Here is a 60,948-nt window from a genome sequence, read left to right as displayed (position 1 = left end):
TGTGTAAGAGGGAAGTTCGTACAGTAGGTGTGAGAAGTGTGCAGAAGGGCATGAGACAAAGGAATGTGTAGCATTAGGGAAAGTAGTGGTATGTGTCAATTGTAGGGGTGCCCATGGGGCTGGGGATCAGAAATGCCCCGTGCAAGAGAGGCAGATTGAGGTTTCCAGGGTTAGAGTAGTGCAGAAGTTGTAATATGCTGAGGCAGTGAAGAAAGTAGAGGAAGATGGGTCAAGGAGGAGGGATCCTGAGAGGAGTGGTGTGAGTAGTAGATCTGTACCAGTAGAGGGATAGGCCAACAAGTGATATGTTTCAGTAAGAATAGATTTTTAACAATGGTTATCAACTGTACTGCAGGGATGGAATGTAAGTCGCAGAAAATTGAGGTTGTGGTGGCAGCTGCAGAGGTATTTCTGAGTGTGAGACTTGACATCAGAAGAGTTACAGGGTGTGTTAAGTGGTGGTGTCCCATCCTTTCAGGTTGTTGGCCTAAGGTAGGACTAAATATATTTAAATAGTGGAGTAGGGTGGTGTTAATATTTTTGTGAGTGTAGTGTCAGGGTATTTTTTAATTGTTTAAAGCAAAGTATAAGGGAATTGCACTCCCGTCTAGTAGGTGGCGGTAATGCAACATCTTGGATGCCAACCGCCGTTAAACCTCATCGAAGAAGAAATATCAGCGGGTACGTTGATATTTTGGCAACCTTTGCACTTCGACGCCAACCTATAACATTTCTCTATGTAAAAGGAAGTGAACAGTGACTAAGAACAATTTCCACGCTAGCGTTTACTGTTGTGATTATTTTAACTACACAGCATCATATACTTACGCCATGTAGTCTTTAATTCGCTTTGGAGATAGGACTCGGTTGATAGACGTTATATAGGTAACGCAAACTGCTTACAATGGCTGACTGTATGGTTTTTCACACTCAAATAGCCTCCATCATGGAGGTGCTAGCGAATGCAGCAGTGGCAGAGATTTGTAAACTCGTAGACGACGACTATGCAGTGTTTCGTTTGGAAATTTCTGAATGCCAGAAACAAAACAGGGCATTGCGGAGGAAATTACAGATTCAGGAACTGAAGGTGGCACGGGAGCGCGTAGACAGGACAATACCAGAGCGCGTCCTCGACAGTCGTCCCAGTAGTGTCAAGATCCTCGGCCAATTCAGAGGAATGGGAAGAGGTACTTCTCACAAAAAGCGGAGATTGCGCGGCCTGTCGCTGTTCATAAATGCTGTAGCTCAGAATTCGGTCTTGGTCAGATTTAGGATAGTATGCAATATTTCCGCTGAATACTTAGCTAACTTGCGCAAAGACACTCATATTCAAACCAGATTCTTGATTTACTCCATTTCCTATTTACTCAATGAAAATGTGATGCATGGAACATAACACATCAATGAATAGATAGTATATCAATAAGTTATGAGAAGTGTTACCTTGTATCCTTGCCAATTCTAGACAGTGTTTAAACTGTTAATAGTGTGAATATACTGTTGAGTATTGACAGTGGCTAATCTAACCACCTCTTCTCTCCAATCACTCTCTCAGGTGGCAGACATCTCACTGGAGGCCACAGGAGCTTTGTGAAGCCAGCGGGACACAATACATGGAGAGATGACCAACCAATCACTGTTCATGAGGGGAGTGGAACCTCAACCCAGCATTTTATCATGATAGAGGTTAGTTTAATAGTGTTGCATTACAAATTACAGTTACTTTGTAAATCAAATGTGTCCCGTTTGTTTCAGAAAGGCTCCCCTCAGCTATTCACTTCAGCTATCTGCCTTAAGGGAACTTGAGAGACTTCCCTACAACATTATCCAATACGCCATGGTTCCTTGTTTTGTAGATTGAGAATTTGCTTGAAATGTGTATATATATATATTAAAATGTATGTGTTTCCAAGGTAATGTACTTACCATATGCCGGTTTTCAACGTATCTGACGACCAAGAAGAAGCATAAAGCCGAAACGTTAATCATTAAATGTTTAGCTTTTTTTTTTGTACTGGCTGGCAATGTTCAGTAAAAAACGTACAGCGTAATCTAATAAAGGTTTTTATCGTCCTGTGAGTCCAACTTGAGCAGGCACGCTAACAGGGTTGCTGAGTTGTAGTTCAAATGAGACTTTAATAACTTATTCTTATTTATTGAGTGTTAAATATTTAGATAAAAGGCATCTCAATACACAAATACAATTGTACCTTCAAAAAGTATTCACAGCTCTTGACTTTTTCCACATTTTGTTATGTTACGGCCTGAATTGAACATGTATTCAATTTAAATGTTGTCACTGATCTCCACACAATACCTCATCATGTCAAAGTGGAATTTTGTTTGTAGAACAATTTAGAAATGAATACAAAATGAAAATCTGAAATGTATTGAGTCACATTTTCAACCCCTTTGTTATGGCAAGCCTAACGTTTAGGAGTACAAATCTGCTTAACAAATCGCATAATGTTGCTTGGACTTATTCTGTGTTCAATAAGAGGTTAACATGATTTTTGAATAACTAGCCCATTTCTATACCCCACACATACAATTATCTGTAAGGTCCCTCAATCGAGCAGTGAATTTCAAGCAGATATTCAACCACAAAGACCAGGTAGGTTTTTCCATGCCTCGCAAAGAAGGGCACCTTTGAGCATGGTGAAGTAATTAATTAGGCTATAGATGGTGTATCAATGCACCCAGTCACTACAAAGATACAGGCATCCTTCCTAACTCAGTTGCCGGAGAGGAATGAAATTTCTCAGGGATTTCACCATCAGGCCAATGGTGATTTTAAAACAGTTAGAGTTTAATGGCTGTGATAGGAGAAATCTGGGGATGGATCAACAACATTGTAGTTAGTCCACAATACTAACGTAAATGACTGAGTGAAAATAAGAAAGCCTATACAGAATAAAAAATATAACAAAACATGCATCCTGTTTGCAATTGGGCACTTCGGAAAGTATTCAGACCTCTTGACTTTTTCCACATTTTGTTAGGTTACAGCCTTATTCTAAAATTGATTACATATTTTTTCCCCCCTCAGTCTACACGCAAAAACAATTTCAGACATTTTTGCTAATTTATTAAATTTCAACTGATATGTAAATGTGATAAGTATTCAGACCCTTTACTCAGTACTTTGTTGAAGCACCTTTGACAGCTGTGAGTCTTCTCGGGTATGACGCTACAAGCTTGGCACACCTGTATTTGAGGAGTTTCTCCCATTCCTCTCTGTAGATCCTCTCAAGCTCTGTCAGGTTGGATGGGAACATTGCTGCACAGCTATATTCAGGTCTCTCTCGATCGGGTTCTGGCTGGGCCACTAAAGGACATTGAGACTTGTCCCGAAGCTACTCCTGTGTTGTCTTGGCTGTGTACTTAGGGTTGTTGTCATGTTGGTAGGTGAACCTTCGCCCTAGTCGGAGGTCCTAAGCACTCTGGAGCAGGTTTTCATCAAGGATCTCTCTGTACTTTGCTCCGTTCATCTTTCCCTAGATCCTAACTAGTCTCCCAGTCCCTGCTGGTGAAAAACATCCCCACAGCAAGATGCTGCCATCACCATGCTTCACCATAAGGATGGTGCCAGGTTTCCTCTCGAAGTGACGCTTGGCATTCAGGCCAACAAGTTTAATCTTGGTTTCATCTGACCAGAGAATCTTGTTTCTCATGGTCTGAGAGTCGTTAGGTGCCTTTTGTCAAACTCCAAGTGGGCCACCCTGACCAAGGCCCTTCTCCTCCAATTGCTCAGTTTTGCCCGGGCGGCCAACTCTTGGTGGTTGAAGAGTCTTGGTGGTTACAAACTTCTTCCATTTAAGAATGATCGGGCCACTGTGTTCTTGGGGACCTTCAATGTTGCAGAAATGTTTTGGTACCCTTCCCCAGATCTGTGCCTCGACACAATCCTGTCTCCGAGCTCTACGGACAATTCCTTCAACTTCATTGCTTGATGTTTGCTCTGACATGCACTGTCAACTGTGGGACCTTATAGACATGTGTGTGCCTTTCCAAATCATGGACAATCAATTTTATTTACTACAGGTGCACTCCAATCAAGTTATAGAAACATCAAGGATGATCAATGGAAACAGGATGTACCTGAACTCAATTTCGAGTCTCAAAGCAAAGTCTGAATACTTATGTAAATAAGGTATTTATAAAAACCTGTTCTCACTTTGTCATTATAGGGTATTGTGTGTAGATTGAAAAATGTTTTTTTTTTTTAAATACGGCTATAATGTAACAAAATGTGGAAAAAGTCAAGGGGTCGAAATACTTTCCGAAGGCACTGTAAATATGCAAAAAAATGTGGCAAAGAAATGAAAGCTTTCAATTCATGACATAAAGTTATGTTTGGGGCAAACACTACACATCACTGAGTGCCGTTCATATTTTCAAGCATGGTGGTGGCTGCATCATGTTTTGGGTATGCTTGTCATCGGCAAAGACTAGGGAGTTTTTTTAGGATAAAAGGTAACGGTATAGAGCTAAGCACAGGCAAAAACCTAGTGAAAAATCTGGTTCAGTCTGCTTTCCAACAGACAATGGGAGACAAATTCAGCTTTCAGCAGGGCAATAACCTAAAACACAAGGCCAAATATACATTGGAGTTGCTTAACAAGATGACATTGAATGTTCCTAAGTGGCCTAGTTACTGTTTTGACTTAAATTGGTTTGAAAATCTATGGCAAGAATTGAAAATGGCTGTCTAGAAAGGATCAACAACCAACTTGACAGCTTGAAGAATTTTAAAAAAAGAATAATGTGCAAATATTGTACAATCAATCCAGGTGTGCAAAGCTCTAATAGACTTACCCAGAAAGACTCACAGCTGTAACCGCTGACAAAGGTGATTCTAACATGTATTGTTTCATGGGTGTGAATACTTTTGTATATGAGATTTCTGTATTTCATGTTCAATAAATTTGCTAACATTTAAAAAAATATATGTTTTCACTTTGTCATTATAGAGTATTGTGTTTTCATTGGCTTGCAAAAGTATTCACCCCCCTTGGCATTTTTCCTATTTTGTTTCCTTACAACCTGGAATTAAAGTGGATTTTTGGGGGGTTTGTATCATTTGACTAACACAACAACACTTAAGATGCAAAATATTTTTTATTGTTTAACAAATAAAGAAATAAGACAAAACTTGTGTGCATTACTATTCACCCCCACCCCAAAGCTGCAAGTCTCTTGGGGTATGTCTCTATAAGCTTGGCAGATCTAGCCACTGGGATCTTTGCCCATTCTTCAAGGAAAAACTGCTCCAGCTCCTTCAAGTTGGATGGGTTCTGCTGGTGTACAGCAATCTTTAAGTCATCCCACAGATTCTCAATTGGATTGAGGTCTGGGTTTGACTAGGTCATTCCAAGACATGGAAATGTTTCCCCTTAAACCACTCGAGTGTTGCTTTTAGTGTAACAGACTTGCTTCCGTCCCTCTCCTCGCCCCAACCTGGGCTCGAACCAGGGACCCTCTGAACACAACAGCAGCCACCCTCGAAGCATCGTTACTCATTGCGCTACAAAAGCCGCGTTCTTGCAGAGCAAGGGGAACAACTACTTCAAGGTCTGAGTAAGTGACTTCACATCGGTTACACTCACCCCCCTTTTGACCTCATCCTTTTCCGCAGCAACCAGTGATCCGGGTCAACAGCATCAATGTAACAGTATTGCTTCCGTCCCTCTCGCCCCTACCTGGGCTCGAACCTGGGACCCTCTGCACACAGACAACAGTCACCCTCGAAGCATCGTTACCCATCGTGCCACTATTAGCGCGTACCACCACTAACCATTTCACATCGGTTACATTAGCAGCATGCTTAGGTTCATTGTCCTGCTGGAAGGTGAACCTCTGTCCCAGTCTCAAATCTCTGCAAGACTGTAACTGGTTTCCCTCAAGAATTTACCTGTATTTAGCACCACCCATAATTTCTTCAATTCTGACCAGTTTACCAGTCCCTGCCGATGGAAAAACATCCCCACAGCATGATGCGGCTACCACCATGCTTCACTGTAGGGATGGTATTCTCGGGGTGATGAGAGGTGTTGGGTTTGCGCCATAAAGTGTTTTCCTTGATGGCCAAAAAGCTACATTTTAGTCTCATCTGACCAGAGTACCTTCTTCCATATGTTTGGAGAGTCTCCCACATGCTTTTTGGCAAACATCAAACATGTTTGCTTATTTTTTTCTTTAAGCAATGGCTTTTTTCTGGCCACTCTTCCGTAAAGCCCAGCTCTGTGGAGTGTACGGCTTAAAGTGGTCCTATGGACAGATACTCCAATCTCTGCTGTGGAGTTTTGCAGCTCCTTCAGGGTTATCTTTGGTCTCTTTGTTGCCTCTCTGATTAATGCCCTCCTTGCCTGGTCTGTGAGTTTTGGTGGGCGGCCCCCTCTTGGCAGGTTTGTTGTGCCATATTCTTTCCATTTTTTAATAATGGATTTAATGGTGCTCCTTGGGATGTTCAAAGTTTCTGATATTTTTTTGTAACCCAACCCTGATCTGTACTTCTCCACAACGTTGTCCCTGACCTGTTTGGCGAGCTCCTTGGTCTTCATGGTGCCACTTGCTTAGTGGTGTTGCAGACTCTGGGGCCTTTCAGAACAGGTTTGTATATATACTGAGATCATGTGACAGATCATGTGCCACTTAGATTGCACATAGGTGGACTTTATTTAACTAATTATGTGACTTCTAAAGGTAATTGGTTGCACCAGATCTTATTTAGGGGCTTCATAGCAAAGGGGGTGAATACATATGTACACACCACTTTTTATTTTTTTGAAACAAGGTATTTTTTTCATTTCACTTCACCAATTTGGACTATTTTGTGTATGTCCATTACATCAAATCCAAATCTATTTAAATTACAGGTTGTAATGCAACAAAATAGGAGAAACGCCAAGGGGGATGAATCCTTTTCAAGGCACTGTAGTTGGGTGAGAAAAACAATCGATTTAATGCATTTTGAATTCAGGCTGTAACACAACAAAATGTGGAAAAAGTCAAGGGGTATAAATACTTTCTGAAGGCACTGTATATCTTATTTTTTCACCACCTTTCCATGAATTTGATATGCGTGAAGCCTATTAAAAACACGTACCTCTTGTGTCAGTCTACAGAGGCTGCAGGTCCTGGGGTCAAGCAGGAGAGGTCTGAAGGAGAGGAGGACCCACGGCACAGCAGAGACATCCAGACTGGATCAGCGACTGGAGTGGCGCCCCCTGTAGCCACGGCGGAACCCAACACCACCCCAGCGCAGCCTAGGACCCAATGCAGCATCACGGAGCTCAGTGGAACGCCGAACGCCTCCCTCAAGTCAGAGGACACCGAGACTTTAACGGGGCTGGGACAACTGGGCTGTCCTCCTGCTCCCCGCTCAGAGAATTTACTTTACGGTAGCCCGAGGATGGTTCTATCCCATCAGGACTCAGGTGACTCGTTACAGGCTGGCAATGATCCGTCTTGTTCATACGCTACAGAGATACCTGGTGACATGCCTGTGGGCTTAGATACACAGACTAATCCAATGAGAGGGGAAATGAACCTGCACAGTAGTAGTGTATACTCTGAAGGGCGCCTAGAAAAGAAAGAGGTTATAGTGGTAGATGAGGTGAAAGTGGAGGGTGATGCACCTCTGACATGGAATGTAGACGAGACTCACTTAAGAGAAGGACACTCACTAGGCAACACCAGTGACTTCTTAGACTACAATGTGGTGACCCACTCCCCTTTACTCACTTTCAGGGATCGTGACCCAGTGTCCACGTCGATGGCACCTTCTGATTCACACGGTCGCGTCCTTTTCGATCAGGTATTGAACTCAAACAAAAGGAATAGAGCTAAGGGTCAGGGAGGGGGAGCCATATCAGGCAATAGTAAAGAGAAACGGTTCCTCTGCATGTTCTGTAACAAAGCCTTCAGCTGCCCCCAGAAGGTGGAGATTCACCAGAGGGTCCACACAGGAGAGAAACCCTTCAGCTGTACCCAGTGTCACATGCGCTTCGCCCAGGCTTGCACCCTGAAGAGGCACCAAAGGGTCCACACGGGGGAGAAACCCTACAGCTGTACCCAGTGTCACATGCGCTTTGCCCAGGCTGGTAACCTGAAGATGCACCTGAAGGTCCACACGGGAGAAAGGTCTTCTGACATTTAGATAAAATCCTGCATTAAAGACTGATGAATTGTCATTGTTGTCAGCATAAAATATCCACAGATGCATTTGGAATACTGAGTAACATATTTCAGTTTCAGTGTTGAATATTCCTGGGTAGAATATTTCATCCAGATGTGTGATATATAAGCCTGAAAAGTCTGTTACATGTTGTGTTTATACTGTGTAAGCTATATGTTGGTCACAAATGCCTATTTCATTTCTTCCATTCAACTTAATTTTTTCCACAAGAAAATGAATTCAATTTATCAAATTCATTCAGTTTTTTGTTGAGACGTGTGGTTTTCACATGGTGTATTTAACACTTGTTTCTGTTTAATAAACACAAAATGCGACTTTTCATTCTAAGACTTTCATTGAGACTTTTAGTATACATCACATCTGATCTCACCCTATTCTTTATAAACACTGCGCTTATGTGAAGAAATAATAGTTTATCAACATTTTAAACTAAACGTTCTGATCTGTTGCATCAGCCTCATTGCTTTAAAAAAAATGTTGATGTAGCCGAGGCCTACTGGTTGATTAACTTTGATCTTTCGTCCCACAACTGTCCCAGAGTCTGTTAGGAATAGGCTATTTCTTTCTCGCACAAAACGACAAGCTGACCAATAGAATAGGTACTCTTTTCTACTATTGGGGATAGTAGATTGACATAGGCTAGTGATAATGCTGTTTGACTTTTCTTCAGCCAACAAGAAGAGTATCACTGTGGACAGTTATTCTAACATCTTCAATGTGCGCATCGGAATTCGGTAAGAAGGATGCACTTCTATTGAGCTGAATGACAAATGTCTGAATGTGATTTCTGTCATTCTGAGCACCGTGGGTGGACGCCTAATCAGGTTATGAACCTAATGCATATGGGTCCGGTACATTTCTCAAATGTCAGATAAATGAAAATGCTTCCAGTTAAATGTCCGGTATCACCTGTCACTTCCAGGAAGAGGAGGGTCCAGAGGTGCTGCTGGTGAAGGAGGAGGGGTGAGAGGAGAGTCTGGGGAACTCTGAGGGGACTATGATCATGGAGGACAACCAGACTACATCTCCTCCTGAACTTAGAGGAACCAGCTGAGCAGCACACGAACACACAGTCTCACTGAGGTGTGCCCAATTGTAAAGTAGAGTCTGAATAGTATTAGGTCAGAGCCCGAATCCACACAAAAAAGTGAGTGCTGACCTGCATCAGTTTTGCCTTTTAGATCATAATGAATAAGATTATATGTACAGATCCTAGATCAGCACTCATACTCTGATACATTTTGTCTTAAATGTGGGACCATGTCTTTTGAATTATCAAACCATTAAAGACTGCCAAGTAATCAAATCAACTAACATGTTTGCATAGTACTCATAGCAATCCCTCATTGCCCAATCAGAAGATGCTCCATATCAGATTTCTAAGTCCAACATCCTCCCACTCTGTATCTCTTACAGTCAGTAGACATGGAGGATGGGAAGCCTGATCTGCTGCTGGTCAAAGAGGAGACCGTAGAGGATGGACCAGAGAGCATTGATCTGCTGAGTGGACTAAAGATGGGGGAGCAAGGTAAGGGAGAAATACTGTACATATAACCTACATACAGTAATAGATCTTCAATGGGAATAGTGATGCACCTGGCTATTGGGTTATTCCACCAATTAGGTGGCTTTTGAGTAGTGTAACTTGGCGTAAAAAATAAAGAACACATATTCAATTTAATAAAAAAACACTTTATCCAATCTAAAAAAAAAAAGCATATTAAGTACCAAATAAAGTAACAGGGTTGACCATAACAGGGTTTAGAAATTAATCTTAAATCAGTCATGAATCCCCTTGTGAAGGGGAATGGTTGGCTAAACATGACTGTTACCATGGTTACTCCATGATAGTCTTAAAGAAATAGCCTCTACAAGGCAGAATATTGAATAAAATTATATTTGCAATTTTCAAAAAAATAGTAAAAAAAAAAAAATATTCAGCATTTTGGCTTGAGTGGAAACTTTCCTGATCCAAATGCACATTTCTGCCCAACATAGAATTCTATGTAATTCAATGTCGGGTCTTCAGCCTAGGGGAATGGACCCTTCTTATGTGCAACAGGAAGGGACAATTGAATGCAAGCTTCACAAAAAACAAAAACATTTCTAGCCTATCTATAGGTAACAGAGTTGATGTGTTAAGCTCGACCCATTCCCATTCCGTTTCCCAACACAAAACACCAGAATATGTCCAAAAAGAGTAAAACCAGCTCACCTGATTTTACACTATGATTTCACGATTATATGTTCTATATATGTTATATGTCTTTTGAAAATAATATTTTTTTTACTGTAAAATTAGGGACATTAAAAAAAATGTTTAGCTTAAAATGAATCACTAATCACAAATAATAATGAAGGAGCTCCCACATATGCTGAGCACTTGTTGGCTGCCTTTCCTTCACACTGCAGTACAACTCATCCCAAACCATCTCAATTGGGTTGAGGTCGGGTGATTGTAGAGGCCAGGTCATCTGATGCAGCACTCCATCCTTCTCCTTCTTGGTCAAATAGCCCTTACACAGCCTGGATCACAGTTTTGGGTCATTGTCCTGTTGAAAAACAAATAGTCCCACTAAGCGCAAACCAGCTTGGATGGTGTATTACTGCCGAATGCTTTAGTAGCCATGCTGGTTAAGTGTGCCTTGAATTCTAAATAAATCACTGACTGTCACCAGCAGAGAACAATCACACCACCTTTTCCATGCTGGGAACCACACAGGTGAAGATAATCCATTCACCTACTCTGCGTCTCACAAAGACAGTGGTTGGGAAAAAAAAAAAAAAAAAAGAAATCGCAAATTTGGACTTATCAGACCAAAGGACAGATGTCCACTGGTCTAATGTTCATTGCTGGTGTTTCTTGGCCCAAGCATGTCTTTTCTTATATTGGTGTCCTTTAGTAGTGGTTTCTTTGCAGCAATTTGACCATGAAGGCCTGATTCAGGCTGTCTCCTCTGAACAGTTGATGTTGAGGTGTGTCTGTTACTTGAACTCTGTGAAACATTTATTTGGGCTGCAATCTGAGGTGCAGTTAACTCTAAAGAAACTTATCCTCTGCAGCAGAGGTAACTCTGGGTCTTCCTTTCTAGTTGCGGTCCTCATGAGTCAGTTTCATCATAGCTCGATGGTTTTTGCGACAGCACTTTAAGAAACTTTCAGAGTTATAGAAATTTTCCGCATTGACTGACCATGTCTTAAAGTAATGATGGACTGTCATTTCTCTTTGCACTTTGCTTATAATATGGACACATGGTCTGTTACCAAATAGGGCTATCTTCTGTCTACCTTGTCATAACACAAATGATTGGCTCAAATGCATAATTATCCAATGAGGTTGCAGGGTGGGCCTAATGGCTCAGTGGACACAGCAGAGAGAAAGAGAGAGCAATGACTTGGTGCACATATCTGGACCTGACGTAGTACCAACTTTTCGGGGACCACTTTTGGCTTACGTGCTAGTTTCAGAACTACTGGCTACAAATTATACAGAAGTACCAGATAATCTCTTTAAAGAGTGGCCTATCGGGCCTCCCGAGAGGCGCAGTGGTCTAAGGCACAACATCGTAGTTGCAAGCTGTGCCACTAGAGATCCTGGTTTGAGTCCAGGCTCTGTCGCCTCTCCCGAGTCCATACAGGGGTTGTAGTGATGAGACTAACTACCAATTGGCAACCACGAAAATGTTGAGAAAAACAGGTAAAAGGAAATATATATATATTTTTTAAGTTGCCAATCCACTTAAATCCAATATTTCACCAAAAAAAAAAGTCTTAAACTAGTCATATTTTGGTCATATCAGAATATGACCATTATATAACATCATAATGACATGTGCCTGTTGGTATGGAGTACTGTCTCATGTGGTCTCACCCTCTCAGGCCCCAGAGCTTTACTGGAGTGGGATTTTTTTTGTTTTTGTGGAATAATGTTATTTTCCCTATCCCCAATAATATCATGTAATTTTCTTTTGTCTATTTTTTCACCCCATCCAGTTGGTGGCGGCAATATACCTTTTGCGTGAAATTCGCAACAAAACTTCACCTAAGAAGTAGTAAACGGAAGTAAGCGTTGACCAGTTAACATTTTCATTGTTGTCATTTAGACATTTATTAAACCCATGGAACTCAAAATATTACTAATTTAACTACACAGCATCACATACTTGCCCCAGGTACTCTTTGATTCGTGTTTGAAACAGGAGTTGGTTAAGGTTGTCTAGGTAAAGTTAGCTGCTAACGTTAGCAAACAATGGCTGACAGTGTGGTTTTTCACACTCAAATAGCCTCCATTATGGAGGTACTAGCGAATACAGCCGTGGCAGAGGTCTGTAAACTCGTAGATGACGACTATGCAGTGTTTCGTTTGGAAATAACTCAAAACCAGAAAGAAAACAGGGCGTTGCGAAGGAAACTACAGCTACTGGAACTGAAGGTGGCACGGGAGCGCGTCTTCGCCAGTCGTGTCAAGATTCTTGACCAGTACAGAGGAATGGCAAGAGGTACATTTTGCAAGGCCCAGGCTGCGGGGGCTGCCTCGGTTCATATAGCTCAGTGCCTGTCGCCCCGTTCCCCTTTGTGCATGTGTGTCTTTAGATGTGTTAATCAGAATTGGATCTTGGTCAATTTTTGGATAGTTAGTATGCAATAATTCACCTGATTACTTAGCTACCTTTCCCGAAGACATAATAGGTTCGTTCCACGTCTGCTTAACCAAAACCATCACATTGTTTTAAGTGAGTAAATTATAGATAATGCAGTAAATCAAGAATCTGTTTGATATTGGGTTGTTCCATTTGATTTCAGTCACTTTTTGACCACATCCCTTTTGATTTGAACGAAACTTTCTATACATATTTGCTTATGGTAGAAGTGGTCAGAAAATATTTAGGAGATAGATGTGCTCAAAGTTGACGCGTTTTACATACCCCACCCTACCATGAAACATCCATGTCTAAATCACTGGAAAATAGAAATGATTGAGTTGTATATCATTTAAAAGCTTACAAACATGGTTGTCAAACTATTTAATACTTGATTTATTTTTAAACTGTTTAAAAAAATTTTTTTTTACCATTAACGTCAATTATCTAAAAAGGCTAAAAACAGCTACTTTCTCAGAACTGTTAATTTCTGACTACTTATATCATGGGCAAATGTGTATAAAAGTTTAGTCCAAATTAAAAGTTGTGCTGTCAAAATATAATTGAAATTAAATGGAAAGACATCTACAATATCATCTAACTTGATTTACTGCATTTGCCATGATTTACTCATTGAAAACAATCAATAGTATATCAAGAAGTTATATCCTTGCCAATTGTAGACCATGTCAATAGTGTATAATATACCATGAAGCATTGACAGTAGCTAACCTAACCTCTTTTCCCCCAATTACTATCTCAGGGGAAGGAGATCTCACTGGAGGCCACAGGAGCTTTGTGAAGCCAGCGGGACACAATACATGGATAGATGACCAACCAATCACTGTTGATGAGGGGAGGGGAACCTCAACCCAGCACATTATCGTGATAGAGGTTAGTGTAATAGTGTTGCATTAAATATTACAGTTACATTGTAAATCAAATGTGTCCGTTCATTTAAGTAAGGCTCCCCTCAGGTATTCACTGTACAACATATACATTGAAAATGGCGCCGGAAAAGGCTGACGTTTTACATGTCCCCAACCGATAGTGTTTTTGTTTGTTTATTTGCGTGGTTTGTAACTTATTTTTTAAACGTATTTTGTACATATTGTTTCTTATGACCGAAAATAACTTCTGGACATCAGGACTGCGATTACTCACCACGGACTGGCAGAATCCTTTTTTTCCTTTGAGTCCGACTCGAATGATATACTGCTTTTTCGGGAACAGGCCCAGATCCCCGTGATTTGCGTGAAGAGGAGGCAGAGAAAAAGGAGCTAGAGGGCAGGCTGCCTTCTGAGAATTAGTAGACGATTGAATAAAGCCCCAATTCCTTCCATTCTGTTAGCAAACGTGCAATCTTTGGAGAATAAAATCGATGACCCACGCGGAAGATTAAATGACCAACGGGACATTCAAAACTAATATCTTATGCTTCACGGAGTCATGGCTGAACGACGACACTATCAACATACAGCAAATCCCGCTATGCCCTCCAACGAACCATCAAACAGGCAAAGCGTCAATACAGGACTAAGATCGAATCATACTACACCGGCTCTGGCGCTAGTCAGATGTGGCAGGGCTTGCAAACCATTACAGACTACAAAGGGAAGCACAGCTGAGAGCTGCCCAGTGACACAAGTCTACCAGACGAGCTAAACTACTTCTATGCTCGCTTCGAGCCAAATAACACTGGAACATGCATGAGAGCACTAGCTGTTCCGGAAGACAGTGTGTCACTCTCTCCGCAGCCGATGTGAGTAAGACCTTTAAACAGGTCAACATTCACAAGGCCGCAGGACCAGACAGATTACCAGGATGTGTACTGCGAGCATGCGCTGACCAACTGGCAAGTGTCTTCACTGACATTTTCAACCTCTCCCTGTCCGAGTCTGTAATACCAACATATTTTAAGCAGACCACCATAGTGCTTGACCCAAGAACACTAAGGTAACCTGCCTAAATGACTACCAACCCGTAGCACTCACGTCTGTAGCCATGAAGTACTTTGAAAAGGCTGGTCAAGGCTCACATCAACACCATTATCCCAGAAACCCTAGACCCACTCCAATTTGCATACTGCCCCAACAGATCCACAGATGATGCAATCTCTGTTGCACTCCACACTTCCCTTTCCCACCTGGACAAAAGGAACACCTATTTGTGAAAATGCTATTCATTGATGACAGCTCAGTGTTCAACACCATAGTGCCATCAAAGCTCATCAATAAGCTAAGGACCCTGGGACTAAACACATCCCTCTGCAACTGGATTCTGGACTTCCTGACGGGCCGCCCCCAGGTGGTAAGGGTAGGCAACAACACATCAGCCACGCTGATCCTCCACATAGGGGCCCCTCAGGGGTGTGTGCTCAGTCCCCTCCTGTACTCCCTGTTCACTCATGATTGCACAGCCAGGCATGACAACAGTGGTAGGCCTGATCAACGACGAGACAGCGTACAAGGAGGATGTCAGAGACCTGGCCGTGTGGTGCCAGGACAACAACCTCCCCCTCAACATGAATAAGACAAAGAAGATGATTGTGGACTACAGGAAAAAGAGGACAGAGCACTCCCCCATTCTCACCGATGGGGCTGCAGTGGAGCAGCTTGAGATATTCAAGTTCCTTGGTGTCCACATCACCAACAAACTAACATGGTCCAAGCACACCAAGACAGTCGTGAAGAGGGCACGACAAAACCTATTCCCCCTCAGGGGACTTAAAAGATTTGGCATGGGTCCTCAGATCCTCAAAAGGTTCTACAGCTGCACAATCGAGAGCATCCTAACTGGTTGCATCACTGCCTGGTATGGCAACTGCTCGGCCTCCAACCGCAAGGCACTACAGAGGGTAGTGTGAATGGACTAGTACATCACTGTGGCCAAGGTTTCCGCCATCCAGGACCTCTATACCAGGCGGTGTCAGAGGAAGGCCCTAAAAATACTCCAGCCACCTCAGTCATAGACTTTTCTTTCTGCCTCCGCAAGGCAAGCGGTACCGGAGCGCCAAGTCTATGTCCATAAGGCTCCTGAACATCTAATCAAATGGCTACCCAGACTATTTGCATTGCCCCCCCCCCCCCTTCTCCCCCTCTCTTACACCGCTGCTACTCTCTTATCATTTAATAATTTATTCATAGTCACTTTAATAACTCTACCTACATGTACATATTACCTCAACTAACCGGTGCCCCCGCACATTGACTCTGTACCATCGGTACCCCCCTGTATATAGTCTCACTATTGTTATTTTACTGCTGCTCTTTAATGACTTGTTACTTTTATTTCTTAGGGGCTCGTAAGTAAGCATTTCACTGTAAGGTCTACTACCCCTGTTGTGTTCGGCGCATGTGACTAATAAAATTTGATTTGACATCCTCATTTATCTGCCATTGGGGAACTTGTAAGACTCCCCTAGGACATTGTTATACAATTCAACTCATGTACTGGTAACAACCTCCTCTTCTTGTGTCAGTCTGCAGATGCAGGTTCTGGGGTCAAGCTGGAGAGTTCTGAAAGAGAGGAGGACCCATGGCATAGCAGAGACACCCAGGCTCGAGCGGCTGTAGAGCCCCATGTAGCCACAAAGGACACCCCCACCATCGCCCCAGCACCGCCCAGGACCCGACGCAGAATCACGGAGGTCAGTGGAACGCAGAACGCCGTCCTCAAGTCAGACACCAAGACTTTAACTGTAACACACAGGCTCCTACACATAGGATCTGACCACAGATCAGACCCAGAGAGACTGGGGCTGGGGAGACTGGGCTGTCCTCCTGCACCTGGCTCAGAGTATTTACCTTACGGTAACCCAAACCCGAGGACTGCTCATTCCCTTCGGGATTCAGGTGATGCATTAGAGACTGGCAATGATCGGTCTTCTTCTTACGCTACAGAGATGGACCCTGGCATCATGCACTTGGGCTTAGAGACACAGACTGATCTGTCTAGAGGGGACTGGAACCCCTACCGTAGTAGTGTATACTCTGAAGAGCCCGAAGAAAGAAATAAGAAAGGGGAGGGTCTGGTCATAGATGAAGTCACTGTGAAAGTGGAGGGCAACGCTCCTCTGACATGGAATGTAGATAAGACTCACTTAGGAGGACACTCACAAGGCAGAGATTTCTTAAATTACAGGGAAAGCTTAGAGACAAATCCAAATGTCACAACCCACTCCCCTTTACACACGGTCAGGGATCATGAGTCAGTGTCCATGTCGATGGGACCTTCGAAGTCACAGGACCGCGTCCTTTTCGATCAGGTATTGAACTCAAAGGGCCAAAAGGCTAAGGCACGGGGTAGAGGAGCAACATCAGGCAAAAGTAAAGAGAAACGGTTCTTATGCATGTTCTGTAGCAAAGGCTTCAGCTGCCCCCAGAAGGTGGAGATCCACCAGAGGGTCCACACAGGGGAGAAACCCTTCGGATGTACCCAGTGTCATATGCGCTTCGCTGAGGCTGGCAACCTGAAGAAGCACCAGAGGGTCCACACAGGAGAGAAACCATTTGGCTGTACCCAGTGTCACATGCGTTTCGCCCAGGCTGGTCACCTGAAGAGACACCAGAGGGTCCACACAGGGGAGAAATAATACAGCTGGTCCCAGTGTGAGAACAAATTCTCCAGCCAGCACCAGCTGAAGATGCACCCGAAGGGCTACGCGGGTGAAAGGCGGTTCACCTCTACGCAATGCGGGAAGAGGTTCAGAGATGAGCTACTTCAGAATACACCCGTAGAAAAAACATTCCACACTATAGCCTCTGATGTTTAGATCAAACACTGCATTAGTTTAATTTTCATTATAACCAGATAATCAGTGTTGAGTATTCCTGTGTAGAATATTGCATCCAGACATTGTGTGATATACACTGAGTGTACAAAATATTAAGGATACCTGCTCTTTCCATGCCAGACTGACCAGGTGAATACAGGTGAAAGCTTTGATCGCTTATTGATGTCACTTTTTAAATCCACTTCAATCAGTGTAGATGGAGGAGTAGAGAGGTTAAAGAAGGATTGTTAAAGCCTTGACACAAGAGACATGTATTGTGTATGTGTGCCATTCAGAGGGTGACTGGGCGAGACAGAATATATTTATATATTTAAGTGCCTTTGTAAGGTGTATGGTATTACAGTCGGAGTGAAACAAATTTCTTGTAAACAAACTATAGTTTTGGCAAGTCGGTTAGGACATCTCTTTTGTGCATGATACAAGTCATTTTTCCAACACTTGTTTACAGACAGATTATTTCACTGTATCACAATTCCAGTGGGTCAGAGGTTTACATACACTAAGTTGACTGCCTTTAAACAGCTTGGAAAATTCCAGAAAATTATGTAATGGCTTAAGAAGCTTCTGATAGGCTAATTGACATAATTTGAGTTAATTGGAGGTGTACCTGTGGATGTATTTCAAGGCCTACCTTCAAACTCAATGCCTCTTTGCTTGACATCATGGGAAAATCAAAAGAAATCAGCCAAGACCTCAGAAAACAAATTGTAGACCTTCACAAGTCTGGTTCATCCTTGGGAGCAATTTCCAAACGCCTGAAGGTGCCACGTTCATCTGTACAAATAATTGTACGCAAGTATACACACCATGGGACCACGCAGCCATCAAACCGCTCAGTAAGGAGATGTGTTCTGTCTCTTAGAGATTAACGTACTTTTGTGCAAATCTATCCCAGAACAACAGCAAAGGACCTTGTGAAGCTGCTGGAGGAAACGGGTACAAAAGTATCTATATCTACATAACCTGAAAGGCTGCTCAGCAAGGAAGGCACTGCTCCAAAACCACCATAAAAAAATCCAGACTATGGTTTGCAACGGCACATGGGGACAAATATTGTACTTTTTGGAGAAATGTTCTCTGGTCTAATGAAACTAAAATAGAACTGTCATCTCAAGACATCATTCAGGAAGTAAATGCTTGGTTGCAAATGGGTCTTCCAAATGGAAAATGAATTAAGCATACTTCCAAAGTTGTGGCAACATGGCTTAAGGACAACAAAGACAAGGTATTGGAGTGGCCATCACAAAGTCCTGACCTCAATCCTATAGAAAATGTGTGGGCAGAACTGAAAAAGCATGTGCGAGCAAGGAGGCCAAGAAACCTGACTCAGTTACACCAGCTTTGTCATGAGGAATGGGCCAAAATTCACCCAACTTATTGTGGGAAGATTGTGGAAGGCTACCCAAAACGTTTGACCCAAGTTAAACAATTTAAAGGCAATGCTACCAAATATTAATTGAGTGTAGGTAAACTTCTGACCCACTGGGTATGTGATGAAATAAATCATTATTTCTACTATTATTCTGACATTTCACATTCTTAAAATAAAGTGGTGATCCTAACTGGCCTAAGACAGGGAATGTTTTCTAGGATTAAATGTCAGGAATTGTGAAGACTGAGTTTAAATGTGTTTGGCTAAGGTGTATGTAAACTTCCGACTTCAACTGTAGATGACAGGCGCACCGCTGCTGGATTTTTCACGCTCAACAGTTTGTGTGTATCAAGAATGGTCCACCACCCAACGGACATCCAGCCAACTTGTAGGAAGAATTGGAGTCAACACGGGCCAGAATCCCTGTGGAAAACCTTTGACATCTTGTAAAGTCCATACCCCAACAACTTGAGGCCGTTCCGAGGGCAAAAAGGGAGGGGGTGCAACTCAATATTAAGAAGGTTTCAATGTTTTGTAAGTAATGTGTTTGATTCTAACATGTATTGACTCAGGGTTGAATACTTATCTAATCAAGAGTTTTATTTTTCATTTTTTACTTACAAATGTTAAATTTTTCTTACACTTTGACAGAGTTTTGTGTAGATCGTTGGAGAGAAAAAAAAGACAATTTAATCCATTTTAATTCCACTTTAACAACAAAATTTGGAAAAAGTAAAGATGATATTGTGTTTGTACTGTGTAGGCTAAATTATGTTCACAAATGCCTATTTCATTACTTCTATTCAACAACTTAATTTTTTTCCCAAGACACTTTTGTTGAGAAAATGAATGCAGATTTGTAGTGGAGACATGTGCATGTTTGGTTTTCATATGGTGTATTTAAAATGAGTTTTGTTTAATAAAAACAAAATGGGACTTTTCATTCTAATACTTTTGAAAATACTTGTCTCTCTTTAGTATACACCGTCTTATCTCACCCTATTCTGTATACACCTGACAGCACATTGTAACCAATATACACTTACTAAATATGTACCCATTTATGTACCCACTTACTACATGTACCCATACACTAACAAACACCTACTGTACATTTCAAAAATAGTTAAGTCTATTGATATTTATGTCTACCATGATGGCTTTAACAACAATGAAGTCATTCTGTAACTACAGTATAGGACTCAAACGTAGTGGGGATGGGTAAACACTCCATGTTGAAAGTGTGTTTATCTGTGTGTACGTACCTGAGGGAGTGTATGTCTGTGTAATCTGTATCACCTGTCTCTACTAGGATGAGGAGGGTCCAGAGGTGCTGCTGGTGAAGGAGGAGGGTCTGGGGAACCCTGAGGGGACCATGGTCATGGAGGACAACCAGACTACATCTGCTCCTGAACCCACAGAGGAACCAGCTGAGCAGCACAGGACCACACACAGTCTCACTGAGGTGAGCCCACTGAACTACTGTCTGAATGGTATTAGGTCAGAGCTCGTATCCACAAAGCCTCTCAGAGTCGGAGTGCTGTTGTCTTATCAAACCATGAAAGTGTGTAAAGTAATCAAAAACGAACATGTTTGCATAGTATTCATAGCAATCCCTCATTGCCCAATCAGATAATGCTTCATAGCAGGGTGCTCATATCAGATTTCTTGATCCAACATCCTCTCACTCTGTATCTCTTACAGTCAGTAGACATGGAGGATGGGAAGCCTGATCTGCTGCTGGTCAAAGAGGAGACAATAGAAGACGGACCAGAGAGCATTGACCTGCTGAGTGGACTAAAGATGGGGGAGCAAGGTAAAGGGGAAATAATTACAACTTATGTTTGCATACAAAAACACACATCTTAATTTGACCAGGTAATTGACCCCAAAAAAATCCATATGTAGCGTTTTCTCTGACACGTTTGTAAAGTCTATTTTCTAACCTCTTCCTGTAGGTGGTTGGCTGGAGGGCAACAGATTAGACTGGGTGGCCAAATTGGATTCCAAGACTCAGACGGGTGCAGCCAAGGTCCCAGGGGACGACACCACCGAGCAGGCCAGGACCAGAGGCGACAGTCAAAACTGTAACTCGGCCACTCAAGAACATTCAATGTCTTCTTGGTAAGCAACACCAGTGTAGATTTATCCTTGCGTTTTAGGTTATTGTTCTGCCGGATGGTGAGTTAATCTCCCAGTGTCTGGTGGAAAGCAGACTAAACCAGGATTTCCTCTAGGATTTTTCCTGTGCTTAGCTCCATTCTGTTTATTTTTTATCCTGAAAAACTCCTGTCCTTAATGATTACAAGCATACCCATAACATGATGCAGCTACCACTATGCTTGAATATCGGGAGAGTGGTACTCAGTAATGTGTTATGTTTGTGGCAAATCCAATACAACACTTTGTATTCAGGACAAAAAGTTAATTGCTTTGCCACATTTTTTGCAGTATGACTTCAGTGCCTTGTTGCAAACAGGGTGCATGTTTTATTTATATTCTGTACAGGCTTCCTCCTTTTAACCCTGCAATTAGGTTAGTATTGTGGACTAGCTACAATGTTGTTGATCCTTCCTCTGTTTTCTCCTATCATAGAGCCATTAAACTCTAACTGTTTTAAAGTCACCATGGGCCTCATGGTGAAATCCCTGAGCTGTTTCCTTCCTCTCCGGCAACTGAGTTAGGAAGTATGCCTAACTGTATTTTTGTAGTAACTGGGTGTATTGATACACCATCTAACGTGTAATTAATAACTTCATCATACTCACAAATCATGTTAAACCCTATTATTGCATACAGAGTGAGTCTATACAACTTGCTAAGCATATTTTGACTCCTGAACTTTAGGCTTGCCATAACAAATCTAAATGTAATCAATTTTAAATTCAAGCTGTAACACAACAAAATGTGGAAAAAGTCAAGAGGTGTGAATACTGTATTTTAAAGAAGTGAGCTCAGCTAACCTGTCAGAGGATGGGCAGAGGGAGAGAACGAGAGAGGAGCACCCTGGAGCACTGGATATGAGGGAGGATGTAAATTATGCATTGAATGCACCATTTACCATGGCAGAGGTGAAGACAGCAATAGGCAAGGCTGGGTTAGCTTCACCTGGGAAAGATGTTTGCTTTGTCATATTGGACCATGTCCGCGATGAGGCTCTGGATAATGTATTGGATTGAGGTCAAAGCTTTGTGATGGCCACTCCAATACCTTGACTGTTGTCCTTAAGCCATTTTGCCACAACTTTGGAACTATGCTTGGGGTCAGTCCATTTGGAAGACCCATTTGCGACCAAGCTTTATCTTCCTGACTGATGTCTTGAGATGTTGCGTCAATATATCCACATCATTTTCCTTGTTCATGATGCCATCTATTTTGTTAAGAGCACCAGTCCCTCCTGCAGCAAAGCACCGCCACAACATGATGCTGCCACCCTTGTGCTTCTATTCAGTTCTATTTTTGTTTCATCAGACCAGAGGACATTTCTCCAAAAAGAACGGTCTTTGTCCCCATCTGCAGTTGCAAACCGTAGTCTGGCTTTTTTATGGCGGTTTTGGAATGGTGGCTCCTTCCTTGCTGAGCGGCCTTTCAGGTTATTTCGATATAGGACTCATTTTACTGTGGATATATTTAGATACTTTGGTACCTGTTTCCTCCAGCATCTTCACAAGGTCCTTTGCTGCTGTTCTGGGATTGATTTTCACTTTTTGCCCCAAAGTACTTCATCTCTAGGAGACAGAACACGTCTCCTTCCTGAGCGGTATGACGGCTGCGTGGTCCCATGGTGTTTATACTTCAGTACTATTATTTGTAAAGATGAACGTGGTACCTTCAGGTGTTTGGAAATTGCTCCCAAGGGTGAACCAGACTTGTGGAGGTCTGCAATTTTTTTTCTAAGGTCTTGGCTGATTTCTTTAGATTTTCCCATGATGTCAAGCAAAGAGCAACTGAGTTTGAAGGTAGGCCTTGAAATAAATCCAGAGGTACAACTCCAATTGACTCAACTGATGTCAATTAGGCTATCAGAAGCTTCTAAAGCCATGACATAATTTTCTGGAATTTTCCAAGTTGTTTAAAAGCACAGTCCACTTAGTGTATGTAAACGTCTGACCCATGGGAATTGTGATACAGTGAAATAATCTGTCTGTAAACAATTGTTGCACAAAGTAGATGTCCTAACCGACTTGCCAAAACTATAGTTTGTAAACAAGTTTTAATGACTCCAATCTAAGTGTATGTACACTTGACTTCAACTGTATGTAAGATTATGGAGACTTACTTCCTGGAGAACAGGGGGTTAATATTGCCACATCAGAGTGGGTTCAGGAAGGGGAACTATGGACCCAGTGCTCTGCTTAGAAGCAGAGGTCAGGAAGGCCCAGGTCAATAAGGAGACTGTTGTAGCTGTCTTGTTTGATGTGGATGGCATATGATATGCTAATCAAGCTTGACCTTATTGGTGTAGGAAGTAGAACGTTCAACTGTTTGGAAGGTCTATCCAGGTGAGGGTGGGGCAGCTACTTGGTGGATAATGGTAAACCACAGGGGAGCGTGATTAGTTGGGATGCACCGACATTACAATTTTGGCCGATAGCTGATATTTTCCTTACCCAAAAAAAACAATACCGATAACCGATATTTACAATTTTAGCGGCCTTTAAGCTTTCTAGTACATTTAAATAGTTTAAACACACACTAAAAAGTTATTCTGTTGGCATTTACGTATGTCCCCATTACCAGTAAAACATAATCAAAACCTATTTCTTTCACTTACTTGCTGTGCGGTTTTGATGTTCATTTATTCAGTCTTAACCAGGATTTCATCATACATGTCAAGCAGTGAAGTTTCAGCTCTCTTTGTCCGTGGCCTCTCTTCCTCCGTGCGCACTGTCACTGTTTCTATCTTGTCCAGCTGTGTCTGTAACATTTCACATAAACCCTGCTGCTTGTCTGCATCGAAGTAGCGGTCCTTGCATCGAGCATGGTGGCGAAACAGTAAAGACGCTCAGAGAGAATTCCAACGAATCGCTTGTTCACAGCCTTTTGCAAGTTTTAACCCCGCGGTCTGTGTCGGCAGTTTCGTTGAGCAGGCGTTTCAATGCAGTGACAGAGGGTATCACGTCTGCTGCAGACGCTGTTGATTAGCTTATTTCTCGAGTCAGTTCGAATGTAGCTAGGAGTGTGTTCATGTTTCCAAGTTTCCAAGTTTCAAACATGTTCTCAAATGCCATTGAAATGGCAGCAGTGGTATGAGAACCAGCACATTCTTGAGCATGTAATACGGCTTTCCTCAGTACGAAATTCTCGTTGACCCACTGCGCTGTCAGACTCAGCATGTTCACTGGGCTGACTGCGGCTGGTCCAAATTTCAGTCGTGAAACTAATAGCAGTGACGCCCATAGCAAGTAGCTTATGAATGTGCGTTTCAACAATACTCTGTTACTCCGGTAGGGTAACATCTGAAAAATAGCACATACTTGGTAGTGTGTACCGGGGCTTGAGTTGCTCGACCAGTCGACGAAAGCCCAAAATCATCCACGACATTGTTAAGGGCAATGAATTCCAATATCTTGGCGATAATGGATTTCGCCTTTGAGTTGTCTCGCTGAAATGTATTTTTTTGTGGCGTCATTACGTCATCTACCTACATTATATAGGTGTGCACGTCAGCTTTGACATTGGTTTTGCACTTCAGCGTTAAACTAGACACCGGGCTGATGCCGATGTTGGCATTTTTAGCTAATATCGTCCGATTCTGATATGCTTACCAATTTATGTTGTGCATCCCTAGTGATTTGTCATCTTTTGTTCTCAATCAATATCAATTATGTTTACTCTCAGGTACAGCTGGATATTGGAAGGTCTTTATTTGCAGATGATGGGGCCTAATGGAAGAAATGTACCATTCACAGTCAGGATGTACAGGAAGCAGTCGATGAGGTGGTCATTAAAGTAGGGATTCAGATTCTCTGTAGAGAAGTCAGACAGTGTTCTTTACCATGAGGAAGGTGGGAGATGAGGTACGTCTGAGGTTGTATGGGAGAAACTTGGAGAGACTGGGGGCCTTCAGGTTCCTAGGGATGTACTTTGACATAAGGCTGACCTGGGTAGAACACATTGAGAGAGTGGTGGGAAAATTCTATAGGTTCTGAATGTGATGCGCAGTCTGTAGCTTATGGTTCAGATGCCAGGATATCACTGGAAAGATTAGATGTCATACAGACGCAAGGACTCAGAATATGAAGCCTGACAGAGTAGTGGTGTGCGCTGTCTCATTTCATCAGTACTGATAAGCCTGCAGTCCTTTAGCTCACGCAGCACCAGATAAAACCTGCTGTATGAGGTACTACAAACCCATCTATCTTCTATATACAGAGGGAAAAAATCGAATCAAATTTGATTTGTCACATGCTTTGTTAAGAATAGGTGTCGACCAACAGTGAAATGCTTACTTCCGGGTCCTTTTCCAACAATGCAAAGTTAAGATACAAAAATACAAAGTGACACAAAGAATAAATACACAGTAAATAACAATACAGAGTAAAAATAACATGGATATATACGGGGAGTACAAGTACTTAGTCAGTGCAAGAGAATTAGCACCAAAAAGGGTCAATGCGGGTAGTAAAGGTAGCCATTTGATTAGCTATTTAGCAGTCTTATGGCTTGGGGTTATAAGCTTGTTGGTCCCAGACTTGCTGCACTGGTACTGCTTGCCGTGCGGTAGCAGAGAGAACAGTGTATGACTTGGGTGACTGGAGTCTTTGAACCTTTTTTGGGCCTTCCTCTGACACTGCCTGGTATGGAGGTCCTGGATGGCAGGGAGCTTGGCCCCAGTGATGTACTGGGCCGTACTCACCACCCTCTGTAGTGCCTTGCGGTCAGGTGCCTTGCAGTTGCCGTACCAAGCCGTGTGCATCCAGTCAAGATGCTCTCAAAAAGTTGGGGACTGGAGAACAGCAGCATGAGAAAGATGATAGGAGGCCACCTTAAATAGACATAGGTTGGGACACAACCGGCTGAATAATTAATAATTAATAAATTACATATCATAGGAAAATATCCACCAGGAAGGTGTGATTATTGCCAGGAAATATAAACAGTAGAACATGTGTTGATATAGTGCGGGCAGTATAAGCGGAAGAGAGATATGAGCATCTGTATTTTATTTAAAAATATATATTTTACTGTTATTTTACCAGGTAAGTTGACTGAGATGAGAGAGAATGGGATACAGGAATTTAGTGTAATGAGTCCATTGAGTAGAATATGAACATATACAGTATCCGTTTTTTTGTTGTATTTTTTACAAGATAAACGGGGCAGGCAGGCATTATTATGTTTCTCCCGGTCTCTGGCCCACACTCCACTCCAGCACAGTAGTAGGTGGCAGTAATGCACTAACAACATAGGATGCCAACTGCCCAAAAATACCACCGAAGAAGTAAACGGACGCGAACAGTGACCAAGAACAATTACCACTTTAGCGTTTTTATTGTTGTATTTAGACGTTTATTAACACACTGGAACTCAAAATATGCCGATTTTTACTTCACGGCATCACATAATTACCTCAGGTAGTCTGTAATTCGTGTTGGAAACAGGACTTGGTTCATATACCTATGTTATCTAGGTAACGCTTGCTAGCTGCTAACAATGGCTGACTGTATGGTTTTTCACACTCAAATAGCCTCCATTATGGAGGTGCTAGCGAATGCAGCCGTGGCAGAGATCTGTAAATTAGTAGACGACGACTATGCAGTGTTTCGTTTAGAAGTTACTCAAAGCCAGAAAGAAAACAGGGGATTGCGGAGGAAACTACAGCTACTGGAACTGAAGGTGGCACGGGAGCGCGCAGAGAGGACAATACGAGAGCGCGTCGTCGCCAGTCGTCCCAGTAGTGTCAAGATCCTCGACCGATACAGAGGAATGGCAAGAGGTACATTTTGCAGAAGGTTGAGGGGCTTGGCGAATTTGTTCAAATGTGTTATCCATAATTGTGTCTTGGTCAGTGTTTGGCTAGTGTGCAATAATTCCCTTGATTACTTCGCTGTCTTGTACAATGTTTTATTTATTTTACCTTTATTTTACCAGGTAGGTCAATAAAGAACAAATTCTTCTTGCACAAAGACACTGTCATATTCTAAACAGATACTTTGAATTACTGAATGTCCTATTGTCATACTCAATTAAAAGCATGTGATGCATGGAACATAATCAATCAATAAATGGCATATAAAGAAGTTATGACAAGTGCTACCTTACATCCTTGCCAATTGTAGACAGTGTCAAGTGTACAATATAGTATTGAGCATTGACAGTTGGTGACTTAACCACTCCCTTTCCCCCAATCACTCCCTCAGGTGAAGGACATCTCACTGGGGGCCACAGGAGCTTTGTGAAACCAGCGGGACACAACGCGTGGATAGATGACCAACCTATAGCTATAGATGAGGGGAGTGGAACCTCAACCCAGCATGTTATTGTGATAGAGGTTAGTGTCTTAATGTAACATAAAAAATTACAATACATTTAAATGTGTCCTGTTTTATTTCAGAAACACTCCCCTCAGCTATTCATATGCTTACATGTACATCCTTATTTATATGCCATAGGGGAGCTTGTGAGACTTAGATTTTAGTCATTTAGCAGACACTCTTATCCAGAGCGACTTCAAATCAAACTTTTTGTCACATCCCCCAAATACAACAAGTGTAGACCTTACTGTGAAATGCTTACTTACAAGCCCTTAACCAACACTGCATTTCAAGAAGAGTTAAGAAAATATTTACCAAATAAACTAAAGTAAAAAATAATACAAATTAACACAACAATAACGAGGCTATATACAGGGTGTACCGAGTCAGTGTGCGGGGATACAGGTTAGTTGAGGTAATTTGTACATGTAGGTAGAGGTGAAGTGACTATGCATAGATATTAAACAGCGAGTAGCAGCAGTGTACAAAACAAATGTGCGGGGGGTCAATGTAAATAGTCCAGGTAGCTATTTGATTAATTGTTAAGCAGTCTTATGACTTAGGGGTAGAAGCTGTTAACCTTTCTGGCGCAGGCGTTCCGCTAGCGACCCACCTCGACAACATCCGGTGAAATTCAAATGACAGAAATATAAATATTTAACATTCATGAAAATACAAGTGTGATACATCAAAATAGAGCTTAACTTGTTAATCCAGCCGCTGTGTCAGATTTCAAAAAGACTTTACCACGAAAGCACACCATGCGATTATCTGAGGACAGCGCCCCGCATACAAAAGCATGAAAAACATTTTTCAACCAGGCAGGTGCGCCACGAAAGTCAGAAATAGCGATATAATAAATGCCTTACCTTTGATGATCTTCTTCTGTTGGCACTCCAAAAGGTCCCAGCTACATCACAAATTGTCCTTTTGTTCAATAATGTCCTTCTTTATATCCCCAAAAACTCAGTTTAGCTGGCGCGCTTCGTGCAATAATTCACCGGTCTTGCTCATATCGGCTACCAAGAGCGTTATCACACAGTCATCCAGAACAGCTGGTGCTAGGACCAAAAGGCTCCTTAACAGCTTTAGTGTTGCTTGCCTCGAAGCCAGCATAAAAGGCATTTACCTCGTCTGCTAGGCTTGCGTCAGGAGCAATTAGAGTTCAACACCTTGCTCGGGGATTCGAACCAGCAACTTTTCAGTTACTTAATCAACACTCTTAACCACTAAGCTACCTGCCGCCCCCAGACTTCCCTACGACATTGTTATGCAAACCTATTATGTATCGATAATAACCTCCTCTCTTCTTGTGTCAGTCTGCAGATGCAGAGGCTGCAGGTCCTGGGGTCAATCAGGAGGGGACTGAAGGAAAGGACTCAAGACACAGAGACATCCAGACTGGAGCGCTCCCTGTAGCCACGGAGGACCGCGCCGCCACGCCCCGGCCCAGGACCTCCCGCAGCATCACGGAGGTCAGTAGAACGCTGAACGCCATCCTCAAGCCAGAGACCGACACAGAGACTAACTGTAACACACAGGCTTTTACACACACGATCTGACCCAGTTAGACTGGGGCCACTGGGCTGTCCTCCTGCTCCCGGCTCAGAGTATTTACTTTACAGTAACCCGAGGACTGTTCCTTCCCATCGGGACTCGGGTGACGCGTTAGGGACTGGCAACGATCCGTATTGTTCTTACACTACAGAGATGGACCCTGGCAACATGCCCTTGGGTTTAGAGACACAGACTGATCTGTCTAGAGGGGACTGGAACCAGTACAGTAGTAGTGTATACTCCGAAGGGTGCCTAGATAAGAAAAGTGAGGTTATAGACTGTGGTGACTGTGAAAATGGAGGGCGACGCTCCTCTGACATGGAATGTCGACGAGAATCACTGAGGAGAAGAACACTCAGACAGATTTCTTAGATTATAGGGAAAGCTTAGATACAAATCCAAATGTCCCCACCTACTCAGGGATCAGGGATCACGACCCAGTGTCCACATTGATGGGACCTTCCAATTCACAGGGCCACATACTTTTCAATCAGGTATTGAAATCAAACGACAGGACGAGACCCTACACTCGGGGAGGGGGAAAAACATTCAGTCAATAGTTAAGAGACGCGGGCGGTTCTTCTGCATGTTCTGTAACAAAGGCTTCAGCTGCCCCCCGTTCGCCTGTATGCTAAACTCTCCTACCTTCATCTACACTGATTGAAGTGGATTCAAAGTTGACATCAATAAGGGATCATAGCTTTCACCTGGTCAGTCTATGTCATGTGAAAAGCAGGTGTTAAGGTTTTTATACTCATTGTACATCACATCTGATGTCACCCTATTCTGCATACACCCAACAGCGCTTTATAACCAATATACACTTACTAAATATAGCTTTACATACCTAACAAACACCTACTGTACACGTCAAAACAGTTTAGTCTGGTTTGGCTTTTGCTGATTCATATTTGCATTTTAACAGATGCTCTTATCCAGAGCGACTTACAGTAGTGAGTGTGCATACATTTGATCAGTTATCAGTTGTAGCCTTCATCTGCCTTTCCAGCCGTTTGGGAGATGGGACACCTTTATCCGCCTGGTCAGCCGTTTAGGAGTTGTGGCTTTGAAATTGGGAGTTGTCCATCTCCAAGACTGGCTGCCCGCCAGGGTTTGAGAGCGCATTCTACCCAACATTTTCCCATAACACTGATTTACCCACAACATCATATTTATATCCGCTGTGATGGCATTAACAATGATGACGTCATTCTGTAAATACAGTCTAGGATGGGTAAACACCATGCTGAAAGTGTTTATTATGTGTGTACGTACCTGAGGGAGTGTATGTCTGTGTAATCTGTATAATCTGTCTCTTCCAGGAGGAGGAGGGTCCAGAGGTGCTGCTGGTCAAGGAGGAGGGGAGTGAGGAGGGTCTGGGGAACCCTGAGGGGAACATGGTCATGGAGGACAACCAAACTACACCTCCTCTTAAACCCACAGAGGAACCAGTTGAGCAGCACAGGAACACACACTGTATCACTGAGGTGAGCCCTCTGTAAACTACTGTCTGAATGGTATTAGGTCAAGGCCCATATCCAGAAAGCCGCAAGAGTAGGTGCGCTGATCTAGGATATCAACTTATTCATTATGATCTAAAAGGCAAAACTGATCCTAGAACAGCACTCTGAGACTCTTTGTGGATACTGACCCAGGTCTTGATTCATTTTGTCTTAAGTGTGGGACCATGCCTTTTGAATGATCAAACCATTAAAGAGTCAAGTAATCAAATCAACTAACATATTTACACAATACTCATAGCAATCCCTCTTTGCCCAATGACAAGATGCTCCATAGCAGGGTGCTCATATCAGATGTCTTGATTTAACATCCTCTCGCTCTGTATTTCTTACAGTCAGTAGACATGGAGGATGGGAAGCCTGATCTGCTGCTAGTCAAAGAGGAGACAATAGAGGATGGACCAGAGAGCATGGATCTGCTGAGTGGACTAAAGATGGGGGAGCAAGGTAAGAGAGAAATACATATAGCCTACATACAGTAATAGATCTTCAGTGAGACTAGTGATGCACCTGGCTATTATTAAGTGTTCACAGCTAATCTCTCCGAAGACACTGGGGCAGCCCATTCCTTCATTTTGGATTGGTGTCTTGCCTTTGTCTGACACTTCAGCAACTGGTTACAGTTTGTTGGTTCTGTTGTCGTTGGAGTGAGGCCTAGCCTACCGGTGAAGTGGGTCTCATTAATTTTTTGGAAACGATTTTGCTGGAGGGAAGGTTTTGCCAAATCCTGTCGTAAGGAACCCGATGGGTTATCAGAAAATGACCCAGCGTGTGCCGTTACACGTGCTATGTCTAAGAAAGTCGTCGGGAGCAAGGCTAGAGGATGTCAGCAATCCCACAATGGTCAATCTGTCCGAGATGTTTATGGGTGATCCTGATTTCACTAAACCTCCTGAGTTGACCTCTCCTTTGAAAACCTCAAAGATGAGCGAGTTTGCAGGACCACTGAAGGAAGAGGGGGTCCCTACAGTTGATACTTTGATGATGTATAGGAGGAAGCAGTTGGTTGCTGAACAGAGTAAAGATGTTTCCCTCTCCCCTCTTTTTGCTGAGATACGTCCAGAGCAGGAGCTTGAAGTTTGTGTGGCTTACTTTGACAGAGATAGTGTTCTAATGAGGAAATTGAGTTCTTGCGCCACTTTTGGCCAGTACGATTGGCCCAGTGTTTCTCAAGTTGTCGTTCCAGTTACGCTTCGACAAGAGATACTGAGGTTGGTCATGATGGTAGTATGACAGGCCATCTTGGGGGTCAACAAGACGTATGAAAATATCTTGCATAACTTCTTCTGGCCTGGTCTAAAACAGGACTTTGTGTCTTAAAGTAAATCCTGTTATGTTTGCCAGAGGATGGGTCAACTGAACCAAGCTGTGCCGTTTGCACCTTTACTGCCTATTCCTGCTTTTGATTTGGTATTTGGTATTTCATTAGGATCCCCATTAGATGTTGCAAAAGCAGCAGCTACTCTTCCTGGGGTCCACACAAAACATGAAACAATACAGAACATTAATAGACAAGAACAGCTCAAGGATAGAACTACATACATTTTTTTTAAAGGCACATGTAGCCTACATATCAATGCATACACACAAACTATCTAAGTCAAATAGGGGAGAGGCATGGTGCTGTGAGGTGTTGCTTTATCTGTTTTTTGAAACCAGGTTTGCTGTTTATTTGATTATATGAGATGTAATGGAGTTCCATGCAATACTGTCCGCTTTCTTGAATTTGTTCTGGATTTGGGGACTGTGAAAATACCCCTGGTGGCATAAGTGTGTGTGAGAGCTGTGTGTAAATTGACTATGCAAACAATTTGGGATTTAACACATTAATGTCACTTGTAAAAAATAAGTGATGCAGTCACTCCTCAACTCTTAGCCAAGAGAGACTGGCACGCATAGTATTTATATCAGCCCTCTGATTACAATGAAGAGCAAGACGTGCCACTCTGTTCTGGGCCAGCTGCAGCTTAACAATGTCTTTCCTTGCTGCACTGGACACATGACTGGACCATAATCAAAATTAGACTAAACTAGAGCTTGCTTTTTGGAGTGTGGCGTCCAAAAAGCAGAGCGTCTCTTTATTACGGGCAGACCTCTCCCCATCTTTACAACCATTGAATCTATATGTTTTGACCATGACAGTTTACAATCTAAGGTAACGCCAAGTAATTGAGTCTCCTCAACTTGTTCAACAGCCACACTATTCATTACCAGATTCAGCTGAAGTTTAGAACTTAGGGAATTATTTGTACCAGATACAATGCTCTTAGTTTTGGAGATGTTCAGGATCAGTTTAATACTGGCCAACCATTCCAAAACAGACTGCAACTCTTTAAGGGTTTCAGTGATTTCATTAGCTGTGGTTGCTGTGTATATGGTTGAATCATCAGCATACATGGACACGCATGCTTTGTTTAATGCCAGTGGCAGGTCCTTGGTAAAAATAGAAAAGAGTAGAGAGCTGCCCTGTGGTACGCCACACTTTACATGTTTGACATTAGAGAAGCTTCCATTAAAGAATACCTTTTGATTCTATTTGATATATAACCATAACACACACGTTTTTTCAACAACTGGTTGTGGTCAATAATATCAAAGGCTGCACTGAAGTCTAACAGTACAGCTCCCACAATATTTGTATTATGAATTTCTTTCACCCAATCATCAGTCATTTGTGTCAGTGCAGTACATGTTGAGTGCCCTTCTCTATAAGCATGCTGAAAGTCTGTTGTTAATTTGTTTACAGAGAAGTAGCATTAACAGTTTACTAAGAGCTGGCAGCAAGCTTTTTGGTCTGCTGTTTTTTTTTGGTATGCTGGCTTCCCTCCAGGCCTGAGGACAAAGACTTTCCTCTAGGCCCAGGTTAAAGATATGACTGATATGAGTGGCTATAGAGTCAGCTACAAATCCTCAGTAGCTTTCCATCTAAATTGTCAATGCCAGGAGATTTGTCACTATTGATTGATAACAATTTTTCCACCTCTCCCACACTAACTTTACAGAATTCAAACTGCAGTGCTTTTCTTTCATTATTTGTTTTTTTTTTATGCATGAATACGATGGCTCACTGTTCATTGTTGGCATTTCCCGCCTAAGTTTGCCCAATTTGACAATGAAGTAATCATTCAAATAATTGGCGACATCAAATGGTTTTGTGATGAATAAGCCATCTGATTCGATGAAAGATGGAGTTGAATTTCTGCCCGTAATTTTCCATCATTCTTTATATTATTGATCTTGGCTTCATAATACAGTTTCTTCTTCTGTTGTATACATAATTTCTCAATTTGCAGTAAGTCAGATGTGCAGCCAGATTTATTAGCCACTCCTTTTGCCTTGTTTTTCAATTCCTCATCAATCCATGGAGCCTTAACAGTTCTAACAGTCAGTTTCTTGACAGGTGCATGTTTCATTACGCTTTTTTGCCGACATTTACTGACATCGGCCATATTCAACGGGTGTTGTACACTTTAGCTTAACAAAATAAAGTCCCAGTATTTAAAGATGACCGCAATATACACTAATGCTGAAAACGTAAAAAATCTTAGCATAAACCATAAGTCATTTTGACCCCAGAACTGGTTTATAGACTCAATACATTAAAGACTTTAACGGGTACGTGGGACGCTAGCGTCCCACCTGGCCAACATCCAGTGAAATTGCAGAGTGCCAAATTCAAAAACAGAAATACTCATTATAAAAATGTATAAAACATACAAGTGTTATACATCGGTTTAAATATGAATAGCGATAAAATTAATCACTTACCTTTGATGATCTTCATATGGTTGCATTCACAAGACTTCCATTTACTCAATAAATCTTTGTTTTGTTTGATAAAGTCCCTGTTTATATCCAAAAACTTTAGCAGTAATCCACATGCGCAGACGCAGTCACAACAGGCAAATGAAAAATCCAAATAGTACCAGTAAAGTTCGTAGAAACATGTCAAACGATGTTTATAATCAATCCTCAGGTTGTTTTTAGCCTAAATAATTGCTAATATTTCAACTGGACAATAACGTCATCAATATAAAAGGTAAACAAAAAAGGCGTGCTCTCAGTCGTGCACATGAAAAACCTCTGGGACACTGTAGGGTCCACTCATTCAGAGTGGTCTTACTCGCTCATTTTTCAGAATACAAGCCTGAAACAATTTCTAAAGACTGTTGACATCTAGTGGAAGCCATAGGAAGTGCAATTTGAGTCCTAAGTCAATGGATACTGTAATGGCATTCAATAGAAAACAACAAACATAAAAACAATTATCAGGATTCAATACTGTTATACTCACAGACAATATTTGAACAGTTTTGGAAACTTTAGTGTGTTCTATCCAAATCTACCAATTATATGCATATCCTAGCTTCTAGGCCTGAGTAGCAGGAAGTTTACTTTGGGCACCTGCTACATTCAAAGATAATCAACCTACAGCACTACACTAAACTTCACTTACTTGTGGTATTGTTGTGTCTCTGACTGATTAAATTATATGACAGGCTATTCTATCAAATCGATTACCTAACGTTTGATTGATTACGTGATTGAATTAAACCATGCAACAATGAACTTGTTAATAACCTGGGGCACCACAGAAGGGTGTTTATAGAGCTGCTGTCTTCCGAATAAACTCTTAGATGTTTTATGTCAATAGCGGTCCATTATTAATCGTCACCTTATTCAGTCTTATCTGAACGTTGTAAAATTCCTAGTTATCTTCACAAACCCTGGCTAGCAAGTTTAATCGGCAATACAAAAATTGGCTTGATTTATTTATTAACTAAATACCTAAATAATCACACAGAAATACTTTACACAGGATGGATCATACATCTATTACTAATCATGTCATAAAAGAAAAAGTCCCTAGCGGATGAAACCAATATAATGGCTGGTTACGCAAAGAAAAGGGGTTGGGTTTGAATCAAAGATAGGGAAGACTGAGGGACAAAGGGGATTGGGTCTCTGTCGGACCTTGATAAGCTATGCTACCGTAAATACAGAATCTTATGCATTCTAAAAACCGCCTATTCGGAAAAGGAAAATGCAAGATATAAACACTCAGCAAAGAAAGAAACGTCCCTTTTTCAGGATCCTGTCTTTCAAAGATAATTCATAAAAATCCAAATAACTTCACAGATCTTCATTGTAAAGGGTGTAAACACTGTTTCCCATGCTTGTTCAATGAACCATAAACAATTAATGAACATGCACCCGTGGAACCGTCATTAAGACACAAACAGCTTACAGACGGTAGGAAATTAAGGTCACAGTTATAAAAACTTAGGACACTAAACAGGCCTTTCTACTGACTCTGACAAACACCAAAAGAAAGATGCCCACTGCTCATCTGCGGGAACATGCCTTAGGCATGCTGCAAGGAGGCATGAGGCACCAGTCCTCACGCCTCACTAAAATTACATTTAATCTTTTCACAAATAGTTTCATATTTAAACATTTTAAATTGCACAACAATTCCATGTGAACCTGATAACTAGAATGTGTGGCCTTTCCAAGATACAATTTATGTCGTCCTATCATCAGATATAATCCCCACACAACAACTGACCTGACATCATATTCTTTAAGTACCAACGGACACTTTCAACTGGTTGGATTACACAAATATTGTACCTTTCCCCAACCTTTTGATGTTACCATATTCTCTCTATGTTAACAAAGGGCTTTCCAAGGGTCCATTCTGTAGGGTGGAGGGAAAAGGGGAAAGGTATTTATGGGGGTCATAAACCTCATACCACATGGCAACGTCATGACAATATTGAGATATAAACTTGGTAATGCTTTCACTGATTGCACATAAAGCAGCATTTCCCCAAGGATTTATTTTCAGCAGTGGTGGAAAGTTAGTGCGGGTGGGTCGTTTCTGTGGCCAGCGGTGCCATCTACGATCAAACATTTTAGAGGACCTCCTCTTGACCGCAGAGACCAATTTTGTTGCTTTAAAGCAAATTTTCCAATACACATTTTGCATTGGAGCAGAGATAACATTATACAGTTTTAAAGCTAGTTTCCTGCCATTCTACAATTTGTCATTGCTGCTCGCAGCAGTTTACATACAAAAACACACAATGTATGAACCTGACCAGGTAATATCCCCCAAAAAGTTCTCTGCCATTTTTGTAACCTCTTCCTGCAGGTGATTGGCTGGAGGCTAACAGAGGAGACTGGACAGCCATTTTGAATTCCCAGACCGGTGGAGCCAAGGGCTTACTGGACAACATCACTGAGCAGGCCAGGACCAGAGGTGACAAAGTGGAGGTCAGTGGCTAGGACAGCGTCCTTAACTCGGGGCTGCGGAACAACACTGTTAAAAACAACCAGAAACAGATAGTTGAACTTACTCTCCACAACAGACTGACTGAGCCCTGGGCTAGGCGTATATTTGGTCTGCGGGTACAGGGAGGTGTCTGTATGAGAGACAGTCTCAGACGAAAGAATGTTGCGAACGACAGAGCAGCGGAAGGATTTAGAGTCGTCAGGCTAGGGCTGAACTGTGGTTACCATTTTATAATGTCATGTTTCTGTGTGTAGAGCAAATGGGTTCTTACATAAACCTATATGCTTTTCTGTTGAATTTGTGTTTACAGTCTGCTGTCCATGAGAGCCTGCTGTCATCCGGTATTGCTGGTGGGAGAGACTGGGCCTCTGAGGTGGCTAGTCACAAAGCCTGGCCCCGGATAAGAACCCTGGATCAGCAGCCTTCGCTCTTCCTTCCCGAGTCGGAACCAGGACCCAACTACGAGGGACAGAGACTCCACCACCACACAGAACACAACCAGTGGACAGGTGGACTGAACAACCTCAGTCCTGGTGGTCATCAGAGAGACAGAGGCTCCAGTCGGGGATCCAGTCTGCAGCCCAGACCCTTCTCTTCACAGTCTCAGTGCAGGGATGTAGCAGGGCCTGGGGCTGATAGAGATAGACCCTCCTGTTCCTATGATACAAACACCACAGTATCCATGATAAACAGTGCAGGTCTTCCTGGGCTTCAGCCTTCACAGAGAGTGGTGGGAGACCCCCCTGGTAGGAGTCTAACAGGAAGTCTTTCCTCTCCATCAGGATCTCGTCTAATGCCTGGTGAATGGGTTCATAGAAGGTCTGGGTCTAGCCTTCCTCATTTAACTCATAGTTACCCTAGCAATACAGACAGAGTCAGGATGGGTGTTCAGCACAAGCGCTTCCTAGCCTCTAACACAGCACAAAATCCCAACAACACCCAAACAATGGCTAGAGGTCAAGGAGGGAGCTCAAAGACTAACCACCTGAGGCTGGCTCCTGCTTCTACCTCCTCTGGTGTCATTGGGAGGCCGAGCATTAGGACTGACGCCGACAAGCCGTACACCTGCCCAACGTGTGGGAGGCGCTTTGCTAAAGCGAGCTATGTGAAGATGCACCAGACCGTTCACACCAAGGAGAAGCCCTTCAAGTGCAAACTATGTTACAAGAGCTTCTCCTTCCTGACTAACCTTATCAGACATAGGAGTGTCCACAATGGGGAAAAATCATAGCAGTGTGGCCTGAGATGTACACTGGGGGTGTCAGGGTGACATATTATAGTTATGTGAAGTGTCTTTGGGTAAGAGAGTAATTAACCACATACCCCTCATTAACCATTTGTTAACTTGTCTTTTGAAACAGGCTTGTGTAAACTGTTTTTAGAGAGAGAGTAAACCTGGGCTAGAACAAGGATAGTTGAATATTTACCTTACTGAGGTGATGTAGATGGAATAAAGTAATTGTATTTTCTACTGTGTTCTTGATAACACACTGTTCCTCATAAACAAATCTGCTCTGAGCTTGAAAGATGGTGATCATGAAGGAGATTTGATGTGTAATGTAATAAGCAATGGCGTATTTGAAAAGAACAGCATGCATACCCTTTTCATTTAACCACATCCTTTGAGCTATGAAGCCAACCATTAAGTATGAGGCGTTATACGTGCCTATTCCTTGATTGTAATATTCAACCGATAATGCAATGCCACAATAGTGATTATTGGAAGAATTGAACCGCTCATGCAACGAGAACCGGAAGCACCGACTGCTAGCAGAGTGGATGATTGTAAGTAGAAACTTCAGTGCAAACTTGTTTGGAAGACTGTTGTGGGGGGCGCAGACTGCTATAGAAGGTTGACTGGAAGATGGCTACAGATTGTTAAACCAAATAGATAATGTGATTGAACCAAAGATTTTTGGTATCCATTACTGGGAGTTACAGGTTAGGTACTGTTTGGTGTAGCACAGAATATTTTCTACCAACCCTAACTTCAAATTGTATTGGTCACATACACATATTTTGCGGGTGTAGCTAAATACTTATGTTCCTAGTTCCAACAGTGCAGTAGTATCTAAAAATGATTCACAACAATACACATAAATCTTAAAGTAAAAGAATGGAATTAAGAAATAAATATTAGATCGAGAAATGTCGGAGTGGCATTGACTAAAATACAGTAGAATATAATACAGTATATACATGTGAGATGAATAAAGCCGTATTTAAACATTATTAAAGTGACTAGTGTCCCATTATTAAAGTTGCCAGTGATTCCAAGTCTGTATATAAGGCAGCAGCCTCTAAGGTGCAGGGTTGTGGAAGCCGGCTAGTGATGGAAATTTAACAGTCTGATGGCCTTAAGATAGAAGCTGTTTTTCGGTCCCAGCTTTGATGGACCTGTACTGATCTCGCCTTCTGGATGATGGGGGGTGAACAGGCAGTGGCTCAGGTGGTTGATGTCCTTGATGATCTTTATGACCTTCTTGTGACATTGGGTGCTGTAGGTGTCCTGGAGGGCAGGTAGTTTGCTCCCGGTAATGCGTTTGGGCAGACTGCACCACCCTCTGGAGAGCCTTGCGGTTGCGGGCGGTGCAGTTGCCATACCAGGATGTGATACAGCCCGACAGGATGCTTTCAATTGTGCATCTGTAAAAATGTGTGAGGGTTTTAGGTGACGAGCCACATTTCTGAGGTTGAAAAGGCTCTGTTGTGCCTTGTTCACCACACTGTCTGTGTGAGTGGTTTATTTCAGCGATGTGTACGCCAAGGAACTTGAAGCTTTCCACCTTCTCCACTGCGGCCCTGTCGATGTAGATAGGGGGGTACACCCTCTGCTGTTTTCTGAAGTCCACGATAATCTCCTTTGTTTTGTTGACGTTGAGTGAGAGGTTGTTTTCCAGGCACCACACTCCGAGCCCTCACCTCCTCCCTGTAGGCTGTCTCGTCATCATTAGTAATCAAGCCTGCTACTGCTGTGTCGTCTGCAAACTTGATGATTGAGTTGGAGGCGTGCTTGGCCACACAGTCATGGGTGAACAGGGACTAGAGGAGGGGGGCTGAGCTCGCACCCTTGTGGGGCCCCAGTGTTGAGGATCAGCGGAGTGGAGGTGATGTTTCCTACCTTCACCACCTGGGGGCGGCCCGTCAGGAAGTCCAGGACCCAGTTGCACAGGGCGGGGTTCAGACCCAGGGCCTCGAGCTTAATGATGAGCTTGGAGGGTACTATGGTGTTGAATGCTGAGCTATAGTCAAACAGTATTTTTACATAGGTATTCCTCTTGTTCAGAGTGATGGCGATAGCATCGTCTGTAGATCTATTGGGGCGGTAAGCAAATTGAAGTGGGTCTTGGGTGGCAGGTAAGGTAAAGGTGATATGATCCTTGACTAGTCTCTCAAAGCACTTCTATATTACAGAGGTGAGTGCTACGGTGCGATAGTCATTTAGTTCAGTTACCTTAGCTTTCTTGGGAACTGGAACAATGATGGCCATCTTGAAGTATGTGGGGACAGCATACTGGGATAGGGAGAGATTGAATATGCCCGTAAACACACCAGCCAGCTGGTCTGCGCATGCTCTGAGAACGCAGCTAGGGATGCCATCTGGACTGGCATTCTTGCGAGGGTTAACACGTTTAAGCCCACAGTCCTTGGTAGCGGGCCTCGTCGGTGGCACTGTGTTATTCTCAAAGCGTGCAAAGAATGTGTTTAGCCTGTCCGGAAGCAAGACGTCCGTCTCTGCGACGTGGCTGGTTTTCCTTTTGTTGTCCCTGCCACATACGTCTTGTGTCTGGGCCATTGAATTGAGACTCCGCTTCATCTCTATACTGACGTTTGGCTTGTTTGATTGCCTTGCGGAGTGAATAACTACACTGTTTATATTCTGCCATATTACAAGTCGCCTTGTTATTGTTAAATGCGGTGAATGCTACCATCTATCCACGGTTTCTGGTTAGGGTAGGTTTTAATAGTCAGTGGGTACTACATCCCCTATACACTTGAACTCAGTCACCATATCTGCGTATGCGTCTAGATTATTTTCACATGCTACCCGGAACAAATCCCAGTGCACGTGGTCAAAACAATCCTGAAGCGTGGATCCCGATTGGTCAGACTAGTGTTGAATAGTACGACGCACGGGCACTTCCTGTTTGAGTTTTTGCCTATAGGACGGGAGGAGCTAAATGGAACCGTGGTCAGATTTGCCGAAATGAGGGCGGGGGAGGGCCTTGTAAGCATCCCAGAAGTTTTAATAGCAATGGTCGAGAGTCTTAGTGGGACAGTCAATATGTTGATAGAAGTTTGGCAGCCTAGTCCTCAGATTTGCTTTGTTAAAATCCCTAGCAACAATAAATGCAGTGTCAAGATATGTGGTTTCCAGTTTGCATAAAGTCACCCTCTAAAAGAGCCTTACGGTCCGCGGCGGTGGAGTTGCGTACCAGGCTGTGATGCAGCCCGACAGTATGCTCTCGGTGTGCACAGAGGAATTTGAAGTTATTGACCGGCCCCATTGATGATGATGGGCGTGTCCAGCCTGGTTCCCCCTGAAGTCCACAATGATCTCCTTTGTTTTGCTAACGTTGAGGGAGAGGTTGTTTACCTGGCACCACTCCGTCAGAGTGCCTACCTCCTCTCTGTAGGCTCGTCGTTGATCAGGCCTACTACTGTCACTTCATCAGCTAACTTGGAGTTGGAACTGTGTCAGTCCATGCAGTCTTGGATATACAGGAGGGGACTAAGGACACCCTTGTGCGGCCCTCATGTTGAGGATCAGTGGCAAGGAGCTAATGTTGCCTACCTTCATCACCTGGGGGCGGCCCGTCAGGATGTCCAGGACCCAGGTCCATATGGAGGAGTTCAGACCCAGGGCAGTGAGATTTTTAATGAGCTTATTGGCACTATGGTATTGAAGGCTGAATGTTAGTCAATCGATGAACAGCATCCTCACATATCCATTCCTTTTGTCAAGGTGGGTAAGGGCAGTGTGCAGTGCAATGGCGATTACGTCGTCCTTGGATCTGTCAGGGCGGTATGCGAATTGGAGAGGTCGAGTGTGTCGGGAAGGGAGTAGGTGATGTGGTCTTTGTTGTTACTTTCCCTTTCTTGGGCATGGGGATGATAGTGGACAGATTGAAGCTGGTAGAGAGGGCTGTAATCATTGGTTGACGCGAAAAGAAAAAAAACAATGGCGGCGGCAACACGACCCACCATCGGATTACCAAAAATGTATAGAGTATAGAGGCCTGAGCTAGAGATTGAAAATGTCAGCACATGGTCTGAGGGTGCGGCTTGAGATGCTGTCTGTGCCGGCAGCAATGCGAGAGTTAACACGTTTTGAAGGACTTACATACATACTCAGTGGAGACTGTGTGTAGCTCATTGTGCTCGACTCTTGAGAAAAGGGTCTTTAGCTCGTCTGGTAGGGTGGCGTTGGTGACCGTGATGTGGCTTGATTTATTTTTGTAATCCGTGATTGTTAGGAGACCCTTCCACATACGCCTCATGTCCGACCCATTGAATTGCTTCTTCACTTTGTCCCTGTACTTGTTTCGCCATCTTGATCAATCTGTACTGTTAAACCAAACTATTGTTTTTTAAATCAATCGACGATTGTGCACCCCAATACATAGACATGCTTTTGAGTTATGTACCCAGTAGGTCCCTCACATTCTCTGGCACTGGCCTTTTTAACTATCCCAAATCCTAGGACCAAGACGCAGCTTTTGGTTCTATGCCCCCTGCCCCTGGAATAGCCTGCCAGAGAACCCGAGGGCGGCCGAAACTGTGGACATATTTTAGAGATCTTAAAACACACCTTTTTAGCTTTGCTTTTCCTTAGGGTGCTTTTTAGTCGTTCAGTTTTTGTTATTCTTTTGTTTTGTTATCCTCATGTTTGTTGTGTAATAAATATTTCAGTTTTCATTTTCATAGTTTTTGTTTTTTCCTGTGAAGCTCAGAGCATCGCATTCATGTCTGAAATCTGCTATATAAATAAAGCTTGATTTGATTCTAAAAGTCAAAAGTATTCCCACAGAACAATGAGACCAATATTTCACTGGATGTATAAATGTGAAGCATCCACTTGGCGTTTCCACTCACTACCAAATATGTTAGAAGAAGCCCAGTGGCCGGCAGTGGGAGAAGATGGATGTTGGCAGACGTTCTGCAAAATGTTCTCATCTACGAAACATTTGATCTCAATACAGTTTTCTGTTCCAAACATAGTGGACTTAAGTATTGTAGTTGTTACCCTTTGCCAAAGTATTAAAAATGGCATTGTTCAGGAGTGCAAGGGCAAATTGAGTTATTGTAGGCGTTCCCTAATGGTAAAATGCAAATACATGCTGAACACGCCAGCTCGTGCTTGTTCTGCCCATTGGAAATGACAGTCCTGGATTAGTTATAAACATTTTTGGTAATCCGACGGTGGGTAGTGTTGCCGCCGCCATTGTTTTTTTGCGTCAATAAGAGGTGACGAGGAGTTGGGTCTGTTTTCAGTATGCATGTTGAAGGGGGTGTGTCATCTATCATAATTCACTTCCGTAAGGTTTACTCAAATGATGAGGGAACCGTCCCTTCACCTTGTTTTGGTATAACATCTTTGGTCTGACAGAAGTTTATAATGCATTGTATGACGTCAACAAACATGGCTTAGCATTAGCTCATCAGTACAACCTTCAAAGAAGTATTATACATGCAATTTATGCAAAAATCGAATGCATGATGTCACCAGTAAATTCATTAACTATTACCACACAAACCATTTTCTGATGATTTATTGATACAAGTGGCACGTGCCAGCAGTCAATCACGTAATTAGTCTGACACCTAATCAGCCATTCAGTCTTGTTTATGTATGTAGCTAGTGGGCTAAGCTGTAGCATTAGCAATATCTTTCAAAAGGAGACAACTCACAAATGTGGAAATTCTGACAGTGAGTCTGAAAATCAGATTCTGATGCTGAGGATCTGCTTCCCATCCTTGTGGCCATTGATAACCCTAAATCTGAGGACCCCTTGCCCACCGACAAAGTCCCATGCCCCTCTGAAGATGCTGGTGGTGATGGAGGCAGACCGACGAAGATGAAGTACAAGAGGTCTGTGGTAGCTGGAAGGCCGCGAGCCATTTCACCACTCCTGGCACTGCTGTTTGCTTATATGAGTCCCAGTCTGGAGTGCAAAGACCCTTGCCATTGAGACGTCCATATCCTCTCCGCTGTCTATACAGCGGCATTGTCAGCCACAGGGAAGGTGGACCACCTGATGGGATCAAACCAGACTGAACTTGACTAACCTCAAAATGGGGGCAGTGGATAAGACAGACATGATAATCAGCTTTGTGGAATGTGCTCGGAAGACTACCAAGTGGTATAAAATCTTTTTCCATCTGACACTGCTGTCCTCAATGGCCACATAGTTCACCACCAGATAACAGGTGAGATTATTGAACAAGGTTTTATTTGTAGTAATTAGACATACTTTAATTTTAGAATTGAACTGACTCTCTCACCCACCTCTCCACTCCCTCATCCTCCCTACTCCCCCATAGGTGAGGTCATTACCTACCAAAAGTACAGAGAGAACCTCCACTGGGGGCTGTCCTGCTGTAGACAATCCCCTACGCCTCACCGCAAGGCATTCTTTCAAACTGCTGCTCAAGACAGTCGCACATGGAGGCACTGCAAATCTGACTGTCTGGCACCATGAGAAGGAAGCAGAGGTTGTTGACAAAGTACACGTGTTCAGCTTGTGACACACCCCTGTGTCGTACCGTACACTCAAGCACTATTTAGCACATTTGCAGCAATGACTAACTGACATGCCATGATACTATGACTTTTGGGGTGGATGGGTGGGAATGCAGTTCAAATCACTACATGAATATTGAAATATGGGTTATGCATATTAATAAGTTGTCAGTCTTTTCTTTCTGTTTTTTCCCCAAGCAAAGGAGTGTCTGTTTAAAGGAGTGTCTGTTTAAACTGTATGTTGCTAGCATACAAAAGCTGGCCTCAATCGTCAGCGGCAAATTATGTTTGTGTGTGGCACAGAATAAAGAGGAATTATTACTAAATTACAATACAGCATCAGGATATAGCAATAAAACAATTAAAGTAGTAACATAACCCTGCTATAAAAGTAATAAATTGCATTGACAAAATCACAAATATGAATAACAGTAACTGTTGAGCTCCACAAGGAGGCAGGGCCCAGCAGAGCTAAAATACACAGGCCACGAGGCCAGGGCAGCTTCAAAGGATACAACACAAGCGAATACTTCTCCTTGTGGAGTGCAACAGCAGCATTGTTTTACAAAGATAATAGAAGAATGTAGCTAGTAACATAAGCACAATTGAGTAGAACACCATAAAGGTTAAGAAATTAAGTTCCTTGCGTGTCCACGGTTATAAAGGAATGCACACAGAATACATTATGCTCCATACATATATATATATATACACGGTGTGCTACAGTAGAAACGACAACACGATACACAAACTATAATGTAATAAGTCACTTACTTTGATAGAAATGCACACATGTCCAAAGTTATTATTTGTAAGGAAAACAACAATGAAGGTAATTCAGGCGTCAGGAGGAAAAAGTTAGCATTTCTTTTCTGATCGTAGATGCTCAAATGTCTGCATACGTGACCAGGGCAACACTGGGGAAGTGCTTGGGCTCTCATCAAAGAGAGAAATTTGTCCGGTTCATCGTAGTGCCTCAAACGTAAATTCTCCGACACAGTGAAATGGGATACTTTATGTGAATTAATAAGGAATTGGAACACACCTCAATTCAAACTGTTTGAAAATTATTTGAAATTGGCCAGTTGAAACACAGCCTATAGATAATTAGCAGGCAGCGTGGGTTAAAACCTTTTAGGGATAGGGGGCAGCATTTTCACTTTGGATGAATTGCGTGCCCATTAAAAAAAAAATGGCAACAGATCATTTGTTCCTTCGACATGGAGGGATCTTTGTGTCGGTAAAATTAATAACACAGGAAATGCCAGTGAAAACGCTTTATGTGCAAATAATTATATAATAACCGGCATATCTAAGTAAATTTGGAGTCACGCGATGATATGGTGTGTGGTCCTCCCACTATGACTTGAGAAACCATGCAGTTTATTAGGCTTCAGAGGAAATATGTTGTGAAAGTGCATGGTGATGAGCTTGATGCTGCGACATGATGATCGATAATTGACTGCCTTTTGACAAATATATTCGCTGTTATCCATAATAATCTCATCATGTAGACTAGACAAGCCACAGCCTACCCGTATTGTATCTGCGAGCTGTTGGCTAGAGCGCAGGTGCCAAGACCAAATTAGACACATTTGCTGTTTATGACAAAACTATCAGTAGAGTTGAAAATGCGATGGAAACACATTGAACTTTTATATTTTTATTTGGTACATGAAAACTTGAATCGAAAAAGTACATTTTGGGTGCACTACGTCATCACGCACTGATTTGATGGAAACATTTCTGGTGGGAAAACGTGCACATTGTTTTTATGCAGATTTGAGAATATTCCATTGAAAATCTGTTGCCAATTGGGATGGAAACCTAGCTAGTGAATGCATTCTGATATCACGCGCATAACCAAAAAACTCACGCTGGGGGGTTAATGCAGCATTTGATCTAAATGTCAGAAGCTATCAAGTTAAATTATTTTCTATTTTACAGAGTAGAATGGTTTTTCTGCTGGTGTATCCTGAGGTAGCTCCTCTCTGAGAACCTCTTCCCGCAATGCCTACAGGCGAATGGCCTCTCTCCCGTGTGGACCTTCAGGTGCATCTTCAGGTTGCCAGCCAGGGCGAAGCGCATGTGACACTGGGTACAACTGTAGGGTTTCTCCCCTGTGTGGACCCTCTGGTGCCTCTTCAGGTCACCAGCCTGGGAGAACCTCTTCTCACACTGGGGGCAGCTGAAGGGTTTCTCCCCTGTGTGGACCCTCTGGTGCCTCTTCAGGTCACCAGCCTGGGCGAAGCTCATGTGACACTGGGTACAGCTGAAGGGTTTCACACCTGTGTGGACTCTCTGGTGGATCTCCACCTTCTGGGGGCAACTGAAGCCTTTGTTACAGAACATGCAGAGGAACCGTTTCTCTTTACTATTGCCTGATGTTGCTCCCCCTCCCCGAGCCTTGGCCCTTTGGTCATTTGAGTTCAATACCTGATCGAAAAGAACGCAGCCTTGTGAATCGGAAGGTGTCGTCGACGTGGGCACTGGGTCGCGATCCCTGAATGCGTGTAAAGGGGAGTGGGTGGCACCATTTCGATTCGTCTCTAAGCTTCCCCTGTAATCTAAGAAAACTCTGCCCTGTGAGTGTCCGTCTCCCAGGAGACTATCTGCACTCCATGTGGGAGGAGCGTCGCCCTCCACTTTCACCTCATCTACCACTATAGCCTCCCCTTTCTTATCTTGGCTCCCTTCAGAGTATACACTACTACTGTACCGGTTCCATTCCACTCTAGACAGATCAGTCTGTGTCTCTAAACCCAAGGGCATGTTGCCAGGGCCCAACTCTGTATTGTAAGAACAAGACGGATCATTGACAGTCTCTGACGCATCACCCAAGTCCAGATGGGAATGAACCGTCCTCGGGCTTGGGTTATCGTAAAGTAAATACTCTGAGCCAGGAGCAGGACAGCCCAGTGGCCCCTGCCCCAGTCTCTCTGGGTCTGATCTGTGGTCAGATCCTGTGTGTAAGATCCTTTGTGTTACAGTTAAAGTCTCGTTGTCTGTCTCTGACTTGAGGACGGCGTTCGGCATTCCACTGACCTCCGTGATTCTGCATTGGGTCGCGGCAGCAGTCGCAAGGTCCTCTGTGGCTACAGATGGCGCCACTCCAGCCGCTGCTCCAGTCTGAATGTCTCTGCTGTGTTGTGGGTCCTCTCCTTCAGTCCTCTCCTGCTTGACCAGAGACAATCCTTCAAGACCTGCAGCCTCTGCATCTGCAGACTGACACAAGAAGAGAGGAGGTTATTACCGGTACATGAGTAGAAATGGATAACAATGTCTTGGGAAGTCTCACAAGCTCCCCTATGGCAGATAAATGAGGATGTAAGCAAGTGAATAGCTGAGGGGAGCCTTTCTGAAATAAACAGGCCACATTTGATGTACTGTGATGTTTTATGTCACACTATGACAAAGACATGCTGGGTTGAGGTTCCACTCACCTCAATTGCTATGTTTTGTTCATCTCTCCACACGTTATGTCCCGCTGGCTTCACAAAGCTCCTGTCGCCTCCAGTGAGATGTCCTTCACCTGAGAGTGATTGGGGGAAAGGGTGTTTAGGTAAAGCTCACGCTATATTGTACACTATTGACAGACACTGTGTCCGAATACCCATACTTGCGTCCTAAATAGTAGGCCATAATGTGAAAATAGAACGTTTTATAGTATGTGAATTTTCTAAAATCGAGTGCTTTAAATGCCAGGATGCTATACTCATTTCGGCTCTTCATCTTGTAGAATTCGCTGCACACTTCAGGAATTTTTCAGCCACAGTGCATTGGAAGAGGGGGAATAGTGAAGCTTCTGCGGTAGTGTTCAAATCTAAGTAGTTTTTGTTTTCCTTGAAATGATTACGAATGTATCATTGTGATGTTACACCTTTGAAAACAGATCTGCTGTCTGCCGTGCCTTTCAATAGCGTGTGACTGCGGTCCGCAATTCGGGGAGTTCCTGCATGTGGGCATTGCAGGAACCCCCTCCTCCCCCCCTAGATCATCCCATTGGATCCTGCATGAACGCCCCCCCATCGAGCATCCCATTGATATTCTGGATATCCCCTGATTGTTTATGTAATTACAATGTCGGTCAAAAGGGAAATAAATGTATAGGCTAATTGACATCATTCAAATCAATTGGAGGTGTACCTGTGGATGTATTTCAAGGCCTACCTTCAAACTTAGTGCCTCTTTGCTTGACATCATGGGAAAATCAAAAGAAAATAACAAAAAAAAAAAACATTTTAGACCTCCACAAGTCTGGGTCATCCTTGGGAGAAATTTCCAAATTTTCAAATCTGGCTTGTCTACAACTTACTTAGACGGCATACTGTGTACTAATCATACTACATTCTCTTTAGAACTACTGTTTAGTAAAAACAAATTCAGTAACCAACAAATACCAACATACTAGGCACATCTATAATGAGAATGTGCCATCTAATACGCAATTGCGCCATTTCCAGCCATTCTTTCATTTCGGTAGCACATCCCCATATTTAAAACTGCAACATGTAACTTTTTGTGGACTGACAAAATTCACATAGAAATGTGTTATAGATCTGTCACTCATTGAAAGCAAGTCTAAGAAGCGGTGGATCTGTTTTATGTTTCATTTCTATGCTTCCCATTCTTAAGTTGAGTTTTTGCATCTTTTGCTTTAAACAGCTGAAAATACAATAGTTTTGGTTATGGAAAATATATTTAACATCGGTTTAGATGGTACAATGATTCTCTACACAATGAATGCTTGTTTTGTCACAAACTGAAATTGGGCGAACTATTAGAATTTTAGCAACCAGGAAATGGAGGCGCGATTTCTGCATATTGCACCTTTAATTAATCAGCAGATGTAAAACACATGGGAGTCTTCCTCAAAAGTCTACAGTGAATTCTACTAGATGAAATGCCGACATGAGTATAACATACTAGCATTTGCTGTCCAGTGTAGTAGCTCAGTTGGTAGAACATGGCACTTGTAACGCCAGGGTTGTGGGTTGGATTCCCACGGGCGTCCAGTACAACAAAAAAAGTATAAATAAGTAGGCACTCACTACTGTAAATCGTCAACAAAAATGGTAGGTTTAAATCAAACTCGATTTTTGAAAATGTACATACTAAAAACGTTCTAAAAACGTACCTAAAATGCCTATTCTGACATAATCTTTGTGCAAGAGTATTTTGTTCTTAATTGACCTGCCTGGTAAAATAATTGCGATTTTTTATTTTTTTTTGCACCTATGTGGAATTTGTGGATTGCCTTCATAATAAAAGTCCGCACTTGAAAGTGAAGGAAACGGATGCATATTAAATAATCATGCCATATTTGGACTAGCTATTGCTGAACAATATTCGAATGTAATATAAATTAAACAAAATACGATAATTAATTTGACCCCCCCCCCAAAAAAGTTTTTAAATCACTGTGGATGTAAGTAGACTTGAATTGCATTGGTGCCTAATTCTATGCACTGTACAGCCTTACCCATGGATTCTGGGTCCATGAAATGGGGTATCAGCCCACTCAGTGATACCCACAAGACTTTACACACATATTAGTGTCAGATTTTATTGTGAGACCTCACTGAAATGAGCCACATTGCAATATAAAATGTCAATACATACAATAGGCTTTATAGTGAGGGGATTGTGTTAAAATAACTCATTGTTGTATTTAGTTGAATTGATGACATTCTGACATTGTCAGAATGATAAAAAATGAAAAAACGTTGCATGATCTATTCCAAATATGCCATGACTCCATTATTTGTATCCATTTGCATCACTTTCAATTGTGGTCTTTTACTTTGAAGGCGAAATGAAAGTTCCACTAGTGTGGCTAATCCTTATTGTGGCTAGCTTAACATAGGTCAGTATTGCGTACTATTCAAAAACTAACCAAGACACAAGTCTGAGTAACACATCTGAACACGTATGCAGAGGAGAACGGTGCAACAGCCCCGCACCCTCCACCTTCTGCAAAATGTACCTCTTGCCATTCCGCTGTATCGGTCGAGGATCTTGACACTACTGGGACGACTGGCGAGGACGCGCTCTCGTATTGTCCTCTCTGCGCGCTCCCGTGCCACCTTCAGTTCCAGTACCTGTAGTTTCCTCCGCAATCCCCTGTTTTCTTTCTGGCTTTGAGTTATTTCCAAACGAAACACTGCATACTCGTCGTCTACTAGTTTACAGATCTCTGACACGGCTGCATTCGCTAGCACCTCCATAATGGAGGCTATTTGAGTGTGAAAAACCATACAGTTAGCCATCGTTAGGTTAGCAGCTAGCTTGCGTTACCTAGTCTTTACTTCCAACGCGAAGTAAAGACTACCTGAGGTACATTTATGATGCTCGTATTTTGAGTTCCAATGTGTTAATAAACGTCTAAATAACAACAAAAACGCTAACGTGGAAATTGTAGTTGTTCACTACACTACTTCTGTTTCTTCGGGATCATGGTGTTCGCACGTTGTTTGTGCATGCCGCCACCTACTGTGCGGGAGTGTGGGCGTTCACGTTAAATTGAGTGATGCAAAAAGGTTAGAGGGAAAGGAAAACAATTGTACCACCAAACTAGCCGTTCACCTATATACCACTAATTCATTAAAAAACACCACCACCCCAGTCCACTACGTTGACCCTAACTGATCCTACACCAGGCCTACTATTTCGTTCAACACACCTTGTAACTCTCCTGCAGTAAAACCTTGTACACCCAAGTACTTCTTTGCAGCTGCCACCACAACATCTATTTTCTGTGATTTAGGTTCCATTTATGTGGTACAGTTGATAACCATGGCTATGAATACTAAGAAGCCAACCTTACTGAAGCACAAATTCATATCACTGTATTGGCCAAGGCCTACTACTCACCCTTGACCCATCATCCTCTACTCTCTTCACTGCCTCAGCATACGACACCTTCTGTTCTACTCTGACTCTGGCAACCTCAACCAGTCTCTCTCGCACTAAGGCACTTCTGATCCCCAGCAACATGGGAACCCCCACAATTGATACTAACATTCCTTCGGGCCAATGCTCTCCTACACACTGCTGCTGCAACATGACCATAAGCTTGGCATCTGAAACACTTTAGTGGGTTCGGCTCAAAAGCTCTCACGGGATAACTGACATATTCTAACATGACTTTGTTAGGTAAAGACGCAAAACTCAAAAGGACATGCAGTGTCAGCGTAGCACCAAACGGCAGGTGTCACAGACAAAGGGAATCTTCCATTTCAGTTTCTCCACCTCAACACTTAATGCCACCCCAGTAATGACTCCTTTCAAAGGCACACTGCTCCAGAGAGCAAATCAAGTCACGGGTCTTGTCTAGAGGTGCGTTCTGTGAAGTGCCCTCTTCCTCAGAAAGGAACAAACACTGAAAATCATTAAGTCCATTTCGAACTGCCTTCACTGATTTAACAGTACCCAAATCATTTCCCCCCCAGCCTGAGACTACATATGGGTCAGCCAAAAGGCAGGGATCCACTTTCTACAAAAATATCACTCCCACTGGGACAGAACCATCCTTTACATGACCATCGGGGTGAGGTTTGGAGTCTGAGGTCTTCAGGTTCAATTTCTGAGCCATCAGAAACAGCAGAGTACGGTTTGTAATTCGTGCCATTCTTCCTCAACACACATCTTCCAACTACACTCGTCTTTTCTTCCTCGCTGTCCATAGCCACATCTCTGTTCACAATGCTCATGCCGCACTGATGGCCTTTCTCCAATTCCCAACATCTGTTCCTTAGCCCAATTTACGCATCTGGCAATCTCTGGCCTCTCCCAATTGGGATTGTTATCTGCTGTTCATTTTGCTTATTTTGCACGTGTTGATTTCATTTGACAGCTGACATAACAAGGAATTGCCAAAGAGCCACTATTCACTTCCGTTTACTTATTCTTAAAATGTGTATTGGCGTATTGCAACTAGCGATGTGCATTTCGAACGATTCGTTATTTTTTAACAACTCTTTTAACGGACTCGAGAGTCATGATTTGTTTTTCTGAGTGACTCGTTCATTTGACCGTCTAGTTCTGGTCGCAATGAGTTCTACAGTATGATTAATACGCGCTTCTCTGGCTCGGCGGCTCCAGTGAATTGCAACTGAGAAAATTATCATAATCCATTGGCTAATTTGTCAAGTTCCACTTATTTTTTTTAGCTAGTCTGTGCAACAACAAAAAATAACTGACCATTTTATAAATGGTAAACAGTGGGGCAAAACAAGTATTTAGTCAGCCACCAATTGTGCAAGTTCTCCCACTTAAAAAGATGAGAGAGGCCTGTAATTTTCATCATAGGTACACTTCAACTATGACAGACAAAATGAGACAAGAAAATCCAGAAAATCACATTGTAGGATTTTTAATGAATTTATTTGCAAATTATGGTGGAAAATAAGTATTTGGTCACCTACAAACAAGCAAGATTTCTGGCTCTCACAGACCTGTAACTTCTTCTTTAAGAGGCTCCTCTGTCCTCCACTCGTTACCTGTATTAATGGCACCTGTTTGAACTTGTTATCAGTATAAAAGACACCTGTCACACTCCAAACTCCACTATTGCCAAGACCAAAGAGCTGTCAAAGGACACCAGAAACAAAATTGTAGACCTGCACCAGGCTGGGAAGACTGAATCTGCAATAGGTACGCAGCTTGGTTTGAAGAAATCAACTGTGGGAGCAATTATTAGGAAATGGAAGACATACAAGACCACTGATAATCTCCCTCGATCTGGGGCTCCACGCAAGATCTCACCCTGTGGGGTCAAAATGATCACAAGAACGGTGAGCAAAAATCCCAGAACCACACGGGGGGACCTAGTGAATGACCTGCAGAAAGCTGGGACCAAAGTAACAAAGCCTACCATCAGTAACACACTACGCCGCCAGGGACTCAAATCCTGCAGTGCCAGACGTGTCCCCCTGCTTAAGCAGTGTTCCTTATCATTTGTGGAGTGCATCATGAGCAAAGTCATTGTAGCCTATAATTTCAATTCCCCTGTGAAAACCATGAGCATGGGACTTGGCTTTGCTATACCGCAGCCTACCAAAGGTTGTACCGTGTCCATTACAGCGTAGAAAAACGCCTCTCCAATTTATGGAAGATACTAAAGCATTGGCCATAACAATAGATGGTGAAGTCAATGATACTGGTTTTTCCTATTCACCTGTGGCTAAGTTTTTCCTAAATGCTTATGACAAATCCAGCTCCAACCATAGTCCAGCCAACTGGCTAATCTTTTGAATACAATATAGTGAAGATAACTAGCTAGATAAGGTTAGCATGCTAATTAATAATAATGTTAATTTATACAGCGTCAGCTGTCAAAGCAGCTTACCGATCGCTGCAGCTGTACACAGCCCAACCAACTACCTACCTCATTCCCATATTTGTTTTTCTGCTCTTTTGCACACCTGTTTTTCTACTTGCACATCCTCATCTGCACATATCACTCCAGTGTAAATTGCTAAATTATAATTACTTCGCCACTATTGGCCTATTTATTGCCTTACCTCCTTACTTCATTTGCACACACTGTATACAGATTTTTCTATTGTGTTATTGACTGTACGATTGTTTATGTGTAACTCTGCTGTTTTTGTCACACTGCTTTGCTTTATCTTGGCCTGGTCACAGTTGTAAATGAGAACTTGTTCTCAACTGGACTACCTGGTTAAATAAAGGTGAAATAAAAAAATTCAAAATACATTAATAATAATTAAACAGTCCTCACCTTGAATTTCAAATCACAACCTCTTGATTCACGGTACGCTAATCTTCCTGCTACATATCGGTTAATCAGAGTATTCTCATCATTGATTAGATGCATTTATTTCAGCAATATAAGGCCTTTCAGTATAATTGTCTAATGTTGGTGGGGCATGTTAACCCGATTTAATGATACTGCTGAATCACTTTGAGATCTGTTCATGTTTTTCTTGAGTGTACTTTAACAGAGCTGAGATTTACTTCAAAATGCATTCACCCTATTGCTTACAGCCTTACACCTATTGTTTCAGCTCTCCACAAGTGCCTAGAGAGGGTAGGGTTTCTTTGCTGCTTGCATTTGCTGTTTGTTTTGGTTGTGTTTCAGATTATATTGTGCCCAGTACAAATTAATGGTAAATAATGTATTGCGTCATTTTGGAGTCACTTTTATTGTAAATAACAATAGAATGTTTCTAAATGCTTCTACATTTAATGTGGATGCTACCACGATTACAGATAATTCAGGACTAACTGTGAATAATGATGAGTGGGAAAGTTACAGGTGCACACATATCATACCCCCAAGACATGCTAACCTCTCACCATTACAATAACAGGAAAGGTGAACGTTTTAGGGGGGGGGTTATGATATTTGTGCATCTAACTCTAACTCATCATTATTCACAAATCATTCAGGATTATCTGTAATCATGGTAGCATCCACATGAATATTGAAGTGTTTAGAACATATTCTAGTCTTATTCTAGTCTTATTTACAATAAAGGTTGTTACCAATAATTTCTATTGGGCAGAAAATGATCTGAAACACAACCCAAACAAACAGCAAATGCATCCAACATGTTTGTAGAGACACAAGCTTAAAGTAATCATTGCACGCTAGGAATATGGGACCAAATACTACACTTTTGACTACTTTAATACACATACAGTTGAAGTCGGAAGTTTACATACACCTTAGCCAAATGCATAATAATAATATATTCTTGACCAGCACAAAAACATCCTGTGGTGTACAGCATTAGCATCAAATAGCCCACGCGATATGCAACATTTCAGGGAAGTTAGGAACCAATATACACAGGCAGTTAGGAAAGCGAAGGCTAGCTTTTTCAAACAGAAATTTGCATCCTGCAGCACAAACTCCAAAAAGTTCTGGGACACCGTAAAGTCCATGGAGAATAAGAGCACCTCCTCCCAGCTGCCCACTGTACTGAGGCTAGGAAACACTGTCACCACCGATAAATCCACTATAATTGAGAATTTCAATAAGCATTTTTCTACAGCTGGCCATGCTTTCCACCTGGCCACCCCTGCCCTGGTCAACAGCCCTGCACCCCCCACAGCAACTTGCCCAAGCCTCCCCCATTTCTCCTTCACCCAAATCCAGATAGCTGATGTTCTGAAAGAGCTGCAAAATCTGGACCTCTACAAATCAGCAGGGCTAGACAATCTGGACCCTATCTTTCTAAAATTATCAGCCAAAATTGTTGCAACCCCTATTACTAGCCTGTTCAACCTCTCTTTCGTATCGTCTGAGATCCCGAAAGATTGGAAAGCTGCCGCGGTCCTTCCCCTCTTCAAAGGGGGAGACACTCTAGACCCAAACTGCTACAGACCTATATCTATCATACCATTCCTTTCTAAGGTATTCGAAAGGCAAGTTAACAAACAGATCACCGACCATTCCGAATCCCACCGTACCTTCTCCGCTATTGCAATCTGGTTTCCGAGCTGGTCATGGGTGCACCTCAGTCACGCTCAAGGTCCTAAACGATATCATAACCATTATTGATAAGAGATAATACTGTGCAGCTGTATTCATCGACCTGGCCAAGGCTTTCGACTGTCAATCACCACATTCTTATCGGCAGACTCAACAGCCTTGGTTTCTCAAATGACTGCCTCGCCTGGTTCACCAACTACTTCTCAGAGAGAGTTCAGTATGTCAAATCGGAGAGCCTGTTGTCCGGACCTATGGCAGTCTCTATGGGGATGCCACAGGGTTCAATTCTCTGGCCGACTCTTCTCTGTATACCTCAATGATGTCGCTCTTGCTACTGGTGATTCCCTGATCCACCTCTATGCAGACTACACCATTCTGTATACATCTGTCCCATCTTTGGACACTGTGTTAACTAACCTCCAGACGAGCTTCAATGCCATACAACTCTCCTTCCGGGGCCTCCAACTGCTCTTAAATGCAAGTAAAACTAAATGCATGCTCTTCAACCGATCGCTGCCCGCACCTGCCCGCACATCCAGCATCACTACTCTGGATGGTTCTGACCTAGAATATGTGGACAGCTACAAATACCTAGGTGTCTGGTTAGACTGTAAACTCTCCTTCCAGACTCACATTATGCATCTCCAATCCAAAATTAAATCTAGAATCGGCTTCCAACTTCGCAACAAAGCATTGTTCACTCATGCTGCCAAATATGCCCTCGTAAAACTGACAATCCTGCCGATTCTTGACTTTGGCGATGTCATTTACAAGATAGCCTCCAACACTCTACTCAGCAAATTGGATGCAGTCTATCACAGTGCCATCGATTTTGTCACCAGAGCCCCATATACTACCCATCACTGCGACCTGTATGCTCTCGTTGGCTGGCCCTCGCTTCATATTCGTCGCCAAACCCACTGGCTCCAGGTCATCTATAAGTCTTTGCTAGGTAAAGCCCGTCTTATCTCAGCTCACGGGTCACCATAGCAGCACCCACCCATAGCACGCGCTTCAGCAGGTATATTTTGCTGGTCACCCCCAAAGCCAATTCCGAGGTCGGAACGTCATTCCTTCCAGTTCTCTGCTGCCAATGACTGGAACGAATTGCAAATGTCACTGAAGCTGGAGATCCATGTCTCCCTCACTAACTTTAAGCACCAGCTCACAGATCACTGCACCTGTACATATCCTATCTGTAAATAGTTCATCCAACTACCTCATCCCCATACTGTTATTTTTTTTTTTGCTACTTTATACCCCAGTATCTCTACTTGCACATTCATATTTTGCACATCTATCACCCCAGTGTTGAATTGCTAAATTGTAATTATTTCACCACTGTGGCCAATTTATTCCCTTATCTTACCTCATTTGCACACTGTATATAGACTTTTTTCTCTATTGTGTTTTTGACTGTATGTTTGTTTATTCCATGTGCAGCTCTGTTGTTTTTTGTGTCGCACTGCTTTTCTTTATCTTGGCCAGGTGGCAGTTGTAAATGAGAACTTGTTCTCAACTAGCAGACCTGGTTAAATAAAGGTGAAATAAAAAATAAAAACGTTTTTCACAATTCCTGACATTTAATCCCAGTAAATATTCCCTGTTTTAGGTCCGTTAGGATCACCACTTTATTTTTTAGAATGTAAAATGTCAGAATAATAGTGGAGAGAATCTTTTATTTATTTCCCAGTCGGTCAGAAGTTTACATACACTCAATTAGTATTTGGTAGCATTGCCTTTAAATTGTTTAAATTTGGGTCAAACGTTTCAGGTAGCCTTCCACAAGCTTCCCACAATAATTGGGATGAATTTTGGCACATTCCTCCTGACAGAGCTGGTGTAACTGAGTCAGGTTTGTAGGCCTCCTTGCTCGAAACACGCTTTTTCAGTTCTACCCACAAATTTGGAAGTATGCTTGGGGTCATTGTCCATTTGGAAGACCCATTTGCGGCCAAGCTTTAACTTCCTGACTGATGTCTTGAGATGTTACTTCAAAACATCCACATAATTTTACTTTCTCCTGATGCCATCTTTTTTGTGAAGTGCACCAGTCTCTCCTGCAGCAAAGCACCCCCACAACATGATGCTGACACCCCCGTGTTTCACGGTTGGGATGGTATTCTTTGGCTTGAAAGCCTCCCCCTTTTTCCTCCAAACATAACAATGGTCATTATGGCCAAACAGTTCTATTTTTGTTTCATCAGACCAGAGGACATTTCTCCAAAAAATATGATCTTTGTCCCCATTTGCAGTTGCAAAACGTAGTCCGGCTTTTTTATGGTGGTTTTGGACCAGTGGCTTCTTCCTTGCTGAGCGGCCTTTCAGGTTATGTCGACATAGGACTCGTTTTTACTGTGGATATAGATACTTTTGTACCTGTTTCTCCAGCATCTTCACAAGGTCCTTTGCTGTCGTTCTGGGATTGATTTGCACTTTTCAGACACCAAAGTACGTTCATCTCTAGGAGACAGAACGCTTCTCCTTCCTGAGCGGTATAACGGCTGCGTGGTCCCATGGTGTTTATACTTGAGTACTATTGTTTGTACAGATGAACGTGGTACCTTCAGGCGTTTAAAAACTGCTCCCATGGATGAACCAGACTTGTGGAGGTCTACAATTTTGGCTGATTTCTTTTGATTTTCCCATGATGTCAAGCAATGAGGCACTGAGTTTGAAGGTACATCCACAGATACACCTCCAATTGACGTCAATTAGCCTATCAGAAGCTTCTAAAGCCATAACATAATTTTCTGGAATTTTCCAAGCTGTTAAAAGGCACAGTCAACTTAGTGTATGTAAACTTCTGACCCACTAGAATTGTGTACAGTAAATTTTAAGTGAAATGATCTGTCTGTAAACAATTGTTTGAAAAATTACTTGTGTCATGCACAAAGTAGATGTCCTAACCGATTTTCCAAAACTTTAGTTTGTTGAAAAAATTGTTTTAATGACTCCAACCTAAGTGTGTGTAAACTTCCGACTTCAACTGCACCCCCTTTTGGACTCTCCAATCCACAGGGATGCTGGCCTGTTGACTTCAATGCTTCCCACAGTTGTGTCAAGTTGACTAGATGTCCTTTGGGTGGTAGATAATTCGTGATAGGCATTGTAAATTGTTGAGTGTGAAAAACCCAGCAGCTTTGCAGTTCTTGACACAAACCAGTGCGTTTGGCACCTACTATCATTACCCGTTCAAAGGCACTTAAATATGTTGCCTTGCCCATTCACCCTCTGAATGGCAGTGGCACACCATCCATGTCTCAAGGCTTGAAAATCATTAATTAACCTGTCTCCTCCCCTTCATCTACTCTGATTGAAGTGCATCTAGCAAGTGACATCAATAAGGGATCATAGTTTTCACCTGGATTCACCTGGTCACTCTGTCATGGAAAGAGCAGGTGTTCCTAATGTTTTGTATACTGTGTATATACACTGCTCAAAAAAATAAAGGGAACACTTAAACAACACAATGTAACTCCAAGTCAATCACACTTCTGTGAAATCAAACTGTCCACTTAGGAAGCAACACTGATTGACAATAAATTTCACATGCTGTTGTGCAAATGGAATAGACAACAGGTGGAAATCGTAGGCATTTAGCAAGACACCCCCAATAAAGGAGTGGTTCTGCAGGTGGGGACCACAGACCACTTCTCAGTTCCTATGCTTCCTGGCTGATGTTTTGGTCACTTTTGAATGCTGGCGGTGTAGTCACTCTAGTGGTAGCATGAGACGGAGTCTACAACCCACACAAGTGGCTCAGGTAGTGCAGCTCATCCAGCATGGCACATCAATGCGAGATGTGGCAAGAAGGTTTGCTATGTCTGTCAGCGTAGTGTCCAGAGCATGGAGGCGCTACCAGGAGACAGGCCAGTACATCAGGAGACGTGGAGGAGGCCGTAGGAGGGCAACAACCCAGCAGCAGGACCGCTACCTCTGCCTTTGTACGAGAAGGAGGAACACTGCCAGAGCCCTGCAAAATGACCTCCAGCAGGCCACAAATGTGCATGTGTCTGCTCAAACGGTCAGAAACAGACTCCATGAGGGTGGTATGAGGGCCCGACGTCCAAAGGTGGGTGTTGTGCTTACAGCCCAACACCGTGCATGTCTCGCTCCATCCACCAACGCCACGTTGCACCACAGACTGTCCAGGAGTTGGCGGATGCTTTAGTCCAGGTCTGGGAGGAGATCCCTCAGGAGACCATCCGCCACCTCATCAGGAGCATGCCCAGGCTTTGTAGGGAGGTCATACAGACACGTGGAGGCCACACACACTACTGAGCCTCATTTTGACTTGTTTTAAGGACATTACATCAAAGTTGGATCAGCCTGTAGTGTGGTTTTCCACTTTAATTTTGAGTGTGACTCCAAATCCCAACCTCCATGGGTTGATAAATTAGATTTCCAGAGATAGTTTGTGTGTGATTTTGTTGTCAGCACATTCAACTATGAAAAGAAAAAGTATTTAATAATAATATTTAATTCATTCAGATCTAGGATGTGTTATTTTAGTGTTCCCTTTATTTTTTTGAGCAGTGTATATATATGCTGTATCTATCACACAATGTCTGTATGCAATATTCTACCCTGGAATATTCAACACTGAAATCTGTTACTCTCATTATTCCAAATGCATCTGTGGATCTTTTCTGCTGACAACAATGAAAATGCATATTTTTCTTTAATGCAGGGTTTGAGCTAAACGTCAGAAGCTATCGAGTGGAATGGTTACTTTCTATGTTATAGAGTGGAATGGTTTTTCTCCTGGTGTATCCTGAGGTAGCTCCTCTCTGAGAACCTTTTCCCGCAGTGCGTACAGGCGAACGGCCTCTCTCCCGTGTGGACCTTCAGGTGCATCTTCAGGTGGTCCTGGCGGGA

At 42.7% G+C, this 60,948-nt stretch overlaps 5 protein-coding genes across 6 annotated transcripts in view; 3 read left to right on the top strand and 2 right to left on the bottom strand.

Moving 5' to 3' along the window:
* Nucleotides 1-724: 724 nt before the first annotated feature.
* LOC139418925 (uncharacterized) lies at nt 725-8,521 on the top strand. The gene is made up of 3 exons (XM_071168712.1): nt 725-1,187; nt 1,556-1,686; nt 7,121-8,521. The coding sequence occupies exons 1-3, from the start codon at nt 905-907 to the stop codon at nt 8,159-8,161; spliced, it is 1,455 nt and encodes a 484-aa protein (XP_071024813.1). The 5' UTR covers nt 725-904; the 3' UTR covers nt 8,162-8,521.
* Nucleotides 8,522-12,367: 3,846 nt separating this feature from the next.
* On the top strand, nt 12,368-21,135 carry LOC139419309 (uncharacterized). Its single transcript, XM_071169253.1, has 6 exons — nt 12,368-12,699; nt 13,604-13,734; nt 16,322-16,489; nt 20,320-20,472; nt 20,712-20,823; nt 20,966-21,135. The coding sequence occupies exons 1-6, from the start codon at nt 12,450-12,452 to the stop codon at nt 21,133-21,135; spliced, it is 984 nt and encodes a 327-aa protein (XP_071025354.1). The 5' UTR covers nt 12,368-12,449.
* A 5,114-nt stretch (nt 21,136-26,249) lies between these two features.
* Nucleotides 26,250-39,091, top strand: LOC139418924 (uncharacterized). 2 transcript variants are annotated; one of them, XM_071168711.1, is made up of 8 exons: nt 26,250-26,946; nt 27,371-27,501; nt 28,804-28,959; nt 30,364-30,528; nt 30,897-31,008; nt 36,719-36,840; nt 37,170-38,106; nt 38,164-39,069. In XM_071168711.1, exons 1-7 carry the CDS (start codon nt 26,664-26,666, stop codon nt 38,088-38,090), a joined length of 1,890 nt encoding a protein of 629 aa, XP_071024812.1. In that variant the 5' UTR covers nt 26,250-26,663; the 3' UTR covers nt 38,091-38,106; nt 38,164-39,069. The 2 variants fall into 2 exon arrangements, with proteins under 2 accessions (XP_071024812.1, XP_071024810.1); XM_071168709.1 differs by having other exon boundaries at nt 37,170-39,091.
* A 4,526-nt stretch (nt 39,092-43,617) lies between these two features.
* On the bottom strand, nt 43,618-51,099 carry LOC139418949 (uncharacterized). Its single transcript, XM_071168742.1, has 3 exons — nt 50,590-51,099; nt 48,047-48,135; nt 43,618-47,828 (listed from the first exon to the last, which is right to left on the bottom strand). Exons 1-3 carry the CDS (start codon nt 50,870-50,872, stop codon nt 46,545-46,547), a joined length of 1,656 nt encoding a protein of 551 aa, XP_071024843.1. The 5' UTR covers nt 50,873-51,099; the 3' UTR covers nt 43,618-46,544.
* A 9,592-nt stretch (nt 51,100-60,691) lies between these two features.
* The window catches only part of LOC139418954 (uncharacterized), a 6,840-nt gene continuing 6,583 nt past the window's right edge, over nt 60,692-60,948 (bottom strand). The window contains exon 3 of the mRNA XM_071168749.1: nt 60,692-60,948. This exon is cut by the window's right edge and continues 1,059 nt beyond it. Within this exon, the coding sequence (XP_071024850.1) occupies nt 60,811-60,948 (138 nt within the window). The 3' untranslated portion in view covers nt 60,692-60,810.

The sequence above is a fragment of the Oncorhynchus clarkii genome, chromosome 10 (genome assembly GCF_045791955.1).
Source record: "Oncorhynchus clarkii lewisi isolate Uvic-CL-2024 chromosome 10, UVic_Ocla_1.0, whole genome shotgun sequence".
Lineage (NCBI taxonomy): Eukaryota > Metazoa > Chordata > Actinopteri > Salmoniformes > Salmonidae > Oncorhynchus > Oncorhynchus clarkii.
Note: the sequence above shows the minus strand (reverse complement) of the source record. Positions and strands in the feature narration are given on the sequence as shown.

What these genes read in the sequence shown, in the direction of transcription:
- LOC139418925 (XM_071168712.1), top strand. Translation starts at nt 905, where the DNA reads ATGGCTGACTGTATGGTTTTTCACACTCAAATAGCCTCCATCATGGAG. An exon ending in ATTCAGAGGAATGGGAAGAG is followed by an intron (nt 1,188 to 1,555) that starts GTACTTCTCACA and finishes TCACTCTCTCAG; the next exon opens with GTGGCAGACATCTCACTGGA. An exon ending in AGCATTTTATCATGATAGAG is followed by an intron (nt 1,687 to 7,120) that starts GTTAGTTTAATA and finishes CTCTTGTGTCAG; the next exon opens with TCTACAGAGGCTGCAGGTCC.
- LOC139419309 (XM_071169253.1), top strand. Translation starts at nt 12,450, where the DNA reads ATGGCTGACAGTGTGGTTTTTCACACTCAAATAGCCTCCATTATGGAG. An exon ending in CCCGACGCAGAATCACGGAG is followed by an intron (nt 16,490 to 20,319) that starts GTCAGTGGAACG and finishes TGTCTCTACTAG; the next exon opens with GATGAGGAGGGTCCAGAGGT. An exon ending in ACTAAAGATGGGGGAGCAAG is followed by an intron (nt 20,824 to 20,965) that starts GTAAAGGGGAAA and finishes CTCTTCCTGTAG; the next exon opens with GTGGTTGGCTGGAGGGCAAC.
- LOC139418924 (XM_071168709.1), top strand. Translation starts at nt 26,664, where the DNA reads ATGGCTGACTGTATGGTTTTTCACACTCAAATAGCCTCCATTATGGAG. An exon ending in CCTCCCGCAGCATCACGGAG is followed by an intron (nt 28,960 to 30,363) that starts GTCAGTAGAACG and finishes TGTCTCTTCCAG; the next exon opens with GAGGAGGAGGGTCCAGAGGT. An exon ending in ACACACACTGTATCACTGAG is followed by an intron (nt 30,529 to 30,896) that starts GTGAGCCCTCTG and finishes TATTTCTTACAG; the next exon opens with TCAGTAGACATGGAGGATGG.
- LOC139418949 (XM_071168742.1), bottom strand. Translation starts at nt 50,872, where the DNA reads ATGGCTAACTGTATGGTTTTTCACACTCAAATAGCCTCCATTATGGAG. An exon ending in ATACAGCGGAATGGCAAGAG is followed by an intron (nt 48,136 to 50,589) that starts GTACATTTTGCA and finishes AATCACTCTCAG; the next exon opens with GTGAAGGACATCTCACTGGA. An exon ending in AACAAAACATAGCAATTGAG is followed by an intron (nt 47,829 to 48,046) that starts GTGAGTGGAACC and finishes TTCTTGTGTCAG; the next exon opens with TCTGCAGATGCAGAGGCTGC.